Below are 72,089 nucleotides of genomic sequence, written 5' to 3'. Positions count from 1 at the left end.
CACATATACACATTGTCTCAACAACAAAAAAGGATAAGTAATATCTAAATTAAACAAGTTTGGAAAATTGCTTAAGATCATACAGTTAAAGAAATAGAACTAAATCAATTAGGGTGAAATTAATCTCTGTGTCAAGTCTCAGTGTCTTATTTACTCTTGAAGTGTACAAGTGAAAGCCTTTAGTGACTTAAAGCATAGACTGGATGGGGGAATCAAGTGAAAAAGAGAAGAAAAAAAAACACAAACAAAAAGAAGCACATGCTTTAGAGGGTTAAAAAGCCAATGGCTGTGGCTTCAGAGCTCTCTCCCTGGCATTTAGATGCATATTTCATTTCAGTCACAGGCTAACCTATTAATAAAGAATCTTCACAGACTTAACATTACAATTATAGATTCAATTTTTCTATAGTAAGAAATTTCTCCAGCATATTTTCTCTCTCATAAAGTAATTAAAAATCAATCTCAGTTAAATCCTTTTCAGTTATGGGGAACTTATAGTTTCATAAAATACCTGTCCCATTGTTTAAGAACTACTCATAAATTCTATATTATGAATGGAAATCCGCATCAACATAACTTCCATTTATGATCCTGTTTCCTTTATTACGTTAAAGGATTATTTTCTCACACTCTCATACAAAACAGTCATTTTTTTTTTCTATGTAAAGACAGAAAGCATGCTCTTCCCTCTCCTTGTCCAGCATCAAAATTTTCACTTCCGGAGTTCCCGTCGTGGTGCAGTGATTAACGAATCCTACTAGGAACCATGAGGTTGCGGGGTCGGTCCCTGGCCTTGCTCAGTGGGTTAACCATCAGGCGTTGCCATGAGCTGTGGCGTAGGTTGCAGACGCGGCTCAGATCCCGCATTGCTGTGGCTCTGGCGTAGGCCGGTGGCTACAGCTCCGATTCAACCCCTAGCCTGGGAACCTCCATATGCCGCGGGAGCGGCCCAAAAAATAGCAACAACAACAACAACAAAAAGACAAAAGACAAAAAAGAAAAATTTTCACTTCCCTAGGATATCCATCACTAGTTTCATCATATATTCTTCATTATCCAAGCTTTCAGCCTCTCAGTATGTTGGTCACCTTCGCCTGGGTAATTGAAATAATTTAAGTATGTCATAAAGTATGATACCCAAATCTCATCTGGCCAATGTCTGTTAGAATAAGAATGCCATTGTGTTAATTCTGGGAAATGTATATGTATATTTAGTAATGTGTTCAAGGACTTTTCTACTTTATAGATAACCACATTATGCTGTGAGATTTTAACACTCAATTAAAACTATATCTTAAACATACATTGTTATCATGCCAGATCTTTTCATACTGTAGAACCTAAATACTATATTTATATAAATTAGAATTTATATATTTTTGTTTTACTACATAGTGAAGGACCTGAGTCATTAGGATACTCCTATGTTAACAATCTGCTATTTAATAAGGCAGATATATAACAATCTTGAGAAATAGTCCTGCTTAAACTTCTTCGGGTATTTGTAGTGGGTTGAATGGTTCCCCAAACATGTTCATATCCTAATTCTCAGAACCTGTGAATGTTGCCTCATTTGGAAAACAAGGTATTGCAGATGTAATTAAGTAAGATTTTGAGATGAAGTCATCCTGGATTTTCTGGATAGCCGTAAATCTAAGGCTATAAGATAGAAGAGAAAAAGATTCAGACACACAGAGTGGAATGCAATATGAACATGAAGGCAGAGATTGGAATAATGGAGAGGAAGTCAAGGAATGCCAAAAATTGCTTGCAGCCACCAGAAGCTAAGAGAGAGACATGAAATAGATTCTCCCCAAATCCTTGGGAAAATAGTGCAGCAGTCCTGTTAACACTGATTTTGGGCTTGTGAGCTCAAGAATTGTGAGAATAAATTTTTGTTTTTTTAAGCCAGTCATTTTGTGGTAATCTGTACTCCAAGCATAGAAAACTAATATAGTACTTAAAGTGCTAAATATCACTACTTAGCGACTTTATTTACATGGAAAACATTAAAAACTGGATACATGAGGTATTTTGGGATAAAATATAAATCTAAAATAATATCTTATAGAACCTGAACAACATAGTATCATTATTAAAGTTTTAATCATTAAATTTCATTTACACAATATGTACCGAAATGATATTTATTCACCCATTATTAATTAATTGATTAATTAATTTTATTATTTTTATGGCTGCATTCATGGCATATGGAAGTTCACAATCCAGGGATCAAATCCAGTTAGAGAATCCAAGCCAGAGTTGCCACCTATGCTACAGCTGCAGCAAAGCCAGCTCCTTAACCCACTGCACCAGGCCAGAAATGGAACCAGCACCTCCATAGAGACAAGCCAGATCATTAACCTACTGAGGCATAGCAGGAAATCCCAACTCACACATTTTTAAAATAAATTTTATTGGGAGTTCCCATCATGGCCTAGTGGAAATGACTCTGATGAGCATCCAAGAGGATGCCCATAAGGAAGATTTTATCAGTCTAAAGGAAAATGAGAAAATCAGATCAATGTGGCAAGTAATTTATAAAATTAAAAACATTTAATTTAAAGACTTCACTCTTCTCTGTTTATGCTCTTCCTAATTTTGGAGCTTCTTGTTTACTGTTGTTTACTAACCTCTTAACTTGAAAAAACAAAATGTGAGCAAGCTTATGTCAATACTCACATTTTTTTGTATGTACTAGTTTATGAAATAAAAAAAAAGAGTTACTGGTACAGAAAAAAAGAGTGATAATTTTTGGATCAGAAAACCCGGATTGTAGTAGCTCTGCTATTTCCTAGTAATGTGATAACTTTAGCTCAGTTCCATAGTTTCTCAGAGTCTTAGTTTCATCATGTGACTGGAATAATCACTGTTATGCTGACTGAATTTTTTTTTCTTTTCTGAGGCTTATGTGAGAAAACATCTAAGAAAACACTCTGTGAACAGTAAACTGCTAAACAAAAGAGGATTCATCACATGTAATAAAATTGAGGGAAACTCTTTGATGTAGTCAAGTGTTTTTATAAAGTTAGAGGAAGATGTTCCTGTTTTCTGACTGTTAGGTGAGCCTGTACTCTGAAAGGCCACCCGACAGTTAATTCTTCCTGTAGATGTCTTAGTTAAGAAATCTGTGGCTTATTATACCACAAATCAGCCTAGAAGATAAGGCCTTGTGTCAATGAGCATTACCCAATGGAGAGCATTATAGGGATTTTTGTGGGTGCTCAAATGCAGCTAGAGTTAGCATTTTCAATATCTACTACATTATCAGACATTTAGTAGGTGCTCACAAAATATTTATGCAAGAAATGAGTGTGGGGGAGGGTCAAACAGAGTTCAATGATTCTGATAAAATACCAGTTATTTTATAAATAAAACTACAGTTTATAAGTTCACATTTACTTTTTAGTATTCTACCAAAAATTGTGCAACCATCTTCACTATCTAATTCAGGAAAATTTTTATTTCTCAAAAAGAAAATTCCATATCCATTAGCATTTATTTCCATTTTCCTCATATCTCCTGGTCCTGGAAACTGTGAATTTACTTTTTATCTAAATGGATTTTTGCCTATTCTGGATCTTTTGTATAATTGGGCTGATATAATACATGGCAATTTTAGTCTTCCTCTTTTTAATAGGTGTATTGATTTTGAAGTTTGCCCATGTCATAGTAGATATCCATATTTCATTAATTTTTATGATCATATAGTATTCTATTGCATGGATATATAATTTTGGTAGTTTACACTATTTGACTATTATGAAAAATGTTGAAGTGAACATTCATGTATAAATATTTGTGTGCATATATTTTTTCAGAACTCTTTGATAGATATCTAGTAGTGTAACTTCTTGTTTGTGTAATAACTATAGCTTTGGAGTAACTGTCAAAAGTGGCTGCAGCATTCATACCAGTAATTTATGAAGGTTTTGATGTCTTCACTGCCTTTCAAACACTTGCTATTATCTCTTTTTATTATAGACAAATTAGTGGGAATTAGGTGGTATCTTATTGTGATTTTGATTCACATTTCCAAATGGCTAGTGATATTGAATGTATTTTCATATGCTTACTGGCCATTTATGTAATTTTTTGAGAAATATCCAAATAATTTTCTCATTTTAAGTAGGTTATTAAATGTTTTATTGTTGAGTTGCAAGAGTTATTTAAACATTTGGTATACTAATCCTTTATCAGATATACAACTTGCAAATATTTGCCCCCATTATTTGGATTGTATTTTCACTTTCTTGATACTGTCAAAGCACAAATAATTTTAATTTTGATGAAGTACAACTTGTGTATTATTTTTGTTTGTTTGTGTTTTTGGTGCCATACTATAAAAAAAAATATTGCCTGAAGATGAGAGGAAGGATGACTTGGGAGCAGGGCTGTGGGCAGAGAAGATTATTTTTTAGATAAAAATAAGAATTAAACTAAAAAGATAAAACAGCAGTAAATTCAGATATTAAAATATAACACATTTCTATGGCTCTGGCATAGGCTGGCAGTTGCAGCTCAGATGTGACCCCTAGCCTTGGAACTTCCATATGTTGTGTGAATAGTCATAAAAAGACAAAAAAATAACAATTTACGAGTTGGCTTAAAAGCCTTCAGTTTTTGGGAGATAGGCCAAGATGACAGGTTAATAAGACTGAGCTCACATTGCCTCACAGGAACACCAAAATTCAAAACTATTTGCAGAACACTAATTGATGAAAGAGTCAGGAACCTATGAGAAAAGATATTCTACAAAAAAAAGGTATAAAGAAGAAACTACAATGAGATTGGTAGGGTGCACAGTCACAATATAGTCATCCCATACTACTAGTGAATGACTCATAAACAGGAGCATAATTATGAGTGAGAAGGTCAAGACCTACATTGGGCTACTCAGCCCAGTAGTCCTGTGCTGGTAAGATGAGCCCTCAAAGTATTTAGCTTTGAAGGCCAGTGAAGCATACTTTCAGGAGTTCCAGAAGACTGGGAGGAGTAGAAACTTTCTCAAAGTGCACACACAAAACATCATGGACTCTGGAACCTAGGGAAGAAGCAGTAACTTGATAGACTTGAATCAGACCTATCTGATGATCTTGGATCGTTTCCCAGAGGGGCAAGAAGCAACTGCATCTCATCCTCAGGACATAGACACTAGAGACAGCCATTTTGGGGAGCTCCTTCTACCATGTGAACACTGGTAATAGTAAGCAAATTTTTGGAATCCTCTCTAGCTTTTTAGCCCCAAGACCCAGCCCCACCCTGGTCCAACAATCCCCCAGCAACAGTTCTGAATGCTTCAGGCCAATCAACTAACTGGGTGTGGGCATAGCCCAACACACCAGCAGACATGTACAGGCCTTAAAATCCCCTGAGCCAACAGCTGCCCTTGGACATTTCTCTACCCATCAGAAGGCAGGCATCAGCCCCAGAATGCCCTGAGCCCCAGCCCGACCCACCAGCAAATCTGCTACAGTCTTTGGCCCAACCTCACCTAACAGCAATCAGTCACCAACCTCAAGAAAACCACATTCCCACAGCCTATAGAACCATCCCACCCTCTAACAGGCCAGATAGGCCCTGGCCTTGCCCACTATCAGGCCAACACAAGCTTTGTGTCACCCTTGGACCCTTAGCCAAATGTGACAATTAAGTGACTCAACCCAACAGTGATCCAACACCAGCTCTGGGAACTCTGGGCCCTACAGAGAGACCCTAGGGTTTGGCTCAGCCTGCCAGTACTAGCACTAGCCCCAGGACCTGGTATCACCCACCAGTGAGCAGACAATATCCTTAGAGATTTCTAGGCCCTGGCTCTACTGACACGTAAGTCAGTGCTAGCCCAGGGCCCTCGGTTTTGCAATCAGCAACCTCATGACACAGCCCTCCCAACCAGCAGTAAGCATCCATACAAGGAAAGGCTTGGCAACCAACTGTTCTGTGGGTCCATTAAGCCCATCATATCACCCATATAGTTAGCCCACCACAACAGGAAGACCCACATAGTCCTCATAAGAGGAACACCTAGAGCATATATCTTTGATGACAAGAGGGAAGTGCACTGCTAGGACACTTAGGATGTCTCCTACAAAAGGCTACTCTTCAAGATCAGGAAATATAACTATCCTACCACCTACCAGATACAGAAAAAAAAATTTTAAAAATAGCTTAAGCAAAATGAGGTGGCAGTGGAATATGATTGAAACAAAGGAATAAGATAAAATCCCAAAAGAACTAAAAGAAGTGGGATAGGCAATCTGTCCGAAAAAAAATAGTTCAGGGTAATTATTTTAAAGATGACAAAGAATTTTGGAGAAGAATGGATACACAAGGTGAGAAGTTAGAAGTTTTTAACAGTCAGAATATACAAAGAACAAAAAAACAGAGATAAAGAATATAATAAATTAAATAAAAATACAAGAAAAGGACTCAAAAGTAGATTAGATGATACAGGGGAATGGATAAGTAAGCTGGAAGACAGAGTAATTGAGTTCACTGATGGTGAACAGAAAAAAAGAAAAAAAAGAATGAAAAGAAATTAGGATAGTTTATGAGAACTCAAGGACAATATCAAAAGCATTAATATTCACATTCTAGTGATCCCAGAAGAAAAAGAGAGAGAAAGATACTGAAAACATAACTGAAGATATAATAGCTGAAATCTTCCCTAATCTGTAGAAAAACAAACAAACAAACAAACACACAAACAGACATCTAAATCCAGGGGATAAAGAAAGTCACAAAGAGGATCAACACAAAGAAGAATATACCAAGACACAAAATGGCAAAAAATGAAGATAAAGAATGTCAAAAGCAGCAAGGGAATAGAACATGTTATGTACACGTTAACTCCCATAAGGCTATCAGCTAATTTTTCAGCAGAAACTCTGTGTGTCAGAAGGGAATAGTGTGATATATAAAGTAATGAAAGTGAAAAACTTACAGCCAAAAATACTCTACCCAGCAAGGGTTCTGTTCATATTTGATGGAGAAATCAAAAGCCTTACAGATAGGCATAAGATAAAAGCATTCAGCACCACATCAGCTTTACAAGAAATATTAAAGACATTCTCTAAGTGAAAAGAAACAGCCACATCTAGAAACATGAAAATTATGAGAGGAAAACACACACTGGTAAAGTCAAACACTCAGTAAAGGTAGGAAATAATGCATACACATAGCTAGTAGGAATATTAAATGATAAAAGGAGCAAAATCATTTATATTCATGATAAGGAGTAAATGATTACACAAAATAATTAGATGTAAAATATGAAATAAAAAACAGTTATTTGGAGGGGAGAATAGTAAAAAGCAATTTGAAATTAAGAGATCAGCAACTAAAAACAAATAAATGTATTTGTATATATGCATTTATATATATAAGATATATGAGATATATATATGTATATATATATGTGTGTGTGTGTGTGTGTGTGTGTGTGTGTATAGTTTTTTTTTTGGTTTGTCGTTACAGAGAGAGAGAGCACGTATTTTCTGTTCCAAGTACACATGGAACATGCTCCAGGATGTACAACATGCTAGGCTACAAAACAAACTTCATTAAACTTAAGAAAATTTATATCATTTCAAGAATATTTTCCAACCATAATGATATGAGATTAGAAATCAACTACAAGAAATAAAACTGCAAAACACAAAGATCAAGCACAAGATGACTTCACAGTTGAATTCTACCAAATGTTAGGAAACAGTTAACACATATTCTTCTCAAAATAATCCGAAATATTAAAGAGGAATGAATGTTTCTTAATTCATTCTACTAGGCCAGTATTACCCTGATATGACCAGACAAAGATAGCACAAAAAAAGGAAATTATAGGACAACACCACTGATGAACATAAGTGTAAAAATTCTAAACAAAATATGAGCAAACTATATCTAATAATAAATTAAAAGGATTATACACCATTATCAGGTGATTTTCCCCAGTGAAGAAAGGATGGTTCAATATATGCAAAGAAATCAAACACATTCCAGAAAGTGTGGGTATAGAGGGAACATATCTGAACATAATAAAGGCCATATATACAAGCCTACAGCTAACATCATACTCAATGTTAAAAAGCTGAAAAATTTTCCTCAAAGTTCAGAAACAAGACAAATATGTTTGTATTAAAAATAGTATTGAAAGTCCTAGCCACAGAAATAAGAGAAGAAAAAGAAATAAAATGAATCCAAACTGGAAGGAAAGATGTACAACTGTCACTGTTTGCAGATGAAAAAATACTATACAAAGAAAATCCTAAAAATGCCACCAAAACACTACTGGAACTCATCAATGAATTCGGTGAAGTTGCAGGATACAAAATTAATATTCAGAAGTCTGTTTCATTTCTTTACACTAACAGCAAACTATCAGAAAAAAAAGTTAAGGAAACAATATCATTTAGCATCACATCAAAAAGAAAAAATATTAACTAGGAATAAATCTAAATAGGTGGTAAAATAGAACACTTACAGAAACTATAAGAAACTTAGAGAAAACTGGAAAACTGATGAAAGAAATTGAAGATGACACAAACAAATGGAAATATACACCATGTAAATAGATTGGAAGAATTAATAATATTAAAATAACTATACTACCATGCAATTTACGTATTTGATGGAATTCCTGTTGAAATGCTAAGGGCATTTTTCACAGATCTAGAACAAATAATTTTAAAATGTGTATGGAAACAGAAAAGACCCCAAATAGGCAAAGTGATCTTTGGAAAGAACAGAGCTGGAGGAATCATACTTTCTGTCTTCAGACTATACTGCAAAGCCACAGTAATCAATAGACTATGGTACTGGCACAAAAATAGACACAAAAGTCAATAGAACAGAATAGAGGGCCTAGAAATAAACCCATCCACTTATGGTTAACTCATCTATGACAAAGGAGGGAAGAATATAAAATAGAGAAAAGACAGTCACTTCAGTATTTTGTGCTGAGAAAACTGGACAACTAAACATTAAAGAATGAAATTAGAACCTTCTCTAACATAAACAAAACTAAATTCAAAATGGGTTAAAGACTTAATGTAATACTGGAAACCATAAAACTTCCTAGAAGAAAACATAGGCAGAGCACTCTTCTACATAAATTGTAGCTTAATTTTTTTGATAATTTTCCACAAGGCAAAGGAAATAAAAGCAAGAATGAACAAAAATGTCATAATTAAACTTAAATATTTTGCACAGAGGAGGAAACCATGAAAAAAAATGAAAATACAACCTACTGAATTGCAGAATATATTTCTATATTATATGATTGATAAGGAATTCATATCATATATATACAATGTTCATATATATGTATATATATAGAGAGAGATCATTCATACAACTCAACATCAAAAAAAAAACCACAAAAAACCCCACATAGAATCCACTTAAAAATGGATAGAGGTGTTCCCGTCATGGCGCAGTGGTTAACGAATCCAACTAGGAACCATGAGGTTGCGGGTTCGATCCCTGCCCTTGCTCAGTGGGTTAAGGATCCGGCGTTGCTCTGGGCTGTGGTGTAGGTTGCAGACGTGGCTCGGATCCAGCATTGCTGTGGCTCTGGCGTAGGCTGGTGGTTGCAGCTCCAATTCGACCCCTAGCCTGGGAACCTCCATATGCCGTGGGAGTGGCCCAAGAAATAGCAAGAAGGCAAAAAAAAAAAAAAGAGAGAAAACCTAAATAGACATTTTCCAAGAAAGACATAGAGATGGCCAAAGGCAACATGAAAAGATGCCCTACTTGCTAATCATCAGACAAATGTAAGTTAAAATCACAATGAGATATTGTGGTCTGTCCATGCAGGTCAGCAGAAGTATTTCCATTGTGGCAGGGTGAAGAAGAGTAAGAAAAGTTTATTGAGATAAGAGACACTGCAAACACAGTGGGAAGACTTCTCAATGATCAGGGAGAGCCAAAGCTGAGTGCAAGGTCATGCCTGTTTTCATATCCCAGTGAGAGAGGAGAGGTCTTGCAATATAGCTGCTGACCTGCTGATTGGCTGGGGAAATAGGGGTCTTATCATACACTTGCTGGTTTGTAGGGGCAGGAAGGAATAGGCCAGGTTGCTCAAGGTGGGGGAGCTTTACAATGAGACAGGTGGGGCAATAATAAGGGTCTGGAGATTCTTGTCTTGGCCAGAGGCTTTAAATTCTATCTTCCTGAAGAGGCCTTGAGGTCCTCAGAACAGTTATCAAAAAGAACACAAATAACAAATTTTGGTGGGGATGTAGAAAATCAAGAACCTTTGTACACTATTGGTAAGGATTTAAATTGGGGAAGTCACAGTCTAAACAGTATGGATGTTTCTCAACAAACTAAAAATAGAATTACCACTTGACCCGGCAATTCATTCCAGCCCTGAGTATACATCAGAAAAGTCAGGACTACTAATTTGAAAATATGCGTGCACCACAATGTCCACAACAGCATTTTTTACAATTGTCAAGATATGTAAGCTACCTAACGGTCCATCAAAAGATGAGTGGATAGGAGTTCCCATCGTGGCGCAGTGGTTAACAAATCCGACTAGGAACCATGAGGTTGTGGGTTCGATCCCTGCCCTTGCTCAGTGGGTTAATGATCCAGCGTTGCCATGAGCTGTGGTGTAGGTTGCAGACGCGGCTCAGATCCTGCGTTGCTGTGGCTCTGGCGTAGGCCGGTGGCTACAGCTCTGATTGGACCTCTAGCCTGGGAACCTCCATGTGCCGCAGGAGCGGCCCAAAGAAATAGCAAAAAGACCAAAAAAAAAAAAAAAAAAAGATCAGTGGATAAAGATGTGTTTTTCACATAAAATGGAATACTACTCAACTTAAAAAGGAATGACACTTTCCCATACACAACAATATGGATGGATTTGGAGAGTATTATGCTTAGTAAAATAAATCAGAAGAAAGATAACTACTATATGAGGTCACTTATATGCCAGGTCTAATAAATAAAACAAACTAGTGAATATATAAAAAAGGAAAAAAAAACACAGATATAGAAAACAAACCTGTTGTTACTAGTGGGAAGAGGGAAGAGGCAAGGGGCAAGGTATGGATAGGGGATTAACAGGTATAAATTAATAAGCTACAAGGATATATTGTACAGCACAGGCCATATAGTCAGTATGTTATAGTAAGTATAAATTGAATATAATTTTAAAATTTGTGGATCACTATGTTGCCTACCTGAAACTTATATGGCATTTTATAATAAAACAAAGACACAAAAAACAACACTCACGTGAAACTATTACCTAATACAAGGCAAAAAAAGATTTACTTCTATGTTTTATTATAAGAGTTTTATACATTCAGGTCTAACATGTAAGTGTTTAATCCTTTTTAAATTTTTGTATTTGAGGAGCAGAATGAAGATGCCAGAGGAGTAAGATGTGAGGCACAACTACTCCCACAAATACATTGAAAATCCATCTATGGTGTGGAACTAGTCACACAAAATATTTGATGAACACTGACGAAAGACCCCAGGATTCTAATAGAGCAAGAAACATTTCATAAATCTGGGTAGGACAAAAAAAAAGAAAAATAGGGAGAAAATGAGAAAGGAAGTGGAATAAGACTTGCACCCTTTGGAGGAAGTGGAAAAAGGAAAAGCTCCTGAATCCTGGAAACTTCCCCCAGCAGTGAAGAGATCATCCTGGACAGAGGAGGAACTTTAGAGTATTGGAGAAGAACACAGCAATTGGTGTGAAGAAGTTAAAATGGAAGCAGTTCTCCAAAAATGGTCAGTGCTACCGCCCTGCACTTTCCAACCATATACTTATGTGGGAAGGGGTTGGGAATTGAAACTCCAGCTTTGAGGACCAGACTCAGACTCAGAGAGACAGCTGGACCTGGATACATGGGAAAAAAACTGGGATTGTCCACATGGAGACAGCCTGGAGGGACTGGAGTCTAGGGTGACCACATTTGACGGTGTGAGCTGAGGAAACCTGGTTGCATGGAGGCTAAGTGCCATTGTTTGGGGGGTGCTGGAGGGAAGGGGCTCCATAGCCTTTTCCCCTGTGCACACTCTTAGGCTGCAAGACAGCAGCTAATCCAGCTCCGGGAATCACCCTGGAGCAGCTACTGCCTTGTAACAGCTTGGGAGCAGGACCCCATCCTTAGGGCTACAGAGAACATGAAGAAGGTGGAGAGGCCCTTGGGATAACACAAGCCCTACAACTCCTGCTAGTAGGGCAGGGGAAGTGGAAGGGGTGTACATCCTGCAGCTGACCACAGAAGCCGAGAGTGGCCAGGAAGCTGGGCAAAATGATTGTGAAAATAGTGCAAATGGTCCTAGGAGCCATGAACGGTCAGGTAGGAGGTAAGACTGACTCAGCAACAGCACAAGTTTTGTGACCTCTACCAGTGGCCAGGCAGGGGATCACAGAAGGGGTGTACATTGCATGGATGGCCAAAGGAGATGCAAATGGCCAACAAGCACATGTTCTCCAGAAGGGGAACTTTGCCATCAGGCCATCAGGGGGAGAGACACCTGGAAAAGTAGGTCCTTCAAATATAGAGAGAGCCTTTTAGCAACAGTTAGGGAGTAGCATTGCCCTTAGGGCTGCAGAGAATCTTCCTTAGAGTGGCCAAAATTGAGAGTAACTGTTGAAAGGCACATGCCACTGAAGCTAGAGCTTCCCTGGCAAAGGGAGGCTCACCAGGAGCAGGTGCTGACATTGCTAGCTACAGGAAATTGTCCTGAGATCTACCTGGTAGCAAGAGTGGTTTCAGGAGCCACTGCTGCAACCACCCACTAAAAAAACAATCCCATGAATTGTGAATCACTGCCACCTATCTCACAGAATACATTCCTAGCAGCCACACAGCTCGAGGGGAAGTAGTGTTATACTGCTGCTCCCATAACATGCTCTGGACACACATGAACCAATACTTCCCTTGAGAACTCCAGGACTGGGTACATGCTGTTGCATCTACCTACATGATGTCAAGGGAAAGATAAGAACATAAGGGTAGGTGATATGAGATGACATAGAAATAGCTTTCAGGCAAAGGATGAAAGAAAAACACAAGAACAGCCAAATGATGAGGGCATAAGAAATCTACCTGAAAAAGAATTCAGATTGATTATAGTAAGGATGATTCAAGATATTGGGAAAAGAATGGAGACACAGATCAAGAAGTTGCAAGAGGAGTTCCTGTCGTGATTCAGTGCTTAATTAATTTGACTAGGAACCGTGAAGTTGTGGGTTTGATCCCTGACCTTGCTCAGTGGGTTAAGGATCTGGCATTGCCAGGAGCTGTGGTGTAGGTCACAGACGTGGCTTGGATCCTGCATTGCTGTGGCTCTGGTATAGGCTGGCAGCTACAGCTCTGATTAGACCCCTAGCCTGGGAACTTCCATATGCTGCAGGAGAGGGCCTAGAAAAGGCAAAAAGACAAAAAAAAAAAGAAATTACAAGAAATGTTTAACAAAGAGCTAGAATATTTAAAGGGCAAGCAAACTAATATGAACACCACAATTTCTGAAATGATAAAATACACTAGAAGAAATCAATGACAGGATAACAGAGGCAGAAGAATGAATAATTGAGGTTGAAAACAGGTGTAAATCAATTACACAGAAAAGACTAATGAAAAATAAGTGAAAAGAGCTGAGGAGAGTCTAAGAGATCTCTAGAACAACATTAAATGTAAATACCAACATTTACATCATAGGGGTTCCATAAGGAGAGAAAATGGACCCGAGAAAATAGTTGAAGAGATTATAGCTGAAAACTTCACTAATATGTGAAAGGAAACACTCACTCAAGTTGAGGAAGCACAGAGAATGCTATACAGGATAAACCCAAGGAGAAACACATAAAGGCACATACTAATCAAACTGACAAAAATTAAATATAAAGAAAAAAAGTATTAAAAGGCAAAAGTGAAAAGCCATGAAAATCATACAAGCAAGACCCCATAAAGATAACAGATGATTTTTTGGCAGAAACTCTGCAAGCTAGAATGAAGTGGCAAGATATAGTTATGGTGATGAAGGGGAGGAGATTAGAACCAAGAATGCTCTACACAGCAAGGCTCTCATTGAGATTTGATGGAGAGAAGCAAAGCTTTTCATTAAGCAAGAGCTGAGAGAATTCAGCATCTTCAAACCAGCTCTACAACAACTATTAAAGGAACGTCTCTTGGCAGAAATGAAAAAAGTCACAGTTAGATACAAGATAGTTACAAATGAAAAAGCTCAATGGAAATTGAAAGATAATATAAAAGTAGGAAGTCACCCATTGACAAATATGATAGCAAAAATAGCAAGTATGAGAAGAGAAAACAAATGCAGAACATTGAAAATGAATTTGAAAATAAGTGAATAGAAACCCTAAACAGGAGAAGTTCCCATTGTGGCTCAGTAGTTAATGAATCTGACTAGGAACCATGAGGTTGTGGGTTCGATCCCTGCCCTTGCTCAGTGGGTTAATGATCCAGCATTGCTGTGAGCTGTGGTGTAGGGTGCAGATTCAGCTCAGATCCTGCATTGCTGTGGCTCTGGCATAGGCTGGCAGCTACAGCTCTAATTAGATCCCTAGCCTGGGAACCTCCATGTGCCATGGGTGTGGCCCTAGAAAAGGGAAAAAGACAAACAACAAAAAAAAGAAACCCTAAACAATCCTGTACATATACAGATAATTATATGAAAATCTAATGGAAAGAGTTCCTGTTGTTGCTTAGCAGATTAAGAAACCAAATAGTATCCATTAGGATGTGGATTTGATACCTGGCCTCATTTGGCAGGTTGAGGACCTGGCATTGCTGCATCTGCTGAAGGTGGCAGATGCAGCTTGGATCTGGCATTGTTGTGGCTGAGGCACAGGCTGAGTGCTGCAGCTCCAATTTGACCCCTAGCCTGGGAACTTCCATATGTCACAAGTGTGGCCATTAAAAAAAAAAAAACAAAAAAAAAACCTAATGGGAACCACAAACCAAAAAACTACAAAAAAGCAATCCAAACATAACACTAGAGATAGTCAGCAAATCACAAGAGAAGAAATCAAAAGAAGAAGGGAAGGAAAAAGACCTGAAATAACAGTCCAAAACAACAAAATGGGAACAAGTACATACTTATCCGTAATTACATTGACTGTAAATGGAATAATACTCCAACTGAAAGACACAGACTGGAGGAATGGATACACAAACAAGATTCAAATTTATGCCATTTACAAGAGACCCACTTCAGCTCTATGAAGACATACAGACTTAAATTGAGGGGATGGAATGAGATATTACCTGCAAAAGGAAATCATAGGAAAGTGGAAGTAGCAATAATCATATTAGACAAAAATAAACTTTGAAATAAAGTTCACAAAAGACAAAGAAGGACACCATATAATGATCGAAAGAACAATCCAAGAAGATATAACAATTGTAAATACAAATGCAACCAACATAGGGCCACCAGAATATATAAGGCAACTGCCAATGGCAATAGAAGGAGAAATAGACAGCAAAGAATAATAGTGGAATACTTTAACACCTCACTTACATTAATGGACTGTTCATCCATACAGAAAATCAGCAAGGAAACACAGGTATGACACTCTAGACCAGATAGACTTAACTGATATTTATAGAACATTCCATCCCAAAGCAGCAGTGTATGCATTCTTCTCAATTACACATGGAGCATTCTCCAGGATGTATCACATCATAAGCCACAAATCCCACCTTGGTAAATTTAAGAAACCTGAAATTAATTCAAATATTTTCTCTGACCACAATTCTATGAGACTAGAAATCAATTACAAGGAAAAAAAAACACAGAAAACAAACTCCTGGAAGCTGAACAACCAATGGGTCATTGAGGAAAGTAAAGAGGAAATCAAAAGATACTTAGAGACAAATGACAACGAAGATATGACAATCCAAAACCTATGGGATGTAGAAAAAACATTTCTGAGAGGGAAGTTACAGCAAAATAATCTTATCTTAGGAAACAAAAAAAGCTCAGATAAACAACCAAAACGTATATCTAAAACATCTACAGAAGGAAGAAAAGACAAACCCAAAGTTAGTAGAAGGAAAGAAATCATAAAGATTAGAGCAGAAATTAATGGAGACAAAAAATCTGTAGAGGATTAATGAAACCAAAAGCTGGTTATCTGAAAAGATTTAAAAAAAATGGATAAATATTTAGTCAAAGTTATAAAGAAAAAAAGGGAATTGGTTCAAGTCAATAAAATTATAAATGAAAAAGGGTAAATTACAACTGACACCACAGAAATACAAAGATCATAAGAGACTACTGTGAGCAAATATATGCCAATTAAAAAGGACAACATAGATAAAATGGAAAGATTCTTCCAAAGGTACAACTTATCAAGAATGAACCAGGAAGAAAGAGAAAATATTAGTGGACCAATCACAAGTGATGAAATTGAAAGTATGATTTAACCCCCCCCCCCAAAAAAAAGGTCCAGGACCTGATGGCTACACAGGTGAATTCTACCAAACATTATGAGAAAAGTTAACACCTGTTCTTCTGAAATTCTTCCCAAAATTTGCAGAGAAAGAACACTCCCTAGTTCTATGATGGCACCATCACCCTGATATCAAAGCCAGAAAAGGATGCCACAAAAATTGAAAATTACAGGCCAATGTCACTGATGAAAAATCTACAACACAATACTAGCAAAACAAGTGCAAATATATATTAAAATATCATGAACCATGATCAAGTGTGATTTATTCCAGGGATGAAAGTATGCTTCAATATCTGCAAATCGGTTGGTGTGACACACCACATCAACAAACTGAAAAATAATAAAACTATGGTCATCTCAATAGATAGAGATGATCTCAATAGATCATTTCAATACAATGCAATAAGCTTTTGACAAAGTTCAACACTGATTTCTGATTAAAAACTCTCAAGAAAGTGTGCATAGAAAGAGCCAATCTCAACATAATAAAGGCCATATATGACAAACCCACAGATAACATAATTGTCAATGGTGAAATACTCAAAGCATTTCCGCTAAGTTCAAGAACAAGACAAAGATGTCCACTTTCACCACTGTTATTCAACATAGTGTTGGAAGTCCTAGCAATGCCAATCAAAGAAGGAAAGGAAATAAAAGGAATCCAAATTTAAAATGAAGATGTAAAACTATCACTGTTTGCAGATGACATGATACTATACCTGAAAAATCCTAAAAACACTACCAGAAAATCGTTAGAGCTCATCAATGAATTTGTTAAAGTTGCAGGATACAAAATCAATAGGCAGAAATTATTTGAATTTCTACATACTGACAATTAAACATCAGAGAGGAAAATTAAAGAAAACTTCCCATTTACCATCACATCAAAAATAATAAAATACCTAGAAATAAACCCACCTTAAGAGACAAAAGACCTGTACTCTGAAAATGCTAATGAAAGAAATCAAAGACACCACAAACAGAGGAAAGTTATTGAAAGAATCAATATTGTCAAAATGACTATACTGCCTAACACAAATCTACGGATTCAGTGCAATCCCTATTAAATTACCAAGGAAATTCTTCACAGAATTAGAGCAAAATATTTTAAAATTTTTATGAAAACACAAAGACCCCAAATAGCCAAAGCAATATTGAAAACAAAACAAAACAAAAAAACAAAACAAACAAAAAACATATCTGGAGGAATCAGGCTCCCTTACTTTGGACTATGCTACAAAGCTATAGTCAGTTATCAAAACAGTATGATACCAGCACAAAAAAATAGATATAAAGACAATGGAACAGGATAGAAAGCCCAGAAATAAATCCACACACCTAAGGTCAATTAATCTATGACAAAAGATGCAAGAACATAACAGCAGAAAAAGGATAGTCTCTTCAATAAGTGGTGCTGCGATAACTGGACAGCTACATATATAATAATAAATTTAGAACATTCTAACACCAGAGACAAAGTCAAAATGTATTAAAGACCTAAATGTAAGGCCAGATACTATAAAAATTCTAGAGGAAAACATAGGCAGAATTCACTTTGACATAAATCACAGCAACATCTTCTTTGATCCACCTCTTAGAATAATGACAATTAAAAATAACAATAAACCAATGAGACATTATTAAACACAAAAGCTTTTTCACAGCAAAGTAAATAGTTATAAAAATAAAAAGACAGCCCACACAATGGGAAAAAAATCTTTGTAAAATATGCAACTGACATGCACCTAATCTCCAAAATATACAAACAGTTCATACAACTCAACAATAAATAAACAGCCCACTTGAAAAAAGGGCAGAACACCTAATAGACATTTCTCCAAAGTAGACATAAAGATGGCCAGCAGGCACCTAAAAAAATACTCAACATTACTAATTATTATAGAAACGCAAGTCAAAACTACCATGAGGTACCACCTCACACCAGTTAGAGTGTCTATCTTTAATAAGTCAACAAACAACAAATGCTGGAGAGTATGTGGAGAGAAGGGAACCCTCCTTCACTGTTGTTAGGAACATAAATTAGTACAACCACTAATGAAAACAGTATGGAGGGTCTTCAGAAAACTAGATATAGAACTGCCATATGACTCAGAAATTACACTCCTGGGCATATATCTGGACAAAACTTTCATTGAAAAATATATATGGACCCCTATGTTCATTATAGTACCATTCACAATATCCAAGACATGGATAAAACCCAAATGTCTATAAAAGATGAGTGAATACAGAACAAGTGATTCATATACAGAATGGAATATTACTAAGCCATAAAAATGACAAAATAATGCCATTTTCACCATCATGGATGCACCTAGAGAGTCTCATTTTCAGTACAGTAAGTCAGAAAGAGAAATACCAAAAAAAAAGAGAAAAAGACAAATACTATGTGATATCACTTATGTATGGAATCTAAAGTGTAGCACAAATTATCCTAGCTACATAAGAGAAACAGATCATGGACAGGGAGAACAGACTTGTGTTTGCCAGGGTGAAGAGGGGATAAAGTGTTATTGATGGGGAGTTTGGGGTAGGTAGATGAAAACTATTACATTTAGAATGGATAGGCAATGAGTTCTTACTATATAACAGGGGAATTCTCTCCAATCTCTTAGGTATGATATGACCGGGTCACTATGCTGTACAACAGAAGTTGACACAATGCTGTATTTATACTCTAATAAGATATTTTAAAATTTGTATTTGTTATAGGTTCAACTGTGTTCTATTGAATGTGGATATTCAATTGTCCCAGTACCGTTATTTTGAAAAGATTATTTTGTCCTCTGTTGAATTGTCTTGTTACGATTTTGAAATTTCACGAATTTGAAATTGACCACAAATGTATAAGATTATTTCTATTCTCAATAACAACTCATTAATCTATATATCTATACCACAATTCTTTACCTTTATAGGTATATATTAAGTTTTGAAATCATAAAATATAAGACTTTCACCATGTTATGCTTTTTCATGATTGTTTTAGATATTTTGGGTACCTAATTTATTTTAAATTCATTTTGGGCTAAGCTTGTCAAAATTTATTTTTTTTAAAAAGCAAACTGTGATTTTTGATAAGAATTATGTTGAATTTGTAGGTTAATTTTGAAAATATTACTATCCTTAACAGTTCCAAATTTTCCATTTCAAGATCATGTAATATATTTCCATTTATTTAGGCATTCTTTAATTTCTTTCAATGATTTTTTTATTTTTTAGTGTACAAATCTTGCAATTCTTTTGCATGCTCTCTCTCTGTGTGTGTATGTATATAAACTTTAAAGTATATATATATATATATATATATATATATATATATAAACTTTTCTTCTTGATGATCTATGACTATTTCCTAAATTTGTACTCAGATTTTTCATTGCTATGACATAGAAAGAAAATTAAATTTTGCACATATATCTTGTATTTCATAACTGGGCTGAATATTTATTAACCTTAAAGTTTATTTTTTTATTATTTTGGGATTTTTATGTACAAGGTTATGTCATCCTCTGAGAAAGAGAGTTTTACTTATTATTCTCCAATATAGATATTTTTTGCATGCTTAATTACCCTGCTTAGAACTGCTGGTATAATGCTTTGGTTTTTTATGGATTTTTCAGTTTTATTGAGATATAATTAACAAATGAAACTGTAAGATATTTAGATATACAATACTATGATTCAATGTATGTATACATTTTCAAAGTATTACTTTAAGATGAAGAAGTTCACCTCACATTTTTTAGTGACAACATTTAAGTTCTACTTTCTTAGCAAATTTCAACATGTACAGTTTTATCAACTACAGCCATCAATACTACATCCCCAGACTTTATTAATCTTATAACTGAATGTTTGTAATTTTTTACTAAATTCTCTTAATTTCCCCCAACCCAAGCCCCATCAACCACTTTTCTACTCTCTGTTTCTATGAGTTTGACTTTTTTTTATATTGCGCATAAATAAGAATTTGTTTTTCTCTAACTTATTTGACTTAGAGTGATGCCTCCCATTTTCATTCATGTTGTTCCAATGGAAGTGAACATGGGAGTACACTTCAGGGTAATGATTTTAATTCTTTTTATTATACCCAAAAGTGTGATTGCTATAACATATGGTTCTATTTTTAAGTATCTGAAGATCCTCCATACTGTTTTCCATATTAGCTGTACAAATTTACATTCCCATCAACAATGTATAAATGTTTTCTCTGCGTCCTCATCAACACTTATTTTTGGTCTTTTTTGATAATAGCCATTTTAAGAGGTGTAAACTAATATTTCATTGTGGTTTTGATTTGCATGTCCCTGATGACTAGTGAACTGGAGTACCTTTTTATGTATCTGCTGGTCTTCTGTACATCTTCTTTGGAGAAATGACTATTGAGGTCCTATGTCCATTTTGAAATTGGGTTATTTTTTCTCACTGCGGTGTATAGAAGTCACTATATATTTTGGACATTAACCCTTACCAGATATATTATTTCTCAATATTTTCTCTGTTTCCATTATATTTTTCGTTGTTTTGTTTTATCTCATGTGCAGAAGCTTTTTAGTTTGATGTAGTCCCACTTGTTAATTTTTGCTTTTATTGGATGTGCTTTTGTTGTCATATCTAAGAAATCTTTGCCCAGTTCAGTGTCTAGAAGCTTCTCTACATTTTCTCCTAAGAGTGTTATTATCCCAGGTTTTACAATTAAGGTTTTACTCCATTTTGAGTTGATTTTTTTTTCTGTATGGTACAAGATAGGGATCAAATTTTATTAAATTGCATGAGAATATCCAGTTTATTCAGCACTATTTATTAAAAAGATGATTTTTTTTCCATTGTGTATTCTTGGCACCCTTGCCAAAAATAAGTAGACCATATACTGATGGCTTTACTTCTGGCCCCTCTATTCTGTTTCTTTGCCTATATGTCTATTTTCAGACCAATATCAGACTTTAAAATATATATATATATATTGAAGTTCCCATCATGGCTCAGTGGAAACGAATATGACTAGTAACCATGAGGATGAAGGTTCAATACGTGGCCTCACTCAGTAGGTTAAGGATCCGGCATTGTCATGAGCTGTGGTATAGGTGGCAGACATGGCTAGGATCCTGCATTGTTGTGGCTATGGCCAGTAGCTGAAACTCTGATTCAACTCCTAGCCTTTGAACCAACATATGCTGAGGGTGCAGCCCTAAAAAGACCAAAAAAATTATTGATTTACAATGTCATGTTAGTTTCAGGTATAGAGAATAGTGAATCAGCCATACATATATACATATCCACTCCTTCAGAGTCTTTACCCATCCAAATTATTACAGAATATTGAGCAGAGTCCCCCATGCTTTACAGTGTGTTCTTGCTAGTTATTTATTCTATATAGAGTAAAATGTATATATCAAATCCAAACTCCCAATTTATCCCTTCCCCTCACATTTATCCCATAGCAACAGTTAAGTTTGACTTGGAGATCTGTTCTGTAAATAGATTTATATGTGTCATGTTTTACTAGGTTCCACATATGTGATATCACATATTTGTGTCTCTCTCTGACCTCTTTCACTTAGTGTGACAATCTCTAGATCAACCCATAGTGCTGCAAGTGGCATTATTTTGTTCATTATTATGGCTTAGTAATATTCCATGGTATATATATGCACTACCTCTTCTTGATTCATTCTTCTGTCAGTGGACACCCCGGTTGTTTTTATGTCTCAGTTTTGTAAATAGTGCTGTAATGAATATTGGGGTGCATGTATCTTTTCAAATTACAGGGTTTCTCCAGATATGTGGGAATGCTGGATCATACAGTAGTTTTATATTTAGTTTTTTAAGAACATTTCATACCATTCTCCATAGTAGCTTTACCAATATACATTCCCACCAACAGTGTAAGAGGGGTTCCATTTTCTCCACACCCTCTCAAGCATTTATTGTTTGTAAACTGTTTAATGATGGCCATTCTGACCGGTGTGAGGTGACAAATTATAGTTTTAATTTGGATTTCTCTAATAATTAGTAATGTTGAGTATCTTTTCGTGTGTTTTTTGGCCATCTGTCTGTCTTCTTTGAGAAATGTGTATTTAGGTCTTCTGCCCATTTCACGTTGGGTGATTTGTTTTTCTGATATTGAGATGTTTGCATATTTTGGGGATAAATCTCTTGCCAGTCACATCATTTGCAAATATTTTCTTCCATTGTATAGGTTGTCTTTTCATTTTGTTTATGGTTCCTATTGCTGTGTAAAAGCTTTTAAGTTTAATTAGGTCCAAAATGTTTATTTTTGTTTTTATTGTCATTACTCTAGGAGGTTAATCAAAAAAAGATACTGCTCTAATTTATGTTACAACATGTTCTGCCTGTTTTCCTCTAATAGTTTTAAGGTATTTGGTCTTACTTTTAGGTCTTTAATTCATTTTGAGTTTACTTTTGTGTATGGTATTAGAGAATGTTCTAATTTCATTCTTTTACATGTAGCAGTCCAGTTTTCCAGCAGCACTTACTGAAGAGAAAGGCTTTTCTCCATTGTATATTCATGCTTCCTTTGTCATAGACTAGTTGACCATAGATGAGTACATTTATCTCTGGAATTGTATACTGTTACATTGATCTATATTTTTTTATGCCATTAACATACTTTTTTTTAGGGCCACACTCACAGAATATGGAATTTTCCCAGGCTAGTGGCCCCATTGGAGCCACAACTACAGGCCTACAACACAGCCACAGCAATGCCAGATCTGAGTCACATCTGTGAACTATACCTCAGCTCACAGCAACACCAGGTCCCTAACCCACTGAGCAAGGCCATGGATCAAAGCTGCATCTTCATAGATACTAGCTGGGTTCATTACCACTGAGCCACAGTGAGAACCCCCCCACCATACTCTTTCGATTACTGTAGTTTTGTGGTATAGTCTTATGTCAGGGTAAATATTACTTCCAATCCGCTTATCTTTGTAAGATTGTTTTGGATTTTCTGGGTGTTTTTTTATCCATACATTTATTGATTTGTTCAGCTCTAGAATTTGTCTCTATTTTTTAAATAATTTAATTTCCTTGGTAGATAATTCCTTATGTTTTTTGTTGCTACTTATTGAATTTTGAGTTTTCTTATAGCTCACTAAATATTTGTATAATAGCTATTTTTAATTCTCTGGTTGCTGGAGAAATATCAATTTTTGTGATGTCATATTTCCTTGAATTTTGCCATTATCTATTGCTATGTGTTTATTTTTTCACATTTGAAGTAGAAGATGTGTCCTTAATTAAGCTTTGTATTCTTTGTATTCTTTGGCTCTTATAATTAACCAGTCTGGCTATTATAAAACTCTCTTTTCTATTCCAGAGCATAGTACTATAGCTCATTCATGATTTCTCCCTTAAGAAACAGATGCTTATTTTCCAAGCAAACTCTCTGTGCCCTGAACTTACTCTTCATGATATACTTGGGAGCACAAACAAGGAGCCAGGAGTAGAGTGGAGAGAGGTCTGGGTCTATCACTTGGTGTCATGTATATTGTGTCCCTAAGGACTCAGTAGATAAATCTCCAGGGTTGACACATCCAGAGACATGTGGATGAACTTTCTGCTGAGCCCAATCCCATGAAAGCCATTTGAATAATCTACCTGTTTCTCCATATGCTCCCTACCCCTATATCTTTGTATTCTGTGTGCTGGTGGAGAGAACTTTATTTCTCCACCAGCACACCACTTAGCTGAGGTAAGAAGAAGCTCTCTCTTTCCCTACAGGAGAGGTCACCTCCACCAGCTAAATCAGCTACAATTAGTGCCTTTGGGGGTGGGGAAGCACTGAGAAAGTTTCTTTTGGCATCTACACTGTGACAAAACTCATATTTTTTTCTTGTTTTATCCAAAGTTGTTTTAGATTCTCCCATTGGGAAGTTGGGGTTCTGCAAATTCTTTATTGGGAGTGTGTGCCAAACCAGACAGTCATACTGGTTATGCTAGTTCTGCAGCCCATATGGTGGTTTGTCTATATCCCACTATCTACACTGGTGTATAAGATTCCTTTTAGGTCCTTTAGAACAAATTATAAAGTCCAGAAGCTCACATAAAGGAGGTCCTGTTGGTGTATGGATATCTAATTTGTTGATTTAAAAGTGATATAAAAAGGAGGAATGTCTTATGCTGTCATGTTGCTTATGTCACTCTCCCAACATATATTTTTTGATTGCATGCAATGTTAAGTAATAAAGTAGGCATTGCAGACACAAAAGTGAAAAAAATCCTATATTTGAGTAGGGCAGGCATACAATAAACAAATAAATTAAGTACAAATTATAAGAAGCCATGAAGAAAAATCAAGATAACTTATTAGAAATGTACTTGTACCTACAGGGATGGGAAGTTAGGGTGCTCAACTTTGAGAACTGAATAACATTAACTGAAGAAAGGGACATGAAAACTGTTGGCAGAACATTTTGGCAGAAGGAACAGGTAGTGCAAGACACTTTTTAAGCAATTTTAATTCCTTGGACTAAACAGGTTTGAGGGAAAGTCTATGCTCTGCACTTGAGTTGACTCAGTGATGGGAGGTCAGTACAAGGAAGTGTTGTTTCTTCTCTGGGAACAAGGTAAAGAATGTATTGTTGGGACACTGACCAATGTAGTCATTTCCCACATCCTTCTGTTTGATTCTGCATGTTTCAGATTTTATGTATTGTCCATATACTCCAAGATCACCACCACTATAATTTTTTAGAGGTTTTCACTCCTTTTGCTGTAGGTTTAGGTGCTATTGGATGAATTAAATAACCCAAATAGGAAAGGGAATTTGCCACTCCATTTGAGGGAAATGATGGTTTTATAAAATGGAATTAGGATGCAAGAGACTGCTGGGTTTTATCATTTGTATGGAATCCTTAGGGCCAAATGATATCCCTAGTACTTCTGATATTCATGGAATGACAGAGATTCACAATGTTACATTATATTTGTTTTCTTTTTTATTATAAAATAATTTTTAGCTTAACATATGTCAACTTGGAATAATGACTATGTATTCTAGTCTCCACTGCAGCTTGGCAGGGTCACGTAGCTGATTTCTAGACAGTGAGTTGCAAAAAGAAAGAACTTTCACAATTTCCAGTCATCCCATTAAAAGGAAAAGCAAGTTCCCCTTTCCCCATTTCCCCAATCCTACTAGGTATAATGTGAATGAGATAGGAAAACTTGAATCATTCAGATTAAGAAAACACCACAAAAATGTTGGAGTTATAAGACAGGAGGATGTATATCAAAGTATCTTGCAAAAAAGCCACCAACTGTCTAAGACGTTTACATGAAAGAGAAATACATTTCTATCTAGTTTAAACCACAGCTCTATTAATCCCAGCTAAAACCATAGCCCAACCAGTACAGATTATAAAAATAGAATTCAAAGGAAAAAAATTTGAAATATCAGAGGGAAATTTTAGAGAAATCTAGCTATCTAAATATGAGCAATATTCATAGAGTTTACATAACTATGACCTAGGTCTCAGAAAAGTTTCAGAGTGTACATTTACATAAATGCATTCTAATACTGCTCTAGAAGTATTGTTTAGTGAATGCTTTTGATGAAAATGTAGGAATTTAAGCTGTTGGTAGTGGTGATTTTACATTTAGTGGAGTTGAATGTGCTGGACTCCTTCCCATGGGAGTCATAATAAATGTGGACTGAGGAATACATGAACTGAATTCAAAATTATTTTGCATCACATTTTTGCTGTAGAAGGAAGGCTTAGCTAAAGAATACAAGATCAGGTTAATGGATGATTTTATCTGAATTGGAACTTGCACGGATTTATAAAAAGCAAATTTTTATACTTGGAATTTACTGTTTGATATCATTAAGGAAAAAAATATAAACCCAGTAATTATTCCTTACCCCTTTATATCATATATTAAGTAGTTCACTTAATGGTAAAATAACTTGTTAAAATACTTAAATATTGAATTATATAATGTCTGAAATGCACTTTTATATAATCTGGGGTAAAGAGAGATGTGTACAGGCATAGAGGAAAGATTAGCCATGTGTTGCTGTTGGCTGAATTTGACTAATGGGCATATAAGGGTTTATTATACTAATTTATCTCCTTTCCTTCTTTTAAATATACTTGAATTTTCATAGTCAAATACATACATATATATAATCTTTATATGCATCTAAGTTAAAAAGTTAAACTTATTTATTGACATAAGGTAGTAATGTGACTTTGCAACATTTTAAACCTAGTATTACAAAGTTTATGCAGGCATGATACAGGGAATTTATAGTAAGACCTTTTCCTTCTCTGAGCTCCAAAAGTGGTTCATTATTGTTTCAAGCTGTTTTTTTTATTATTATTAGATTGGCATTTTTTTTTTTGGTCTTTTTGCTATTTCTTGGGCCGCTCCCACGGCACATGGAGATTCCCAGGCTAGGGGTCCAATCGGAGCCGTAGCCACCGGCCTACACCAGAGCCACAGCAACGCGGGATCTGAGCCGCGTCTGCAACCTACACCACAGCTCACAGCAACGCCGGATCGTCAACCCACTGAGCAAGGGCAGGGACTGAACCCGCAACCTCATGGTTCCTAGTCGGATTCGTGAACCACTGCGCCACGATGGGAACTCCTAGATTGGCATTTTAAAAGGTATAAGTGATACTGGTCTTTGTTCAAGTTGTGCATATTCAATGTTATTTAGAAAAGGTTGAAAAATCTTTTTTCTGGGCTAGAGTTAAAATTGAAGAACAAAGATTCTAGATCTGCCTCTCAGCTCTGTTTCTGAAGCTCCTGCAAAAAAGAGGATACTGAGGTTAGGGTTATAGACTTAATGACATCCCACCCATCACCCCCCACCAAGAAGCAATTACTCTATTATTCCTTGAAGAGAACCAAGAAGGCAAATATAAGGACTTAAATAAAGGCTATGCCAATAAATGAATCAGCGTACATTCAGTAAGGAGTTAGATGAAGAGAAGTAAGGACTTAGCAAACAATAGAAGAAATATGATCTTGGGAAAATTTTAAGTAATTAAGGCTGAAGAACTTTTGCTGAAGAAATGGTCTGTGAAGATCAAGGGAGTTAAAACTCACTGTCTGCCCCCAAATACACATCATATCCTTTAATTACTGAGGAATAAGTAAGTTGAAAGAGCCACATTAACTTGAGAGTTTCTCTCTCACTTCATCCCCCTAAAAATATGTTATAGTGAAGGCAGTCAAATTACATCTGAGGTGGCTTCAGGAAGGCACATAGGAGGGATGTATATTATTTGAAGGCATTTGATGTGTGGGGGCAAATCACATAATTTTCTTCAGGTCTACCAAAACATCAGAAATTTCTCCTTGGGAAATCCTTTACCACTTCCTAGTAGAATCTTTTTGCAACAGCCAAAATGTATAATTCATAGCAACTTGGTTATTGCAGAAAATAGATACGTGGGCCTCCTGAAAGCACTAGGAATATAGATGAGATGAGGAGGGAGCTGCAAAAATGGAAAGAAGAAAGATATCTAGGATGAGAGGGGAGCCAAAGACAATTGCCCTGACTTTCACTTTTTGTTTTGTTTTGTTTGTATAGATTTGTTTGGGGAAAAGCAGAGGAGGACAGTGTAGGATGAGTTTACTCCTTTTTAGTCTATAAGAAAAATTGGACTGCTAGATCTTAAAAACCCTTAAGACTAAAGAGAAAACATTCCCTCTGTCATCTCTTTTTCTACCCACAGACTATATTCTAGCAAGTAAAGGTATTTAAGTCATTCAGATAACCTTAGTCAGCAAATGAGGATGGAGAATAATTTTAATAAGGAGTGTGGATAGTAAAGAGTCTATGGGAAAAGTGGATTGCAGGGTAAGGTAGGATTGGGATGTGGTTTATCTTTCCATCTGAGAATAGAATGTACCACTTCAGAGAGAAAGGGAGAGTAAAACCTCATGGGACTTTAGTGCATGTATGTGAGAACACTGACAAAAATCCTCAATTATATCAGTTTGCTGAAAAAGAGACCATATATATACATTGAATTCTGGAGGCAAAAATTTCTATGTAATTACAGAGACCGTCTTTATTATTAAAATGCATATTATAAATTACAGACATAAATACAAGTGCAACATTTTCACAGTGTATTGGGAATAAACACCAAAAGATGACATAAAAAAAAAGGTTGCATAAGAGTTCTACCTATGCATCCTTTCAAACCAAGGTGCTTTGTTTTGTTTTGCTTTGCTTCTTAGGGCCATACCCAGGGCATATGGGCATATAGAATTTCACAAGCTAGGGGTCAAACCACTGCTGGCCTACACCATAGCCACAGCAATGTGGGACCCCTGACCCACTGAGTGAGGCCAGGGACCGAACCCACATCCTCATGGATACTAGTCGGATTCGTTTCCACTGAGCCACAACAGGAACTCCCTGACCAAGGTAGTTTGATCTGTTGTTCTTAGGGCAGATGGCTTTTTCATGGAATTATAGGTTAATAGAAGTATCTACTTAAGCAAGTGACAATGAAAACAAACGATTTAAATATGATAACAACAACAGTAATAACAATAATAATAACATGGAAATCACCCCCTATTAAAATATCTGTTGAAATAATTTTGCGTATATTTTGCAATCAGAACTCAACTTCGCATAGGAAATATAAGTTTATTTATCTTTAATTGCATATTACTGCAGTTAAGAGTGTTACACTTTTTGAGGGTTTTACTTTTTTCATTAAAACCACAGAGTGACAAATGGAAGATTCTCCAAGGAAAGGCACACTCAGGAAGCTGTTGTCCAGATGGCAGCTGCAACAGTACTTCTCTTCTAGTTTATACTCTTCCCTAGAAATCAGGTCCAGAGTTGGAAGGAGAAAAAGTCAAGAAGAAAAAATAAAACCAGCAGAGATCTGAGAAACTAACAGCTGTCTTGTAAGATATATTTCTTAGAATTTAGCATCCCCATTATGGTAAGCAAAGTAGATGATCTCTTACTACATGTAATCTGAAAGACACTGCTGTAAAATCCACTTTCTTCAAAATATCTTCCAGTGTCTTTCCAGTCTGCTTCAGTGTCTTTCATCCCTCCATTAAAAGCGAGGGGTTTATATTTTGAGTTAAAGTTTATCCCTAAGGCCTAGAATTCAGATATTCCTCGGCAAATAAATATTAAGCTAACGTTAATCACTAGTATTTAGTGTGAATAAATTTATCAGATTACTGACTAGAACATGAGAATAGGACAGAATACAAAACATATTGTGGGGAGATGGGGCTGATAAAGTAAATCACAGCACTGAATACAAACTTAGATGGGCAGGCCTAAAGAGAAGGGGAGGTCCTAGCTAAGCAGTATAAGAATACTGGACACTTGTGCTCTCTGTCCTTTCCTCAAATGCTATAAATTATTTTCAAGGGCTATCTGAAATGTTAGGCTAGAACCTCAAGATCTTCTCTAAGACATTCAGTAATCTCCTGGAAATATTTCCCTCCCCTCAAAAAAAAAGATGTTTTTAAAGAGAAATTATTATGTTTCTGAAATTACAACATTGGTTTCCAAAATGATCCTAAGAAGTATAATTCATGTTAATCTAAAAAGTGGTAAAAACATACAGTATAGATAAGTCTCTTTCATTACAATTACCCACAAAATTATTACTTCCCATCCTGTTACAATACCAAATTTTATTCAAACACAAATTAAAGCAAACAGACCAGGCATAGTTACAGTTACCCATTTAAGAAAAAAAATAACACTCACTTAGAACTCACTTAACACATCAAAATACATACCTTACAATGAATAATTAGAAGATAAATACATACACTACTGCTAGCAGCACAAAGTCAGTCTTCTAATAGGGTATTTTTTAATAACAAAGTACAAACAAAATCACCACTTATTGAGAGAAAACATTATAAAAATTTCCACTCATCTTAGATATTAGAATTCATTTTGATTTCACCAGTTTTTCCCTAAACATATTGGTATCACAACAGTGTGACTAAATCAATTCCCTTCCTATAAACATTATGGAGCTCTTTTTTGATTTTCACATTTGTTCCAGATAAAAAATAGAATGTTTCTTCATTATATAGCACACAGATTTTAATTAGAGCATGGTTTAAAAGTTAAAGATTTTTGCTAAAACATGTTTCAAGGTATTCTAATATTTAAGGCCCCAAGTTTAGTTACTACTCCTGTTTCCTGCATATTAGTACTAAATTGTAGCCGGTAAGGCATTGTAACGGGTGTCCATTGTGGCCAAAATTAATTGTCTATACTTTTCTCAAAAGGGGAAAGAATTGACTTCCCCAGATGCTGGGAGGAAGGATGTGTCGGCCTTAGAATCATATGACTGGGGCAAACTTGGACCATAAATATTACTAAAGACTCTAGGGTCCACATGCCTAGCTGCCTCCAAACCTTAATCTGGCTTGTGAATATAGCTTGACAGTTGCCACCTAAATTAAAGTTAAGAAATAATTTCATTTTTTTGCTATGGACTAAACCTAGTGCATTACTTTTTCCATAGGCTCAGAAATTGCAATAACATGTCAGAGGTACCTCAGTGTCACTCTAGAAGCATGGTGGACATTTCTCCTACTAGGCAGATCCATATATCTCCAGAGGTGTTCTTTAGATATCATTTAAGAGAACCAAAACTATGATTATCACCTATTTGCTTTCTCCTGGACCCTTAGAGACAATTTGAGCCTCATTTGTTGAACCACCTTCCATGGGTAGATTAAATATGGCATTTTATACAGTCATAGAGAGTATGCGAATTTGTTTCTTGTTCTTACTTTAAACATACCAGAGGCCTGAGTTCATATTTTCCATTCTAATAATAGATGTGACAAATGATTTTTCATACTGACTCTGAAATGAAGGAAATAGCTACTCTAGTCTTCAAACCCTGGAGTGTAATCACATATGGGAGATAAAAAAGAGTCCAATGTTTATAACATTTATCTTCACAGAATGATATACTGTCCATCCTACTCAAAGGCAACTAAAATATGATATTTTGATATAAACTGTGATTACTAGTATAAAGAGACAACTACATTGCCTCTAAATACAAAGAAACACAGTGACCATTGTAACAAAACTAAGCGCTTAAAATGACTCCAAGCTAATAGTATCTCTGTGTCCTAGGTTCAAAGATAAAACTGCTGACCATAGTTGAGAGCATGTGCATAGGATGTCACTGAAATTTTATAGTCCTAAAGACTTGAGGACAAATTACTACATGGATATCTCCACATCTACATAGGCTGTATTATGAAGATGTGAATTTGTCATATAGGTAAGATATAGCATACCTAAAAAGCTGTGAGTTCTTCCAGTGATTACTGCCCAGTGGCTTGGGGTATGCAAATCTGTTCTGATATTCTTACATTTTAGCCCACATTCAGATTTTTTTCCATCTAACATACTTCATTTCTCAGAGTAGAAGTGATATGGTTGCTCACAAATGATTTTGCATGGAGTTTTATATTATCATGCAAATCTTGTCTTGAAAGTCGTCTTCTGAACTCATTAGTGGTGAAGTAGTATATGACCGGGTCAAGGCAAGAATTCAGACTAGCAAGACATAAGGCAACAGAATGAAATATTATAATCACCCTTCTGGCTAGGCAGCTTTTGATTTCATTGGACTTGACCAAGAAATCTAAAGGAAAACTGAAGTGATAAGGTGCAAAGCAAATTAGGAAAACACCTGCACAGGTTAGAATCATCTTCAAGGCTTTCTTTTTCTCTCCAAGGTCTTGGGCCACAGGATATTTATCTTGCAGTGATAAAACTGTCTTCCAGGTACAATATAGGACTATCAGAAGAGGGGTAACAAACCCAATCAACTCTCCAATGGTCATCATGACAACAGACTGGGCCAAATTGACATTCCTGGTAGGAAGATCCACAAAGCATTTGGTTTTGTTGCCAGGAGTGTCATCACTGCTTCTGAGGAGGGGAAATAGCAGACAGGCAAGGCAGATTATCAGCCAGCCAACAATGCTGATGTACAGGTCATATTTCTGTTTACAGTCATGGAAGCGAAAGGGGTATAGGAGAAACCAAAATCTTCGCACACTTATACAGACCAAGAAATAGATGCTTGCATACATGTTGACATATTTAAGGTAGAAACAAAACATGCAAAGGCCAGACCCAAAGGGCCAGTCATGATTCAAATAGTAAAAGATCCTCAATGGCAAGGAGAGGACCTGTAGTAAGTCAGCAATGGCTAGATTTATCATGAATATCACAGCCCTTTTGGTTTCTTTCATATAGCCATAAAATACCCACAAGGCTAATATGTTTCCTATGAGACCTGGCACAAGAATGACAGTGTATGTCACTGCATAGATAAAGTATCGAAAATCTGTATTTGCTCCATCTGTCCCAGGACATGTATCATTAGCAGACATGTTTCTTTCCAGAGAAACTATCTTTACCAAATGTTGGTTCTGATTTATAATCTACAGCTGCTCTTTCTAAAAGACTGGTCATTGATGGGTTGGAGAGATTGAGAATAGAATAACCTCTTTTTTACTGCATTGGTCTGAGACTATCCATGATTTGGGGGGTTTTCAAAGAATTATCAGCATATTTATTTTAGATTTGTCTATAGTAACTTTATGGAAGTCTCATGTGCAAGCATAGCTGACAAGTCTTTATAATTTTCCTTTCTTGTTTACTCAGTTAAATGGTCTTTGGGGACATCATGACAGTTGATCCTCTCCCATTTCAATCATGAATGTGCCATATAGAAGCTCTTCAAATTCCCATATGATGATAGCCATCTCTTTACCAGTGGTTGGCAGGCTGTTTTTCTTTTTCTTTTTTTTTTTTTTTTTGGCTCACATATAAGAAAGGTTTGCTTTAGCACTCAGTGGGTCCACAACTCTTCAGAGGTGATTAACTTGGATGGGTCAGCTTTCTGGGATTTTTTTTCAGTTATGTGTCGGAAATTAAAATTTGAGAAACAAAGGCAGAGCTGCAAGTGAAAAATATTAAGCCAATTATTATCTAGCACTTCTTGAAAAAAAATCCTATGTGTAGAAAAATCTATTATCTTTAATGGAAAGTTTTGATATGAGTGAGAGTTATGAGTCACAATTTCCATAAGGCACTTTAGAATCACAAGAGAGTATAACTAGAAAGAACCTGAGAGGTAATCTAGCCTCTTAGTACTCAAAATGTGATCCATGAACCAACATTATTTCAGAGCTTATTAGAAAAGAAGAATCTCAGGTCCCATCTGGGACCTGCTGCATCACAATCTGCAGCTTAAGAAGAACCACAAGCGATTCTTATGCATATTAACATTTGAGAGGCTTTGATATAGACCATTGTTTTATAAACATCACTAATTATCAGACTCATCTGGGGAAATTTTTAAAAATATAGCTTTCCATAGATTTTCTGACAGCTCCTTTAGAGATTCTGATTGAGTTTGTAGGGTCTGAAATTTGTATTTTTAAAAAGCTCCCCATATGATTCAGATATCGCCAACCTAATATTTGTCCTTAAGCCATCAGATAGGAGCCACCTATTTGGTTCAAATCTTTCCCAGATGTCTGAAAATAAGTAAGTAACCAGCTTCTCCTTAAATACTCCCATTAACATGGGTCATTTAGTCCCCTCTCAATTATCCAAGACAACAGACCATGGCACTAGTACAGAGAATCAAAATCCCCAGAAAGCTGACTCAGCTAGGTCTATGACCTTTGTTCTAAAACAAATTTTAACTTAAGGACCTGGATAGTTGTCCCAAGGTTGTTGAAATCCAGGAGGACTTAACTGACAAAAGATATGTGAGAAAAAACAAAAAGAATTAGGAATTATAAAACCACCTGCTTTGGATTATCAAATCCATGAGGTTTAACAGATCTGTTTGGTTTGAAGTGGGCTTGATTCAGCCCCTGAAGAAATTGTCATTGTTATTATTTGGCCTCAATTGCCTGGTAAGTAAAGTAGCACATTTTGTTCAAAGATACGGTGTACACTTTAATAACATCCTGATAAATTATGTAAACTATGCTTTCATATCGAAGAGGTTAAATACTTGAAATTTCTCAGATAAGGAAGCAGAGAGATGGTGTTTTAAAATACAAAGAGACACAACTGTAAAGAACATAAACCAGTGAAAGAGTGGTTAAAATTAGAGGTTGTTCAGCTCCCAAACTGAAATAAATCTTTGAAATAGTCCTACAGGAAATTATTTTGATTAGGTAACAGGCAAAATTAGGTGGCAGACCAAAAAGTCAAAAGCCCTGGGTTTTAAGCTTCCTTTAACTATTTAAATAAAAGTCATCACTTGCTAATGTCACTGATTGGAAATCATGTTTACAAATATATATCCAATCAACCTTTAGTGAACATTCACCTCTCCGATTGCAGCCAATGACTCTTAAATACATATGTCAATCTTGAGCTGAAGGGTTCTTTCCATCTATATCTATATCTATATCTATATCTTTATATCTATATCTATATCTATATCTATATCTATATCTATATCTTTATCTATATCTATATCTATATCTATCTAACCTTTTCTCTGAGCTAATTCATCATCACTTCAAAATTTTAATATATGAATCTAAAATTATCTTTTCTATTTATTTAAAATATGTCATATCTTGTTAGATCATGTTGTCTCACTGATAAAAAAATTTCTAATACCTTTCATTTCACTCAGTGGAAAAATCCAAAGTCTTTACAGATCATCCTACATGATCTAGCTCCTGGTTACTCTCCTGACTTTACCTCTTAAGATTCTCCCCCTTGTACTCTGCTCCAGCAACTTTGCTATTCTTTCTGTCATGTGAATAGACCAAGAATATTCAAGCATTTGAGTTGGCAGTTTCCTGTGCCTGAAATGATTTAGTCTAGTTATTTATTTGTTTTACTCCCTCATCTCCTTCAGATCTTTATTCCATTGGCACCTTTTATGAGGTGTTTCCTGATTTTCCTACTTAAAACTGCAGGTCTCCTCGAACACTCCACATTTCTTTTCAGTATTTATTCTATCCATTGTCAGTTTTAACTACTATACTCTTTGATTTTTACTTACTTATTTTGTTTTTATATATTTTTCCCTACAAAAATGTAAAGTCCATAATGACAAGGATTCTTGTGTGTTTTGTTTCCTCACTGTATAACAGAACTAAGGACTGTAGAAGACACAAAGTGTTTAGTATTTGTTGAATGAAATAATTTCAGTAAATAAAAATCATTTGACTATAAATATCAACATATCTCATACAAAAATAATCTTTCAAAACTTCAAACAAGTTTCTGCTCCTGACTTTGTCATTGCTATTAAGTTCACCAATGTTTTCCCAGGTTTTCTCAAAGTCTTGGAGACATTGACTCTTGGTTATTTATTTCCAACTTTCATATAAGTTCCTAAGGGGAAGATAGCATACTAGAGAGGGAAATAATGTATGCTTAGGAGTCAGAATTACCTGGGTTTAAATTCTTGCTCTTTTAATTAATAGCTCTGTGACTTCCAGTATTTCACTAAACCTCTATGATTCTTTAATTTCTCATTGAGAAATTCTTGAATTTCTCATTTCTCAATGAGAATAATCATAGTACCTAATTTAGAGAGTCAGTGTGAGGATTAATTGAGCTGCTGTATGTGATTCATTTAGTAGAGTGTATGGTATATAATAAGTGCTCACAAACATTAGGTATTATAACTAATATTATTAATACTATTTTATGCTACTGCATTATTTCTCATAACCATATTATGTATTGTTTCTATTCTAGTTCAGGACCTTATTACTTAATCTCCCTATCTCTTATCTTTTCCTGTTCCATTCTATATAATGCTGTCAGATTTTTTCCTTAATATATGCTCTTTAAAAATCATTAATAGCTTTCTATTGCCCAAGAAATCACAAAATGCATAGTTTGGCAACCAGTGGCTTGCTTGAATACAGTGACATCTACCTTTAGAGCTTTGTCTTCCACTGCTCTCCTAACATGTCCAGAACTCCAGCCAAAAGAGTGCCATATCATTCAAACTGACTTTTTCTTCCCCCACAAATAGCACTTGCTCATTTTGCTACCTTAGCTTGGAATATCTTTTTTGCATATTAGTCCTACTTAGTTGTGAAGAATTTCTCAATTTCCTGTTGCTCATGAAAACTTTTGTGGTTAACACAACACTGTTATCCAAGCCCCTTTTTAAAATTACATTATACCTATTTTAAAGCACTTACTTCTACTTTTTGGTTAGTAACTTCTGTCTGTGTCTTATTTATGTCTATACTTCCCTTTTTACCCCCACCTCACCACAACTAGGCCAGAAGGCCTTGAAGTCAGAGGCTGAGTCTTATATACTTCTATATACCCTGGAACTCCTAGAGCCATGTTTGGAATGTGTTGGCCTCATCCAATGTTTATTCAACAAATATTTATTCAGAATTGTTCATTTGCCAGGCATCATGCTTTCTACTGAAGATATAGTCAGTGAGAAAAGGCACATGATCTCTGTCTTCTTAGATCTTATCATCTAGTGAGGGACAATGATAATTGCTGTACAATATGAAAAATGTGATTATAGGCAATGTACAGTGTATTTTTTAAGCAGAAGAGGGGAACCAACTAAATATTAGGAATGTGTTTGCAAAAGTGAAGTGAACTTAAAGACTACACTCCTGAAGTCTGTATTTTTCCTTTTGATCACTTCCTCATTGGCCACATTTTAATGCATTTTATCTGTATATCCTAAATTGTGACCTTGAAATGCTCCTGAATAGAGCATCTCCTTTAATATTTTATTTTCTGGCTTCCTCCTGAGAGAACTTAAATAATAGTTTCCCTTTGTTTAGATAACATTATTTTCTACTAGGAAAATTTGCTTGAGACGATTAAAAAGGCTTTTAAACATGGAAAGAAAAACCCTAGTTAACTGTGCTATAATTAACATAAACACTCTATTATCTAAGAGAAATGGAGGCAAAAGATGAAGGAGGCATTTTTTTTTCGGACCGTATTATTTTTTTTTTCCAGATTTCTCTTTCTCAGGAAAGAATCCATTATAGTAGATGTTGGAAGACTCCAAGTTTAAAATGATATATTTCTTTGTAGGATCATGTCAGATTCTTTCAGGAAAGTTTTTTTCTTGCTTAAAGAGCTTATTCTTACTTGACCTTTCTCTTTGAGAACTGGAAAAAAATAAGAGAAAAAAACAAAACTGATGGCCTGAATTTGGCCTTATTCCCAACAATCTACAGGCCAGAAACTATTTCATGTGTAGTTCTTCTTGGAAGTTATATTTTGATTTATGAGTATTATCAGTTTATCTGAACTTGAAGCTTCACTAAATTGTACCCATGATATGGTTCAAGAGTGTTTTCAACCAATATTTTGTCTTTAGTTGTTTATTTCAGGGAAAAACTATTTCAAATGAATATTGGGGATAGTTTTCTGTGTTATTTTACTGAGCTTCTTTTGAGTAAGTTGCTATTGTCTATGGAGATGTTAGACTTTCCCACATAAAAATGCATTTCTGTATATTAATAAAGGAAAGTGAATTATTTAAAATACTAGATTCTTAAAATATTTAATTTATAATGATGGTCTTTGAGATTTATTAGTGGCAAGCAGAGACTATATTTTGGGATGTGGAGCTTTGCCCAGAGCAGTCAAAGACAACCACTTGCTCAAAAGCCAAATTTATTTTAGAATTCTGGTTAGGTACACACTTTAGTAAGCCAAGAAAAATCAGACATAGCTGCAAGTGACCGAAAATAATGTGGGGCAGAATAAGGAGTGTACATTTATATGGGAGGCAATTATACCCTTATGATACATGAGGAGTCACAAATATTGAATAGAAGAGGGCAGAAGAAATTTGTTCCGATTCTAATCAGCACACAGCAGTCTCAGGGTTTCTTTTTCCATTTGAAATCTTTAAAGTCAAATAGCTTACAGTCTTTCCAGGAAAGCTGTCCAACAACTGTATCTAAGTAAAGAGCTGACTACAGTTGAATAAGCAAATACTTTAGAAAGATTTTGCCTTATTAATTCTCCTAGGAAAAATGTTCCATTAGAATTTTTATTTTAAAGATTGGTGTTCTGCATAGATGCCACATCCAGTTAGGCTGCCAACTTCTCTTATATTTGACATCTACCATTCCCTGATAAGACAGCTTCGTGAGGGGAAGAAATACCTGCGTGTGGACAAACCAGTTATTTGGTTATTATTTTGCCAGTAAGTTTCACTTAGCTGAGTCTTATTGTCTCTGCTGGGATCTGAGGCCCATTTCCTCCTCAGTAGTTTGTATGCCTTCTCCCTCTACTCTGAGTGGTACACTTTTAATTACTTACAGAAAGAAGGAAGGCCATCACTCAATCTCACATCACCAGTGAATAAGACCCAGTCATGTTGCCTTTCCTCAAATATCTTAGTTTGCAATTATTTCATATCCTAGAGACCAGGGCACACCAATTGATATTGGGATTGGGTGACTGCAGTAGCTGTTGAAAGCTGTACTGATAATTAGCAATTACTTTAGCTGCTATTCACTTTCTTGATCCCCTAATCCATTAGTTCATTCTTATATATCTCCTACCTCTCAGGGTTTTTCGCTTATACATATGATTTATAGGTGTCAATCAGGGTTTCTCAAAATGTGATGCCAGGGCTAACATGTGCTATATACTAATTTTCTGTTTAAAACATTAGTCACAATTTTACAAAGTTCCATTTTAAAAGCTCCATTTAAAATATTTTCACTTGAAGAAGTGACGAGAAGATCATAAGTTATGTTACAGTGGGAAAACTGTATGTATTTCCTGTTCTCAGTGCTGACACAGCTGTGGGGATTTTCCTTAGCTCTTTGTGAATGTTTGCCTTGTGTCTCAGACAGACATGAGCATTTGGACAAGAAGGGGGATTTTTTTTTTTTTTAAGAAAAGGAAATTTATAACCTTCCATGCTCACATAAAATAAACTAAGGTCCAAGATAATCAGGTCCTTCTGGCCCTTTTAACTTTTTTGCTGTTCTATTTCTTACAATTTTCTCTTTGAGAGTGTGCCCTATCCACTGCTTCACAGGATTAATAGTCTGTGAAAGTGGAGGAATAAACCAACCTTATGGGTTCTGGTAGAAAGAACAAGAGTGAAGTGGAAAATTAAACCTGTCTCAAGGGCCTCACACCAGGGATGGCCTTGATTGGGGGTGTAGGTGGCTACCTAAAGTGGTGTAATTTCATGGATTGCCAAAAGCCCTTCTTTAAGAAAAAAGAAAGGAAAAAAATCATTTCCCTCTTTTTGGCTGGGGCCCAAACTTCTTTTTCTTAAGGATAAGCCTTTTGTCTTATAGAGAAAGTTTAGGATTGGAATTTTAGACTCCCACCTTTAAAGATGGAGTCCAGTAATTTAAACGAGGTAATTTTACTTCTGGAATGTCAGTACCTCACACAAACTCATAATTTCTGAAATATATGTAATAGACATCAGAGCTTTTGCATCCTTTGCCTTTCAGCTCAATGTATCTGCTCTTTCTACTCCTGGTGCTTAGTAGTTTTCCCACTACCCCATAGTTATTTGTGTTTTACTTGTAATTTGGAGTCATTTTTCTCCACAGTATATTATACAAAGCAATAGCATTTTGTTTTTAAAAATGAAACCACGATATGGAAACCTCTCAACAGACACTAGGGTCTTCAGAAACTGCATAATGAAAATTATTTAAAATTATTTAAAATGTGGAGTCCCTATTGTGGCTCAGAAGTTTAAGGACACAGTACTTTCTCTGTGAGGACGCAGGTTCAATCCCTGGCCTTGGTCAATGGGTTAAGGATCTGGCATTGCTGCAAGCTTCAGCGTATGTCACAGATACAGCTCAGATCTGGTGTTAACCTGCCTGATGCATAGGCTTCAACTGCAGCTCCAATTCAATCCCTAGCCCAGGAACTTCCATATGCCACAGATGCAGCCATAATTTTTTTAAAAAGAAATTTATTTAAAATTATTTTTAAATACTAAAATATGAGTGGTAAAAAGGAACTGTTTAACCCTTAGGAATTACCTTTAAAACTACTCATAGATCCTTCAGCAATTACTCTGAACAACTCCCAAAGAAAATTTGATATCCCAAGAACACGGCAATTAATCTAATAAATGGGGATCTTAATCTTGGATTTTAAGTGGCAGATAATATGCACTGCCCTTCAATCAGGCTTTGAGGGGGGGAGGGCGAAAGGGTGCAAGACACTAGACACTGCTCTCCCAGATGATTAAATATAAGCCTCTTCTACTGGCAGTTTTGTCTTTGTTCAAACTATCTTATTTTCTGGCTTTTGGTAGCACATCTTCTCCGAACAGGATTTTGGTTGGATACTTTTCAATCTTCTACCATGTTTTCTATGCTTAGAAAGTGGATCCTATAAATTAAGCAAGATTCTAAAGGAGTTTACTTTATCCCTCACTTCAAAAACAACTCAAAATCTTTGAGTCACTGTCCAAAGAATGACCACATTCCAGGAACAATTACTGTGTTCCTATAATTCTCCTTCTAGCAGCATAGACCTTCTGGTTAGTAGAAGCAAACTGAGTCTTCTGGAAACTCTTGGCTCTTAGAGGTATTTTTCTAGCTACTGACCCTGAAGTGTCATCAAAAAATAAGATGACTGGATTCCTTGACTAATTTTCAAGCAGTTATGGAAACTGTGTGGCAGGTACACCTTGGCTTAGGTGGAAGCAAAGAGAGTTGCATGTCACTGCTAATGCATCTCCTACCCAGACTCTTCTTCCTTTCTAAGTCACCATATTTGAGAAAAGTGTTATGACAGTAAAGTATTAGAGGGACAAAGTATCAGTTTCCCTGAATCTGTCTCCAAAAGGAAGGTTACAGGGATGAAGATGGAAGAGTCGACACTTGTGCCAAATCTACTCTACCCATGATCCAAAAACCAGGTGATAACATGTTCACTTGGATGTTGACTCTACACCAATTCTGGAACAAGGATGCTCCAGGAATGAAACATCAAACATCAAATTATATTGTAGGTCCTCATCAGAACTGTTGTCACATTTATATGATATGGCATCATATATATTGATTGAAAAGAGGTGGTGAAAATTAGGTCCTATGGTATCATTTCATATGACACTCTCTTCAACCCACACCAGTCTTTTAGGCAGTAGATTCACAAAGAATCGAAAATTTTACTCTTCTCTAGGACAGGCATGAAGTGTCCTAAAAGAACAAAGACCCCATCTGAAGTCAAGTCTGGAATTATGTCAGCCCCTGAAGCTTGATGCTTGGACAATATTTGACTGGAATTTTGTATATTGTGTTCACTGCATAATGCTCTGCTAGTAAATAAAGTACTTTTTCAGTGCCTGGCATTATTTATAATATTTGGCTCATTTCTGATGACTCCTATTTCACTGGAGTGAAAAGTATATTTCAAGAGATTGACATGTAATGAAAGACAAGCCAATGTTGCCCTTTATTATCTTGTTCTTTGGCCTTAAAGGCAGATATATATCATCCATTGTTTTCTTACAGTCTGTAGTATGAGTTGAAAAATAGCTAAGAACCCCAGAAAACCCCTTATTCTAAAGTCTTTTTCAGATGTTCTTACAAAGACTATGAGTTTCTATTTTGTCTTGACTCAAAGGATAGAGTGTCATCTTCTACCTAAAATGAATAGGTAAGCAAATAAGGAATACTTACCAGCAGTTGAAAATGTTTTGCACCTTCCCAGCGCAGTCAGTAACACTCAACAATATTTCAGAAAGAGGGACAAACATTCATATTTTATCTCTGTTTACAATATTTTGACATGTGCAATAGCCCTATTTTCTTATGTTAAATAGAACAACTTACTTATTTTAGACTAACATCTTTCTATAGATGCTTTCATCAGATACAGGTTGAAGCATATCAAGCCATTGTGCAAAATCCTTCAAGTATTCACCTGTGATAGCCTAAAAATCTGTCATTCAAAGCTCTATTTTCTCCATGAATCTGATCTCTTATACTCTTCCAATGCCCTAGGTTTCCACCATGCCAGGCTGAACTTGAATGCATTGTGCACATTTTCATGTCTCTTTCTTTTAATTTAGTCTGAATGTCTTTAAGTTCCAGTCCTCTATATCCACTTTCCCACTTTGGTTAAAAAAAAAAAGTTATTGATAGAAAGGAGAAATTTGATAATCTCATTTCTTCCTCCAAAATTCTTTTGAGTCATTCAAATTGGAATTAGGAAGGAAAGCTAATTCCTTCCTTTGATTTCCAACAGCATAATGCTGGTACATCTATTACAGTATGATGTGTTTCATCCTGTCTGATGGTATCATTAACTGTCCATATAACCACTACATTGTAAGCTTTTTGAGATTAGGAATTCTGTCCTAATCATCTGTGTATATCTTACAACACTCAGAACAGGACTGTACTAAATATTCCTTGGCAGAACTGTTAAAATTTTAATACAAATGTCCCTACAAGAGTTTGTAGAATCTTTTTTTCAATTAGCCAATACTGTATAATTTTTGAAATATGTCACTTAAAGGCTCTTCAAGTGATAAAATATAAAAACATATTTAGTAATTTCTAGCTATTATTTTACTCATTATATTGGTTACTGCAAAGCACTTTGAGATTACAAAAGCCTCTTTTAAATGAATTTTCTTTTTAGTTACTGATAATTACATCTGATTTCTTCTGTATAAAATTATCTTTTTTATGACAGGAAAATTAACTCTTCCTTATTGGTCATCTGCTAATGGATAAAATAAGTGCTCTGAATGCCATCCCATTGAACGGATTATAATTTCCTACATGGTTTCCTCCAAACAATCAATATGTATGCACATGAGTGTTTGGGAATAAAATTGAAGAAATTTTGGAGTCAAAAAGAAAGCACTTCCTACACATCGACAGTGGCCCCTACAAGCTCCATGCCAATTTAACATTTGAAAAAATCATTCAATTACAATTTTACCATCTTTATCTGTAAAATCTGAACTAAGACAGAGTACTTGACATAAAACACACTTACTACCTTTTAAAAAATATCTGCTTTTAACATATATTTAAATAGCTAAGTTTTATTACAATCAAGGGACGTGCAAATAAAAGCCAGCCAGGCTTAAAAAGTATTACTCTCCCACCACACACATAGACACACACACACACACACACACACACACACACACCAAAATGGAGTACAGCACACTTATTTGTGGTAATGTGGAGCTATTTTTACTTTTTTTTTTTTAAACAACCATCTGCTGCCTTAGAGCAGGAAATGACAGGTCCCTCCCCAACCACAGCCATGGGACTCACCAAGCATGGAAAGTGCGTAGAAAAGGCACTGTTTTCCAAAACCTGCAGTTAAGAAAAGATTGTATTTTTTTTCTTATTAAATTCACCTGCTGGTTTGCTCACTTTTATTTCTGACATAGGACAATCGCTTACCTCTCTGTGTTTGTCTACTCAGAGAGTAAATCTGAACTTCTGGATACTTATAGGTTTAGGGAGAACTTAGAAGTAATTTAGCTTGCTATTTATTTATTTATAATTTCTTTAAATTTATCTTGTGAAAGGATAAAGAGAGAAGATACTTCTAAACCAAAACTGGTGACAGTAAAGACAAATATTTTTTAAATGAATGGCATTACTTGCAGTATTTGGTTGGTTTTTGATGACATTATATCACTTGTCTGAAAACCAAGTGACTAGTCACTTCCTGAGATTCATTTAGATTGAGTTCATTGCATTTCTTCCTGTTTTCTTTGTAGCATTTTGAAAAGTGTTAGAACAATGACATTTAGCTCTAAGAGAGGTCAAAAACGAACTTGAGTTCAGATGCCCTCTTCCCATCCCATACTTACCAACTTAAGTATATGTCAGATGTAAAGAGATTGGAGAAACAACTCTTTGACAGTGTGGAGGGCCAACTGTTTGTTTCAGTGAGTGACATCAGTGACAATTTAATTGCATATATGAGAAGTAAAGTTTTTTTTATTTTAAGATGACCAACAAATGGTAATGTGCTTCCATCATTTGTTCTGTGATTGGCTTCTTATCCACCTATCTAACTGCCCATTGGTTATTTTGACAAGACTTCGCAGATGGGATAAGAGAAAGATTAAAACAAATGGGTAACAATCATAAGAAGTAAATTATCTAAAACTGAGACATTTCTCTTTCCCTGTCCTTCCAAATATTGGGCACATCACTGATATAACTAATAACTCAAAGTTTCAGCTTTAAGTTTTCTTTAATCCCCTCTCTCCCTCTGCCCTGCTTCTCTTCTATGCCCCCCATTTATACTGCCATTTCATTCATCTGACCTTCTCTGTAACACTGTTCTCATCTACTTTATCTTCCCCTTAGTTCTAGTTATCTATCTGACTTCCTTATTTGCACACCCTCTTTAAGTACGCTGTCCACATGCACTATATATCACACCAAGGGATTCATCTCCAATAAATTTGTTTTGCCTGGGAGGATGAATCCTATTCCCTATCTGAATTTCTTTATCTGGGAAAAGTCATCCAAGAAATACAATCAGCATGCAAATGTGCATGTGCACACACACACACACACATGCACACACACTAAACTTCTAGACTTCACAGATGAGTTGAAACATTTAAGATATTGGATTCTCTACAGTGATAATATTTTTTTAAAAAAATAACGTTATCAGAAACAACAAGTTCTTACAGTATAGCACAGGGGACTATATTCAATATCTTTTGCTAAACTATAATGGAAAATAATCTGAAAAAATACATAAACATTGTATATATATACATAACCACTTTGCTGTACCCCAGAAACTAACACAACATTATAAACCAACTATACTTAAATAAAAATAAATAAAAGACATCTAGGAAATCCTAGAGGTAAAACCATATTTAATGTGAAAGACTGAATTCTTTCCTTCTAAAATCAAAACAAGTAAATAAAATCTGTTCTCTTTCCCTCTATGCAACATGTACAACTTGCTAGTGTCACCAGGCTAGAAAAACAAAATGAGGCTTACAGATTAGAAAGGAAGAATCAAAAGTATTTTTTTATTTCTAAATGACATGGCTTTTTATGAAAAAATCCAATAGAATCTTAAAAAAGAGAACTACCAGAACTAATAATTGAATACTGAAATATTTCTGGATAAAATGTCAATAAAGGAATATTCATTGCATATTGATGTAGTCATAATGAATAACTGAATATTGAAAATTAGAAAAAATATACAAACAACTTATACAACTCGACGAAAAAAGCCAACAACCTGATGGAAAAATTGGCAAAAGACCTGAACAGATATTTTTCCAAGGAAGATATAGAGATGGCCAACAAGCACATGAAAAAATGCTCAACATCACTGAGTATTAGAGAAATGCAAAACAAAGCTACCACGAGATACCACCTCACACCAGTCAGAATGGCCATCATTAATATGTCCACAAATAACAAGTGCTGGAGGGGGTGTGGAGAAAAGGGAACCCTCCTGCACTGTTGGGGGGAATGTAGTCTGGTACAACCACTATGGAGAGCACTATGGAGGTACCTTAGAAATATATACATAGAACTACCACATGACCCAACAACTCCACTCTTGGGCATATACCTGGACAAAACTTCCCTTGAAAAAGACACATGCACCCACATGTTCATTGCAGCACTATTTACAATATCCAAGACATGGAAGCAACCCAAATATCCATTGACAGATGATTGGATTAGGAAGATGTGGTGTGTATACACAATGGAATACTACTCAGCCCTAAAAAAGAATGACATAATGCCATTTGCAGCAACATGGATGGAACTAGAGACTCTCATCCTGAGTGAAGTAAGTCAGAAAGAGAAAGACAAATACCATATGATATCACTTATATCTGGAATCTAATATATGGCACAAATGAACCTTTCCACAGAAAAGAAAATCATGGACTTGGAGAATAGCCTTGTGAAGGGGGAGGGAGTGGGATGGGTGGGGAGCTTGGGGTTAATAGATGCAGACTCTTGCCTTTGGAATGGATTAGCAATGAGATCCTGCTGTGTAGCACTGGGAACTATGTCTAGTCACTTATGATGGAGCATGATAATGTGAGAAGATAGAATGCGTACATGTATGTGTAACTGGGTCACCACGCTATACAGTAGAAAATTGATAGAACACTGTAAACCAGTTATAATGGAAAAAATATAAATCATTATATAAAAAATCAGAAAAATAACATTTATTGTACCATAAAATATAAAATATTTAGAAAGATATCTGGCAAATGATGTCAAAAAAAGTACACTGGTGTTTATAAAATGTTGCTGAGAGATTTACAGGCTTAAAATGGAAAAAATGTATGTCAAATAAATAAATAAATAAATAAACTAATTAGGAAACAAGTATCCAAATGGGTTTCTTTCCTAAGCTGTCACTTTGAAAGGCTGTATGCTTATTTCAGTTATATTCCTATGATCAGAAAAATTTTGCCACTCTCCTTTAGAATTGTACTCAGAATCTGCCTAACATACTTTAGAATAATCCCTGTAGTAAAAAATATTTGTCTTTTAAGAGGAACTGAATTTTGGAAATAGTCAAAGCCATTTGTCACTAAGTCTGAACAATGAAGTTAGAGATCAAGTTAAAAATGCCATTTTTCCCAAAAGCAATGTGTGATAAGTTATGACCACAGTGTGTTAAGATTCATTTTTTTAATTAGCTCAAATCAGTCTCAAAGATAATTTTAAAGAACTACTTATGCACATATTTGGTGAAACATCATCACTAGAATAAGCATATAGCTTTGCAAAATGACCATTTGACCGTTTATTCAAAACTGTATGTATTTATTTAGATTAGTCATAGCAAATGTGACAGTGTAATGAATATAATATCTAATTGAAAGTGAAAAGGCTTTAGCTCTTTTGTCATCTCTGCCATTGAATATCTGTGTGACCTTTAGTAAGTCAATTTTTCTGGGACTCCATTTCTTTGAAATGTCTGGGTTAAACCAAATAACTTTAAAAAAATGGAATATAGTTGACTTAAACTTTGTGTTAGTTTCAGGTGTACAGCAAATTAGTTTATTTATTTATTTATTTATTTGACATACATTTTTTCCATTTTAAGCCTGTAAATCTCTCAGCAACATTTTATAAACACCAGTGTACTTTTTTTGACATCATTTGCCAGATATCTTTCTAAATATTTTATATTTTATGGTACAATAAATGTTATTTTTCTGATTTTTTATATAATGATTTATATTTTTTCCATTATAACTGGTTTACAGTGTTCTATCAATTTTCTACTGTATAGCGTGGTGACCCAGTTACACATACATGTACGCATTCTATCTTCTCACATTATCATGCTCCATCATAAGTGACTAGACATAGTTCCCAGTGCTACACAGCAGGATCTCATTGCTAATCCATTCCAAAGGCAAGAGTCTGCATCTATTAACCCCAAGCTCCCCACCCATCCCACTCCCTCCCCCTTCACAAGGCTATTCTCCAAGTCCATGATTTTCTTTTCTGTGGAAAGGTTCATTTGTGCCATATATTAGATTCCAGATATAAGTGATATCATATGGTATTTGTCTTTCTCTTTCTGACTTACTTCACTCAGGATGAGAGTCTCTAGTTCCATCCATGTTGCTGCAAATGGCATTATGTCATTCTTTTTTAGGGCTGAGTAGTATTCCATTGTGTATACACACCACATCTTCCTAATCCAATCATCTGTCAATGGATATTTGGGTTGCTTCCATGTCTTGGATATTGTAAATAGTGCTGCAATGAACATGTGGGTGCATGTGTCTTTTTCAAGGGAAGTTTTGTCCAGGTATATGCATATACATACAGCCATTCTTTTCCAGATTCTTTTCCCATATAGGTTATTGTAGGATATTGAGTAGATTTCCCTGTGCTATACAGTAAGTCTTTTCTTATCTATTTTATATATAGTAGTGTGTATTATGTTAATCTCAACCTCCAAATTTATCTTTCCCCACCATGCTTCTGCTTTGTTAGCCATATGTTTGGTTTCTAAATCTTTGTTTCTGTTTATTAAGTTCTTTTTATCACTTTAAACTAAATTCCACATAATAGTGATCTCATATTACTTTTGTCTTTATCTGAGTTAGTTAAATTAGTATGATAATTTCTAGGTCCATCCATGTTTTTGGAACTGGCATTATCTTGTTCTTTTTATGGCTGAGTAATATTCTATTGTATATATGTACCACATCTTCTTTTATTTTTTATTTTTTTGCCTTTCTTGGGCCACTCCCAGGGCATGTGGAGGTTCCCAGGCTAGGGGTCCAATCGGAGCTGCAGCTGCCAGCCTACGCCAGAGCCACAGCAATGTAGGATCCGAGCCGTGTCTGCAGTCTACACCACAGCTCATGGCAACACCGGATCGTTAACCCACTGAGCAAGGGCAGGGATCGAACCCACAACCTCATGGTTCCTAGTCAGATTCGTTAACCACTGCGCCATGATGGGAACTCCATGTACCACATCTTCTTTATCTGATCTATCGTTGATGGACATTTAGGTTGCTTGGAAGCAATCTAATCACTTTTAATAGCACTGCTAGCTCTAAAATTTTGTCATTTTAGCTTTCACATTCCATGTCATATATATGTTTTTATGTATATGAATATATACAAATATTTATAAATGATGAGGCCCCATTTGTAGCTGGTAAGAAAATGGACTCTGAAACCAGTTTTCCTGTATTCGAACTGAGGTCTGTGACTGATTAACTGTGTGGCTTTGGGCAAATTACATAAACATTTCTATGTCTCAGTTGCCTCCTTTGTAAAATGTGAAGATAACAGTACCTTCCTCTGTACTCACCCATAAGTGGGTATTTAATGAGATAATATTTTTAAGAGTCTATAGCAAGTGCTATATAAATGTATTAATTAAAATGAACAAATTCTTAGAATTTCAAACTGTATAAAATAATTATATGTATTCATAAATGTTGTGGCCAAAGTCTGAATTCTGGCAAGTTATCATTAGGAAGCAGTCACATAAATAAATTACATAGATTATAAATTACATACCTTTTAATATAAATTGAAATTAGAAATGTCATACCTATTAATATAAAGGTTTAATTGTTGTTTGTTTTGTTTAGCCTATTTTGTTTGTTTGCTAACTGTATGAGTTGAGTATTTCTCTTTCTCTCTCTTAGGCTTGTGGTTGTATCTTGACTAGGAACTTTCACGGCTATTAATAAATGAAAGTACATTCAAATTTCTCCCAGTTAATTTGAATTTTATATCACAACTGGAATTCAGGCTCAACCAGAACTTTCATTTATTAATATTTCCAACAGAAGTATAGTACTTAAATTGAGCCAACAGATATTTATTTTACAGAATAGAAATATATAATTAGCTGTGTAGCCTACTCTATTTATCATTATCACTAACTTACATATGCTAAAAATATTATATGTTTTGGGCAGATGTCTAAATGTTTTTATCATTGTCTCACTGAGCTCTCCAACTATACCCAACCTGATAATAGGGAGAAAATTCTCAAGTGGTCTTTAGAAGAGCCTCTTCCTCCTTTTATGAGAAAGTGCAAAAAGAAAACATGGAGTGGCTCCAGTTTGGCATCCACGTATCCATAAACCAATATATTGAATACTTGTTATATATGCACACATTCACATACAAAGCATATGTTCACTATAAGGTGTTTTATTATTTAATAAAACTTCATTATTAGGAATATAATTGAAAGTGATCATATTTAAGGCCTTTTTTCTCCATTTTTAAGTGATCTGTGCCAGTTATTTCACTCACTTTTTTTAATATAAAAGTTTCAGTTGTATGGCATTATAATCAAACATTTGTATACACTGCAAAATGATCACCACTACAAGTCTAGTTACCTTGCATCACAATAAGGCTACCTTACCTAGTGTTTTTCATCCATCTCATATGCTCCCCCAACTTTCTCCCTTCTGGTAACCACTAATCTGTTTGCTGTATCTATGAGTTTGTTTTCATTTTATTTTGTTTCTTTATTTGTTTTGTTTTTAGATTCCACATATGAGTGAAATCATAAGGTATTTGTCTTTTTCCATCTGATTTATTTCACTTAGCATAATACCATCAAGTTTCATCCATGTTGTAAGAAATGGTAGGACTTCATTCTTTTATATAGCTGAGTAGTATTCCATTGTGTGTGTATACGTGTATATATGTGTGTGTATGTATATATAATCTTTTTAAATTGAAGTATAGTTTATTTACAATATTGTATTAGTTTAAGGTATACAACATAGAGATTCAATATTTTTATAGATTATACTCCATTTAAAGTTAGCCATGAAAAAGAATGAAGTTTTCTATCTTCTTTATCCATTCATCCATTGATTGACACTTAGGTTGTTTTCATATTTTGTCTATGTCAAATAATGCTGCAATGAGAATCCATGTATTTTTTAATTAATATTTTTATATTCTTCAGATAAATACCCAGAATTGGAATAGCTGGGTTTTATGTTAGTTCCATTCTTAATGTTTGAGGAATCTCCATACAGATTTTCATAGTGATGACACCAATTTTCAATCTCACAAACAGTGTAAAAGTGCTCCTTTTCCTCCACATCATCTCCAACAGTTGTTAGTTCTTGCCTTTTCAGTAATAACCATTCTTACAAGTATAAGATGGTATCTTATTGTGGTTTTGGATTGCATTTCCCTAATGATTAATGATGTTGAACATCTTTTCCTATCCCTTTTGGCCATCTGTACGTCTTCTTTGGAAAAATATCTATTCAGATCCTTACCAAGTTTTTAATCAGATTTTTTGTTTTCTTGTGTGTAAATTCTTTGTATATATTGATTCCAAATATCTTCTCCCATTTAGTACATTGCCTTTAAATTTTTAAGATGGTTTCCTTCACTGTGCAGAAAGTTGTTAGTTTAATGTTCATTTGTTTACCTTTTGCTTTTGTTTCCCTTGCCTTTGAATCAGAGCCACAACATCACTCTAAGACTGATGGCAGTGAGGTGACCACCTATGTTTTCTTTTAGAAATTTTATATTTTTTTTAAATTTTATTTTTTATTAGTATAATGTTGATTTATAGTGTTGTGTCAATTTCTGCAGTATACCATAGTGACATAGTCATACAGTACAGCACAGGGAACTGTACAAAATCTCTTGGGATATAACATGATGGAAGATAGTATGAAAAAAAGAATGTATATATATAAATATAGAATTTTATAATTTTAGATCTTACATTCAAGTTTTTATTTCATTTAAACTTAAATTTTTATATTGTGTAAGAGAGTGGTCTACTGTTATTCTTTTGCATGTGGATATCCAGTTTCCCCAACACCATTTATTGAAAAGACTGTCATTTTGCTATTGCATGCTCTTTGTCCATTTGCTTTAAATTAATTGTCCTTATGTGTGAGATTGTTTCTGAGCTTTCAGTTCTATTTCATTGATCTTTATGTCTGTTTTTGTACCAGTACCATACTGTTTTGATTACTATAGCTTTGTAGTTCAATTTGAACTCAGGGAGCATGAAACCCCCAGTTTTGTTCTTCTTCCTAAAGATTGTTTTGATTATTCGGGATCTTTTGTGGTTCTATCCAAATTTATAATTACATGTTCTAGTTCTGTGAAATACACCACTGGAATTTTGATAGGTCTTTCATTGAGACTATAGTATGAACCATACTATAGTATGGACTATAATATTGCTTTGGATAGTATGGACATTTAAACAATATTAATTTTTCCAATCTATAAACATGGAATATATTTACATTTAATTTTGTCTTCCATTTCTTTCATCGATGTCTTACACTTTTCAGTGTATAGGTCTTTCGCCTCCCTGGTTAATTTTTTTCACATGTATTTTATTATTTTTGATGCAATAGTAAATGTGAATTTTTATTTTGTCTTTTTGCCATTTCTTTGGGCCGCTCCCACGGCATATGGAGGTTCCCAGGCTAGGGGTCAAATTGGAGCTGTAGCCACTGGGCTACGCCAGAGCCACAGCAACACGGGATCCGAGCCACGTCTGCAACCTACACCACAGCTCATGGCAACGCCGGATCGTTAACCCACTGAGCAAGGGCAGGGACCGAACCCACAACCTCATGGTTCCTAGTCGGATTCGTTAACCACTGCGCCACGATGGGAACTCCTTCTTAATTCCTCTAATAGTATACTAATAATGTATAGAAACTCCTCAGATTCCTATATTATTGATTTTGTAGCTTGTGAGTTTTGTGAATTCACTTATTTCTAACAGTTTTGGGGTGCAGTTTTTAGTGTTTTCTGTTCATATTATTTCTTTTGAAAATAGTGACAATTTGACTTTTGCTCCTTTGTTTGCTTGTTATTTCTTTTTATTGCCTAATTTGTGTGGCTAGGGATTCTAATACTAGGTTGGATAAGACTGGAGAGTGAAATCGTCATCTTAGAGGATTCCTAAACTTAGAGGAAAGTTTTTCAGTGTTGAGTATGTTATATGTGGGTTATTTATATATGGTCTTTATTGCATTGAGGTAGTTTCCTTCTATACCTATTTTTGGAGGAGTTTTTTTTTATCATAAATGTATTTGGATTTTTTCAAATAATTTTATGCATCTATTGAGCAGATCATATGATTTTTATCCATCATTTTGTTAATGCGGTGTATCACATTGATTGATTTGTCTGTGTTGACCCATCCCTATATCTCTGGAATAAATACTATTTGATTATATACTTTACTGTGGTATATAAACATTTTTGGTATAATGTTGGAGTTGGCTTGCTAAAGTTTTGTTCAGGACTTTTGCATCTATATTTATCAATAATATTGTCCCGTAATTTTCATTTTTTTGTTGCTGTATCCTTGTCTGGTTTTGATGTCATGGTAATGTTGGTTTCATAAAATGTGTTTGGAAGTATTTTATCCTCTTCAATTTGTTGGAAGATTTTGAGAAGGATAGGTCTTAATTTTTTTTTTCTGCATGCTTTTTAGAACTCATGAGTGAAGGCATCTAGTCCTGGACTTTTGTTTGTTGGGATTTTTTTAAATTATTGTTTCAATATCCTTACCTGCAATAAGGCTATTCAGATTTTCTATTTCTTCATAGTTCAGTCTTGGACAATTATAGGTTTATACATTTCTAGGAATTTATTATTCTCAGTTGTCCAACTTTTGGCATATAATTGTTCAGAGTAGTCTCTTATCATTTGTTTTTCTGTGCTATCGGTTGTAATTTCTCTTTCATTTGTTTTGTTTGAGTCCTCTCTTTTCTTGATTAGTCTAGCTGAAGGTTTGTCAATTTGGTTTATACTTATGACTTTTTAAACTGAGCTTAATTATTAGATGTCACTTTTGATTGTTAGATGTCTAGGCTGGTGTTTCAGCAATACCCTTCTTCTAAGAATAGGCATCAAGACAAAGGAGCCAAAAGCAAGCAAAACAAACATTTTCCATCTCTCAAATGTGTTCTTAACCTAAGACTCATTGACTTTTAAGCTTACTAGTCGGTGAATAGACACTTGCCTAATGTTCATGTGAGTCACCTACAACTACTGTAATCTTCCCCTTCCTCAACCTTCAACACACTCATATTATATATTATCCTCTATTGTACTACCAGGGTGGCCAGTATGTACTGAGTGATATATATATATTTAATTTAAAGTGATTTTCACTTTGTCTCAGGCTTCAATATGACTTAATGAGGCAGTATTAATAAAAATCATATTCTACGAAATACTCCATAAACCACATTTTTTTTGTCTTTTTCTAGGGCCGCACCTGTGGCATATGAAGGTTCCCAGGCTAGGGGTCTAATCAGAGCTGTAGCCTCCAGCCTATGCCAGAGCCACAGCAACACAGGGTCCAAGGTGCGTCTGCAACCTACGCCACAGGTCACAGAAATGCAATATCCTTAACCCATTAAGCAAGGACAAGGATCAAATCCACAACCTCATGGTTCCTAGTCGTATTCGTTAACCACTGAGCCATGACGGGAACTCCCCATAAACCACATTCTTTCGTGTTCTACAGAATCACATTTATTGACTAAGAACCTGGCCATTACTTGGTAATTTATCAAGTGGACCAGGAAATATGGGACAGGTGACTAGTGAGGGCTCTCAGGGATTTCCCAGGGCCCACAGAGTGAAAGAGCACTCTTTTAGGGATGATGTCAAAAGATAAGTCAAGATCATTTGAGTACCTGCTGTTTGCTCCAGTGCTGGTGAAATTCTTTAATCAGAGCCATAGAGCCTCCTGAATAAGCCATGAGGAATCTTCATGGTTTAGTTCATTCATGCCTAAAATAACATAGAAAGACATTGATCAGTGTGGCATGAAAAACGTGCTCACAGAGGGCTGAGAAATTTTGGCAAGTGGATGCTGAGACCCCGGAAATGGATTGTCATGGTCTAAGGACAGCATGGAAAGAGTTACACCTAGGCCTTAGTGGTACCAAAATAATGTGAGTGAGAATCCATTTACTACCATCTGACAACTCTCTTTGACTTATCAGGTTTTGGAAAGGGCGAGAGTGGGTAGAGATATCAGTAGCAGGCTCCAGAATTACAAGGAGCTTTTTGTTATGATGAGCTAGCCTAGAAAAACTCCACAGCTTCTTGTCAAACTCACAATACAGTTGGAATGTAGAAACTGACTTTTTCTCAGTTAGGACTTTTTCTGTGTTCTCAGGACCACAACTACTTAATTGATTAGTGAATACACATGGAAGGAGACACAGTTGGCCACTTGCAATTCCTAATAGATGTCTTCCTATGTCGGGTGACTTGTGGGCATCAATAAAACACACTCCACAGCTGCTCCTCTCTGCAACCTTGCCTGAAATATATCACTATAGACTCAATCTTTAAGGCACTTTGTCTTCAAGAATTTCCTATTAAGTTGAAAATACTAAAAGGAGGATTTTCACATTAACCCATTAACTGTAATAAATCAGATAAGCTGGTCTTCCCATTAAAAAGTGAATGAGATAAATTCAAACAGACATACGTTTTACTTGGTAGATGAAGGGAAGTAAAGAGACATAGAGGCAGATAGCCTTTGTGTTGCAATATGGTAGGAGTACCTGAGAAGCCTGATCATATCATAAGTATTGGTAGAGAATTCAACAAAGGGGAGGAGAGGGCAGGAATGACAGAAAGCAAGCAACTAACAGCAGCTACTACCTAAATAAGTTTGCTTCAAGCTAGTCCTTTTAACAATCTTTTCTTATCTAGACTGCAAGCTCCTTGGGGAAGGGAATCTTCTCAAAGAGCCTAGAATTCAAGTGCCAGGTTCATTTATGGAATCTTGAACCACTCCCTCTTTGTTTCTCCCTCTTGTAAAATTTGTACAATAAACAGAGCCTACTCCTGAGGTGTATTGTTGAGATTACATGAGGTTTTTCAGGTAAAATCACTAAGACCATGCTTGGCACATAATAGATGGTCAATATATGTTGTCATTTTCTTCTTACCTAAGACATGGCATACAGTGTGCTAGGCACACAGGAACTTCTCAATGTATGCTTCAAAGGGATCAGATGAAGAAAATTATCATTGAGGATAAAATAGACTAAAGTTCTTTCTAAAGTGTTTTGTCTTTAAAGGAAGGTAACAATGTGGAAGAAATAATCCTTAGAAGAGAATGAGTAACACAAGTGCATTCCCAGATATCTCAGAATCCACAGAAGCCTGTCATGGGTGCTATGAAATTAAGCCCTGACAGGAAGTTACAGATATGATCTCTACTGGTAGTTTGTTGTGTGTAACAGTAGAGCTAGAAATATGCAAGTACCACTTAAGTGAGGCAGATATTTGAGGACAAACTATGGTGATAAACCATAGAGACAGAATTCGGTGTCTGAGCAGGGTCACAGATAAAATCATAAACTCCATCAGACAAATCCAGCTGGCTGGAAGCAGATTCTATTAAAATGGTGATTATTCTCAGAAACATTTTTTAAGTCATGTAACTTATTGTATTTCATGGACAGGAGTCAGGCAATATATTAATAAGTGGCTTTTGGTTTAGGAGTCACTTATCAATTTCTTCTAGAGTAGCCATAAGCCCTAAGATTATTCTGTTTTACTTGCTGGCTTTCAACTCTTAAAACAGGCCATTTAAGCTGAGAGAGGCAGGATGTAGGAGAAAGGGTACTAGTCAGACACAGGAAACCTGGCTTCTAGTTTTGGATATATCACTAATTAGAGGTAAAACCTCGGGAAAGTTCCTTCCATCTCTGGGACTCAGTCTTTCATCTGTAAATTGAAGGAGTTAAATTAACCCTAGGGTTCTAGTAGAATGTTTGATTTGGCAGATAGACCCAATCTAGATAAAAATTGGAAAAGATATGAAGAAATTCTGTGTCCTTCCTTTCCAGTACTTCATTCCCTCAGTCTGACCAAGAGTTCTCACATCAAAACCCTAACTATCTGGACTCCATATCCAATTCAAGACCATAATCTCAGGCAAACTTTCATAATTTGCACAGACTTGTTCCTGTCCTTGACTACTCCTCATCAAAACACTTTTAGGGCATCTCTACGTTTAAGCTAAAGATTAAGTAAATTTAAGGTAATGTGTTAATGACAGAGAGCTAGAAGATATCATCTGGGTCCTTCATAAAAAGCATGCCAACAATTTCCCAGCAGCCTATTTTTAAATAAATTATGGGAACTATTGCAGACCCAAGCAAAGAAAACACAGAAAAGCATGCTACCACAGGAGGGAGTAGGGGAGAGGTTTTAATCATATCATACATGGAAGCCTGCTAAGCAGCCTACACATGGAGTAAGTAATTCAAGTTCAGACAGAAAATACTTATTGAGCACTTGGGGTAGCCTGCTGTTTTCATTGATAAGTCCAAATACTATATCATTATGATTCAATGAGCATTATTATAATTTTCCAATTTCTGGCAGAAGTGATTGATGATTTAAAATAAAGATTAGAATATTAATATTTATTAAATCTCTATTAACAATCAATTAATCCCTAGAGATGCTTTAGTTTTTACAAACAAAGTAACTGAGGGCTAGAGAAAGTAAGGGATTCATCCTGAGTTACATAGCAAGTTAACATCAGAGCCAGGACTAGAACCTAAATTTTTATTCAAGACTTGTGTTCCTTTATCTACATTACGTTTCCTCCCAACTATAAATCCTCTAATATCTGTGTACCCACATGTATTTATCTTCCCTTACATAGTCCGATCACGTGGATGAAATATTTATCTTATCAAGGCTGTCAACTTTCTAAATCACCATGAGTGTACAGGCACCATAAAAAATTGCCCCTTTTTTCTGTCTGCAGTGGCATGGAAATCAGTGTTCTATACTATGTGTGAAAAAAATCAATATCTATTCTTAGCTCTTCCACATCTCCCTCCCAATCCCATTCCCAAACAGAAATACAGACATTCAGACATCTATTTCTGCCGGCATATAAGACAGGAATAAATTAATGAAAATGAGACAAATGTACTTTTTCCTACAGCTACAATTTAGTAAATTATCAGTCTAGGACAAAGGGATGAAATGATGAGCAATACTGTGTTGTAAATCAACTCACCATGCTACATGTCACAGTAGATAAAAAGAAAGGAGGCATTACTTCTCTCCTGGAAAAATTGTAGATTGGTAGCAGTGACACAATAGACAAAACAAGAGAGAAATGATTAAGTTAACTGCTAAATTGATAAATTCAAATGCCGAGCTCTGTAGAAATCTGCCATATATTCAGAGTACAAACGCACAATAGTTTTTAATGTGGTTAGGCCATTCCATAAAGCATTTCTAAAAGCAGCGATTTCACTGATCCATAAAACTCATACTTCTCTTTCACATTTATCCTGCTGCAAGCATTATAACTATTACCCTCCTTATAAGCATTTCAAGTTGCAAGCTTGACCAAGCATAATGATCCCATGTGCTGAAGGAAATCTGGCAGGTGAAAGACAGGTGCAACTTAATTTTCCCAGTGTGATTTTAATCCAATTACAAGTGGCATTTTCCAAATTGTACAGGGGAACTCTGACTAATGAAATGCAAAGTACCTATTACACATTAGCATGATGATCCATGAGATTTAGAAAGAGGTGCCCTTTATTACACTGTTTTCACAAATAGAGAAACTGAAAAATGAGAAAAGATGCTGCCTTGCTTATGTTTATACCCAAACCCAGTCTCAAAGGAACACGACTTGAAACTCAAGCCTGTAATTGGTGCCTGCTGAAAGTATTTTGAACTCTTTTCTATATCATACTTACTTGGGATGGATATCCCAAGTCTATTCCTCTGTCTCCTCTTGGATAAGAAGCACAGATATGAATGGGGTGGTGGTGGTGGGGACATTGCAGAGAGCAGGAAAACATGGGAGAATAGCCAATTTTATCAGGAAATGGACTGTCTTAAAACCTGTTCCTGTGTGTGTACATGTGTGTGTGTTTTGTTTGCTTGTTTTGGACCATGCCTAAAGCATGTGGAATTTTCCAGGCCAGGGACCAAACCTATCCCACAGCAGAGACCCCAGCCAGAGCAGTGACAATGGAAGATCCTTTACTCACTAGGCCACCAAGGAACTTCATGTTCTTGTGTTTGTTTAGTTTTTCTTTTCATTTTAATTTTTTTACCTGTTTAGGGCTGCACCTGCAGCATATGGAAGTTCCCAGGCTCATATGGAAGTTATGAGTACATTTAGAGTACAGACCCACAATAGTTTTTAATAGATCAAATGGGCTAGAGATCAAATCAGAACAGTAGCTGCTGGCCTATGCCATGGCCACGGCAATGCCAGGTGTGAGTTGCATCTGTGACCTATACTACAGCTTGCGGCAATGACAGATCCTTAACCCTCTGAGTGAGGCAAGGGATCCAGCTTGCATCCTCATGGATGTCAGTTGGGTTCTTAACCCACTGAGCCACAATGGGAACCCCTGTTTGTTTTAGCTTTTCACCCAGACTTCTGTAACTAGGTGAGTCAGATGTTTAAAACACTGAACTCCTAAACTTAAGTCTGTGAGTTAGATACCAGTTACTTCTTTCTGTAATATAGACATAGATTGTGCTCTGAAACTGGGACAGGCATCCAAGACCTTGGTCTCAAGGAAATAAAAAATACACAAATATAAATATAGCCCTACTTTCTCTTCTGTTAGTGGGCATATAACTTAAATTTTTAAAATGAGTGATCTCATATTTTTCCCTTCAATACTGATGTCCCATAGGCAATAGGAACTGTAATAGGAAGTTAGGAAACAATTATACACATAAGTAAATTTATTCCACAGGCCTGTTTAGGAAAGTCTCTATGTAAATTTTTGTTTGAGTCCTTTCCTTGCTTTCATTTTAACTTGCATATTCTGTCCTATTCTCTGATATGGCCTTATCCCTGGATTTCAGAACCTTTGCTCTGACCTTAGCATGGCAGATTAGGTTAGGGACAGAAAAGCAAATCTTTTGTTAAGTCTTTAATATTATTTCCTTTTTGTGTCACATGAGCTTAAATGTGAATGGGGATGGTGATTATCTGTTTTTGGTAAAATTTGTATGGAGCCAAATATCTTCTTCTAAGTCAGTTTTACTTTATCTTACTCAAATATATAATAAGCTCCATGAGGGTAGAGACTTTATCTTATATGAATCCTATTATTACCCATATTACATTGGAAAAATAGTAATCAGACCATAAAGATTCATTACAGATAATTAAAATACTTCATCTATATTTGTATGATCCCCAATTTTGTTCCTCATTTTATGTGTTTTAATCCCCCTATTTCTTTCACCCAGCCCAAACCTAATAAAACAACAACCTATTTTGAAATTGGTATAATATGTTGATTCCCTCTATTATAAACACCCTTGATTTTCAAATAGAAAGGTGAAAAGTATTGAGTTCCCTGGTGACCCAATGGGTTAAAATCAGGCACTGTCACTGATCTGGTTCAGGTCACTTCTGTGGTGCAGTTCAATCCCTGGCCCAGGAATTTCTGCATGCTGTAGGCACAGCCAGGAAACCCAAACCAAAATAAAACACACTGGCACACGCACACACACACACACACACACACACACGGGGCCAAAAAATAAGATGTGATTTTATCATATAGAGATAGGATACATAATGGAAAAGGTTTTGGCAGCCAACAGAATTGGGTTTGAAACTCAGACAAGACAGTTGTAAAATTTTAGAACAGTTATTGAAATTCTTTAACACTTTTCTTCACCTATAAAACAGGGAAAATAATAGAGCTATCGTCAAGAAGCAGGAGATCTTGACCAATGCTTAGTACATCATTAAGTACACAATAATTAATAATCATGATTATTTTTTATAGTAGAGAATCCAAAACCAAAGTTAGCACTTATAGTAGATAAGCTCTGAAACTTGGTAAATCCTAGACTAAAAGGTAGCTTCTTAGATATTTAATAGCTTTTTCTGGAGTCATTACTAGGAATATACTTAATTTCTATTAGGGCATCAGTTCTTTGGGGAGAAAACAGCTCAGTGATGGCTTGAATATATGCTGACCTTTAGCGCATGGTGAGGACTTTGGCCCTGCCTTGAAGTTCACATATTGAGCTTAGAGGAGGATTATGGAACCACTAAATGTAGATCTAAACCTGTAAATCACATTCTGATTATTTTCCCTTCCCTATAAAAACTGGACTGTTTACCCAAAGTTGTGAGACAGAACAAGGCCAAGGACTCAGAATTCTCCATAGAAAAATTAAGCCAACATGGTTAGGATTGACACTGAACAATTCAAAAGTAATTTATATTCCAAAATGATTTTTTCAAACCTAAAATAATTCCATACCCACAAAAGGGTATGGCAAACTAAAACTTTATTTTTAAAACATATTTTAGACATAAAAATTAATTCCATCTTTTTAATAAATTTGCTAAAATTTTATGGGAAAAGATGATGAATTGATCATTGCTACTTAAAAGTATTTCATATTTGTTGGGCCCATTTGACAAGGGGGTTAATATGTGAATGCATTACTAGATTGGACTTAAAATTTCCAAAGTAACATACAGTATTGGGTGTGGGGGGGTATATTAGGGTGGTTCACCATCAATTTTCATTTTACAGTATCCAAAATATTTCCTACAAGTTTCCAAATGTGTCACTACGTGAAAAGCCTGGGTAAAAGACTGTACATCTATCCAGTATATTAAAGCATCTTGCATATTGGAGAACCCACAGTGTTTGGGTAGAAGCCAGCATGATTAACCATCATGTCAATATTTTCCAGATACCAGTTTAGCCTAGGTTTTTATTCTGGTTATATTTGTTTAGCCTAAGTCCTAGCAGTGAGCAACTTAAAACCTAGGGTAATCAACCTTAATATCTCTTCCCTATTGAACTGATGTCACAGGGATTTTCAAATTTACTAACTCCCAGAGGTCGGCAGCTTTAAATTTCCTGAGTGATTTTTTCCCCCTAGAAAAGACTCAAACAGACACACAGACGACATTTCTCAAATTTCAATTATTACAACTGTAACTTTGAATCAAGATGGTTATTAACAAGTAATTTTATGTCACATATGATCCAGGTCATACTCAGTGAATTGGAAAAAACAGCATTGTTGTCTCTGCAGATCAAAAAATATCTTTACAGAGCTTTGCTTAATCAAATTTCATGGTCCAAAATTAAATAAAATTTACTCTATCTTTTGTGACCCAAACGACCTTTCAGCAAGTGGCCAGAGCAAAGCTGAGAAGCCCAAAATCCAGTGGATGATCACTCATTCTGGATGACTCAGACCTCAAACCTACTTTCCCCAATTAACTTATATTGATTATCTATACAGGAAACTTCATCATCTGTCATATTCATATTGTGCTTCTGCTGGGTAGATCATCACTAAGGTGAATTTATTATATCCATTGAAGTGAAATTAATACAAATCACTTATTTTTAGTCCTGATAAAATATGGAGGTCTTAGACTTCCATAGGGAAAGACATTGCTGTGCTAGATGTCTTCTTAGGGACTGTGCCTAATTTTGATAACCAGATATTTCTATCATCAATAGCTCTTCCTCAGAGAGATTAATGCTAAGTCAAATGACTGAATTTTCCTTTATTACACTTAATTAATTTTATGAAGTATTAAAAATCACTACCACCTAGTGTTACAGCTAGCATCCTCAGAAAAGAGAGAAGTCTGCTGTACTTTCAGAGTTAAAAAAAAAATATTAGGATGAAGGGGAAAAATATTAACAACAACAACAATGCAAGACTTGTTAAGCAGTAAAGTGAAATGGGCATTGGACAAAGAGTCACTAGATCTTAGATTCTAGCCTTTACTATGTCACAAATTCACAGAAGTTTTTAACTCATTCACTTCAACTCTCTGGGCCTCAGTGTGTTTTCCCATTGTAAAATGCAAACTGATAATCTGTATCACTTCCCAAAGCATAAAAGGGTCTCAGATGTTCACCATTGCTCCTGTGAATGACAAGATTCAAATCTGTCTCTCATAATTTCTTGTTCTCTGACAAGGGTTCTGGTGACTGATTCTTGTGACTTATGGCACAAGAGATAGGCTTTGGGAGGTCACTTTTATGGGCAAGGGGCACAGGACTATCTGTGGCCCCTCTCAGGATTAGGTAAGGTTCAGATAAAGGAGTTAAATTCCCTTTTTTGTTCTGGGCATGTGATTGGTGCCAAAAGTGTCTATCAGAGGATAACAGAAAGGATGCTTCTTTCTCATTTTCATTCAGTTACCCAAGAAAAAGGGGGATCCCTAGGTAAAAATTCAGTAAGCTTTCCTGCAGAGTCAATGTCCCACTTGTATTTATTCACCTTTACAATATTCTGTACTATATTATGGAGGCCTCAATAGACTACATGCAATAGATGGATCCTGTCTCACAGAAATATTACTGTAAACATTAGCAAGGTAGAGTAGCACATGTGTTCACAAGTGCAAAGAAAATTTTTAATTAAAAAAAAAACTCCCTGGCACAGACTTCTTGGAGGAATGCATTTAAGTATTCCAAATATTTGCTAGTGTGGCTGGTGGAGTCTTTCCCTGGGCTGAAAATTTTGAATCCCATATATAAGGTTAGTTCTTTGTCACCATTTCTGAGATTTAAAGCAGCTAAAATATTCAGACAGATATACTCTTTGCTGAATGACACAAAGCTCAAATGTGGCTCTGCTAGTTGAATGAAATTATAACTTTTTTTGGCCTGGAAAGATTATGATAGCATAATGTGAAATCCATGCACACACTGTTGACAGTAGAGAAAGGAGTGGGAAAGTTATTTGAGATTTAATCTTGGGTCATGTTGCACCATGGAAATCCATCATTTCCTTTCTTTTAATCTTTGAATGGAGTTCTTAGTAGTTATATGCTTTTGATAGCCTCATTGGTTAAAGTTGGAAGGCCGCTTCCTTAACATTTTCCTCTTTGAACACGAATGAAAACAACATGCAAACCATAAAACAATTTCACTTGCATTTTGTCAAAATAAGTTGTCAGTTATGAATATCTAAAAATGTGAATTTAATTCAAAGTTATTTTATCCATTATTGATTTTTTTAAATGTACTGATTATTCTGATAGATGCAGCTTATCTATGAACAACTGTGTATGTTATCTTTCTTATTTCCTGTCTCATTAAAAACATGTTTTTTTTTTCTTTCTATAGTGCCTTCTTTGAAAGCAGACTCTCTATAGCTAACATTAATTATTATTCATTTTAAAGTGAAAATATATAACAAAGTCCAATAGGAGCACACACTCACATTTGTAAGGGTCCTGAGACATAACCCTCATATATTTTATTATAGTTCCATTCTGAAAATAACCAAAAAATCAACCATTTTAGTCTTTTGGCAGATAAAAATATCATATCTAAAGAGGTTATAGAAAAAGAGTAAATAAAAAGTGTTCTACACATTCATGTAAATAACTCTACTTAATACAGAGTTGCTTAAATCATGAATATTCAAAAATCTATTTTATTCACTATCAATTGATGGAAACATATTATGAAAAACTTCTCCATGTCAAACTTAACATTTCTCCAAGTTCAAAAGTGCCTTCCCCCTCCCACCTCAGGCAGCCAGCCATATACTTATTTTTGTTTGTGCAAATACCAAGGAAGTGACATATGAAGATGATCCAGGTTTGTTATATCCACAACACCACCCTTAGTTTTGACAGGTTACCCAGAATCTGTTGTGAAGAGATCAATTCAAGATATCAGAAGTGAAAGGCATAGATAATAGCTAGTATGCATTTAAAAACTGGTGCTTACCGTTTCAATCCTTTTACGTTTTCTCCAGAGAGCTCCAAAGTATTTACACAACATCCACTCCAACAAAGACGCTACTGATCTATGCATCAATTCCAGCTCCCTGTTCTGAGAACAACATATCCAGTCCCCCTTCACTACCCCCCTAAAAAAAAGGAAAGAAGGAAAGAAAGCAAAAAAGAAAGAAAGGAAGAAAGACAGAAAGAAGCAAGGAGGGAAAGAGGTTTGGAGGAAAGAGTAAAAAGAAAACCAAAAAAAAAAATTAAGGAAGCAGAAAAAGAAAAAAAATAAAATTTTCAGCATTACCTAACTACTACCATGATGGAAAACATGGTAGTGTAATGTCAGAGTTAAATATGCCAGCCGCTCTGTGAACACTGAACATTTCCGTTTTCTAGGGGGCAGCTTGATCTTGCTCTTGCTTTCTCTCTTGCTCTCTCTCTCTCTGATTAATGATGCAGGGCTACCACTTTGCTTCTTTGAGCTGTACATACAGCCTGCAAATCTTCACACTTAACAAAGAAATTCTCTTTTCTATTTATAGGGCAACAGTGAATTGTCTTCAAATCCTGTGGTTGCACCCAGCTTTGAGTTTGTGGTAATACACAGCCTATTTGTTTATAGAGCCCTTTGCTGAAATTAGGTGCTCTCTAGTCCCATCCATAGTGTGTCAATGCAATCTTCACTGTTATCCTTTCTCACAGAGCTTAGTTATTGTGTACCAAAGTGGGCACATCCTATGGAAGGATGTTCCTTAGATGGCTGCCAATAGGGGAGGCCAAGGTGGGGATAACTTCTGCCTAGGATATTCCTTTCAGCTTAAACTCCCCAACTCCTTGCATTGAAATAAATACCCTACTCCTTAAGGGGAATTTGGAGATACTTAACCCACCATATCCTGTCCACCCACTCCACATTCCCTTCAGAGTCCTTGTGACCAGGAAATGCAAGTAAGCACCCATTTCCTTTCAGTATTTAGGGAGGATTGGGTGAAAAGAGGCTGGTTTCCTGTAGCCCAGACTCAGCCACAGCCTACTGAAGATGGTGTTCCAAGATGTCTTGAGGTCCCAGAGCCCAGCATTACACTCAACACCCCACTACTACTACCACTATCACCATCAGCACCACTGGAAGATGAATAAGAGGCTGATGAAGGCAATTCCCAAGACTTGAATAGTATCTTTACATCAGAGTGAGGGAATTTTTCACATAGGCCCTGGGAAAAAGAAGTATGCAGGTCCAACTTCACACCAGGAAATACCTGAATGATGTATTATAGAGAGCATCTGTAGGGCTTTCTGCTACAAAATGCTTCCTTTACTAATGCCTAAAAGTCCAGTTCCTTTGGAGGTAAGCATTCCATTCTTCCTGAAGTCTTGATTTTTAAATCCTGACACTCTCCTAAAAATACACTTACTTGCAAACTTGGTGTGAATGAGTTGATTAGAATTGGAAAGACTGGAGTAGATGGTGAGAGCTGGACATAAAGGAAAACTAAAAAGAACCCAGCGTGGGAAAACCGAGCTGCCAAAAGCAATCTTTAATGATTTTGTACTAGGATAGCTATGGTGAGAATAATCCTGTGCAAGCTGGGGAAAATATAAGGGGGCAAAGAGTAAATTAATCTAAATTGCATTATTGGGTACATTGGCAACAGATCAAAATGCATCACCCCTGCTTTGTTTTCTTATTCTGTTCTCCAAGGTCTGGCAAAATATGGGAATAATGCTTAGTTTATTTAAAGAAAAACTTCCTACTTGCTTTGGTTTCACTAGAGTTTACATTATGGTCTCTCCCTTCATACTCCATTCAGCAAGCATCTATTAAATAACAGCTAAATGAAGAACAGTGGATCAAATAGAGCTGAGGAGGAGAGAATGAGGGGACATTCATTCCCCTGTTGGAGGGGACAGATAGTAAAGGGAAAGGTGCTACCTCCCAGCATATTTTTACAATCTAGTTAACTAGATAAAACACTATGTAATTGCCTCAAATATAAAGCAATACATATGTGATAAGGGCTTAAGAATGTCATATCTGCTGTTATAAGATTTCATAGCAGAAGTCAGGGATTCTGGAGGTCTGGAATTTCAGGGTGGAAGTCAGGCATGTATTCCAGGATAAGGAGAGTTTGGGCTGGGCCTGTTAAGAATGGAAGGATTTCAATAAGAAAGATATTATTTGGATTTCTAAAAACCCATACATTTTGCTGTGCTCTACAGGCTCACCTTTCAGTATCGTTATTTTCCTCCTGTCTACCTCAACCAAATAAGCTCTAGGTGCAGACATATTAGTCACCTTGAGTTTTCAGCCTGATGCCTCAGAATTCATAGCAGCTAATCTTCATTTTGAAATAAAACAACTTGTGCTGAGATTTCCTGAGCTAGACTGCACTTTTACTATTTAGGTCAAGGAACTTAAAGCTGATTAGAATCAAAAGAATACTCCCTATAGGAACATTATTAAATTCCACCCCAAATTGGTCAAACAATAATAAGATATCAGAGCTAAAAGAGAAATGAGTGATACTTTAGTCTGAGCTCTCATTTTAAATATGAGGATAGTAAGAGAGAAGAAACTCAATCCATGTCCCACAGTGAATTAATGATAAAGCTGGAGCCTAAGACTGGGTTATTTGAATTTTAAGATAATGTACTAACCAAGTCATTTCTATCTATGAAATGTCTAGTGTCATCTGTGAAATGGTTGATATATCTGCAGTTATGTCATCTGTGGCAAGGCTTAGTTTTATTTAATTACAGAAGAAAGGTCAAATATCAAATAGAGTAAAAAATTAGTTTTATGACTCTGTTTTTATATATAAAAGGGGTGAATATTTGACCCAGATCTACTTTATTTTTATTATTTGTTTAATTAATTTTATTGAAGTGTAGTTGATTGAAAAACTTGTATAAGTTTCAGGTATACAACAAAGTGAATCTGTCATACATATAAAAATATCCATTATTTTTCCCATATAGGTTATTGCAAACTATTGAGTAGATTTTCCTGTGCTATACAATGGGTTCTCGTTAATCACCTATTTTATACAGTAGTGTGTATATGTTATTCCCACCTTCCCAATTCTTTCCTCCCACCAACAGTTTCAACTTATGGGAACCATAATATTGGTTTTGAACCTGTGAATTTGTTTCTATTTTTTAAAAAATTCTTTTGTATCTTATTTATTAGATTCCATGTGTAAGTAATATCATATATTTGTCTTTCTCTGACTTGACTCAGTGTGAAAATATCAAAGTCCATCTATGTTGCTGCAAATGACATTTCATTCCTTTATATGGCTGAGTAATAGTGTGTGTGTGTGTGTGTGTGTGTGTGTGTGGTATATATGTATACCACACCTTCTTAATCCATTCCTCTGTTGAAGGACACTTAGGTTGAGTCCATGTCTTGGCTATTGTAAATAGTGCTGCAATAGTGTTCCCATCATGGCACAGCAGAAACAAATCCGACTAGGAATCATGAGGTTGTGGGTTCGATCCCTGGTCTCACTCAGTGGGTTAAGGATCCAGTGTTGCTGTGAGCTGTGTTGTAGGTTGCAGAGGCAGCTCTGATCCAGTGTGGTTGTGGCGCAGGCTGGCAGCTGTACCTCCGATTAGACCCCTAGCCTGGGAACTTCCATATGCTGCAGTTGTGGCCCTAAAAGGCAAAAAAAAAAAAAGTAAATAGTGCTGCAATGAACATGGGGGGTGCATGTATCTTTTCAGATTATGTTTTTTCTCCAGATAGATGCTTAGGAGTGGAATTGCTGGATCATAGGGAATTTCTATATTTAGTTTTTTTTAAGGGATGTCCATACTGTCCTCCGTAGTGGCTGCACCAATTTATATTTCCACCAACAGTGTAGGAGGGTTCCTTTTTCTCTACACTGGTGTGAGTTGATACTTCATTGTAGTTTTGATTTGCATTTCTCTAATAATTGTAGATGTTGAGCATCTTTTCATGTGGTTTTTGGCCATCTGGCTTCTTTGGAGAAATATCTATTTATATCTTCTCCCCCTTTTTTTGTTTGATTGGGTTGTTTGTTTTTGGAGGAGTTTCAGAAGAATAAATGTTAACTCTTCTCTGAATAGTGGGTATAATTCCCCTGTGAAGTCATCGTGTCCTGGACTTTTGTTATTTTGAAGTCTTTTTAATGACATTTTCAATTTCTGTACGTGTGATTGGTCTATTAATATTTTCTATTTTTTCCTGGTTCAGTCATTGTAGTTGCTACCTTTGGAAGATTATGTCCATTTCTTCTGGGTTATTCATTTTACTGGCATATAATTATTTTTAGTAGTCTCTTATGATCCTTTATATTTCTGTGGTGTCAGTTATAACTTTCTCTTTTTCATTTCTAATTTTATTGATTTGGTTCCTCTCCCAATTTTTTTCTTGATGAGTCTGGCTAGAGGTTTATCCATTTTGTTGACTTTTCAAAGAAACAACTTTTGGTTTCATTGATATTCTCTATTGTTTTCTTTGTCTCTCTTTCATTGATTTCTGCTCTAATCTTTATGATTTCTTCCTTCTACTAAATTTGGGCTTTGTTCTTTCTCTAGTTGCTTTAGGTGTAAGGTATGTTGTTTATTTGCACTTCATCTTGTTTCCTGAGGTAAGTTTTTATTGCTGTAAACTTACCTCTCCAAACTCCTTTTGCTGCATCCTATAGGTTTTTTTATTACTCAATGAATTTATTACATTTATAGTTGTACAATGATCATCACAATCCAATTTTATAGGATTTCCATCCCAAACCCGAGCACATACCCCCACTCCCAAAACTGTCTTGTTTGGAAACCATAAATTTTTCAAAGTCTGTGAGTCAGTATCTGTTCTGCAAAGAAGTTCATTGTGCCCATTTTTTCAGATTCCACATGTCAGTGATAACATTTGATGTTGGTGTCTTGTTGTCCGACTGACTTCACTTAGCATGGTAATTTCTAGGTCCATAAATGTTGCTAAAAATGTTGGTATTTCATTCCTTTTAATCGCTGAGTAATATTCCATTGTGTATATGTACCACATCTTCTGGATCCACTCCTCATTGATGGGAATTTAGGTTGTTTCCATGTCTTGGCTATTAAAAATAGTGCTGCAATGAACATTGGAGTACATGTGTCTTTTTGAGTCATGGTTTTCTCTGGATAGATACATAGGAGTGGGATTTCTAGATCAAATAGTAGTTCTAATTTTAGTTTTCTGAGGACACTCCATACTGTTTTCCACAGTGGCTGCACCAATTTACAATCCCACCAACAGTAAAAAAAGAAAATTACAGGCCAATTTCACTGATGAACATTGATGCAAAAATCCTCACCAAAATACTAGCAAGCCAAATCCAACAATACCTTAAAAGGATTGTACATCTTGATCAAGTGGGATTTATCCCAAGGATGCAAGGGTTCTTCAAATTCCACAAATCCATCAGTGTGATACACCACATTAACAAACTGAAGAACAAAAACTATATGATCTTCTCAATAGATGCAGAAAAAGCCTTTGACAAAATCCAACACCCATTTCTGAAAAAAACCCTTCAGAAAGTGGGCATAGAGGGAACCTACCTCAACATCATAAGGGCCATATATGACAAACCCACAGCGAACATAATTCCCAATGGTGAAAAGCTGAAAGAGTTCCCGCTGAGATCAGGAACAAGACAAGGATGTCTGCTCTCACCATTACTATTCAACATATTTCTGGAAGTCCTAGCCACAGCAATCAGAGAAGTGAAAGAAATAAAAGGAATCCAAATTGGAAAGGAAGAAGTAAAACTATCCCTATCTGCAGATGACATCATACTATACCTAGAGAATCCTAAAGACTCTACCAGAAAACTGTTAAAGCTCATCCATGAATTTGGAAAGAAAGTCACAGGATACAAAATTAATACACAGAAATCGATGGCACTTCTACACACTAGTAATGAAAGATTAGAAAGAGAAATTTTGGATGCATTTACCACTGCATCCAAAAGAATAAAATACCTAGGAGTAAACCTACCTAGAGAGACAAAAGAACTCTACTCTGAAAACTATAAGACACTGATGAAAGAAATCAAAGAAGACACAAACAGATGGAAAGGCATACCATGCTCATAGATCGGAAGAGTCAATATTATCAAAATGACTATACTACCCAAGGCAATCTACACATTCAATGCAATCCCTATCAAGGTACCAAGGACATTTTCCCCAGAACACGAACAAAATATTTTAAAGTTTGTTTGGAAACACAAAAGTCCCAGGATAGCTAAAGCCATCCTGAGAAAGAAAAATGGAGCTGGAGGAATCAGGCTCCCCAACTTCAGACTGTATGACAAAGCAACAGTCATCAAAACCATGTGGTACTGGCACAAAGGCAGAAATATAGATCAGTGGAACAGGATAGAAAGCCCAGAATTAACCCCATGCATCTACAGCCAACTCATCTATGATAAAGGAGGCAAGAATATACAATGGAGAAAAGACAGCCTGTTCAATAAGTGGTACTGGGAAAATTGGACAGCCAAATGGAAAAGAAAGAAATGAGAACACTCCCTAATACCATACACAAAAATAAACTCCAAATGGATTAAAGACCTAGATATCAGACCAGATACTATGAAACACTTAGAGGAAAACATAGGCCAAACACTCTCTGACGTAAACCACAGCAACATCTTCTCAGATCCACCTCTTAGAGTAATGACAGTAAAAACAAAAATAAACAAATGGGACCTAATTAAACTTAAAAGTTTCTGCACATCAAAGGAAACCCTAAACAAAACGAAAAGAAAACCCACAGAATGGGAGAAAATCTTTGCAAATGAAGAGACTGACAAGGGATTAATCTCCAAAATTCCTAAATACTTCCTACCACTCAATACCAAAAAAACAAACAACCCCATCAACAAATGGGCAGAAGATCTAAACAGACAGTTCTCCAGAGAAGACATATAGATGGCCAAAAACACATGAAAAGATGTTCAACATCACTCATTATTAGAGAAATGCAAATCAAAACCACTATGAGGTAGCACCTTACACCAGCCAGAACGGCCATCATCAAAAAGTCTACAAACAATAAGTGCTGGATAGGGTGCGGAGAAAAAGGAATCCTATAGGTATTTAGATTATCTTATCTTCATTGTCATTTGTCTCTAATTTTTGATTTCTCCTTTGATTTTTTTCAGTGATCCATTGGTTGTTTAGTAGCATACTGTTTAGTTTCCAGGAGTTGTTGTTTTCTGCTGTTTTTTTTTTCTTGTAATTGATTTCTAGCTTCAAAGTTTTATGGTCAGAAAAAAAATGCTTCATATAATTTCAACTT

At 35.6% G+C, this 72,089-nt stretch overlaps 1 protein-coding gene across 3 annotated transcripts; it reads right to left on the bottom strand.

The window, feature by feature from the left end:
• Positions 1-29,103: 29,103 nt before the first annotated feature.
• Positions 29,104-65,269, bottom strand: GPR174 (G protein-coupled receptor 174). Of its 3 annotated transcripts, XM_047764586.1 has the most exons (5): positions 65,079-65,269; positions 64,776-64,880; positions 54,696-54,792; positions 43,787-43,828; positions 29,104-33,456 (listed from the first exon to the last, which is right to left on the bottom strand). In XM_047764586.1, the coding sequence occupies exon 5, from the start codon at positions 32,885-32,887 to the stop codon at positions 31,886-31,888; it is 1,002 nt and encodes a 333-aa protein (XP_047620542.1). In that variant the 5' UTR covers positions 32,888-33,456; positions 43,787-43,828; positions 54,696-54,792; positions 64,776-64,880; positions 65,079-65,269; the 3' UTR covers positions 29,104-31,885. The 3 variants fall into 3 exon arrangements, with proteins under 3 accessions (XP_047620542.1, XP_047620543.1, XP_047620541.1); XM_047764587.1 differs by lacking the exon at positions 64,776-64,880; XM_047764585.1 differs by lacking the exons at positions 43,787-43,828; positions 65,079-65,269 and having other exon boundaries at positions 64,776-65,021.
• Positions 65,270-72,089: the final 6,820 nt, after the last annotated feature.

Source organism: Phacochoerus africanus, chromosome X (assembly GCF_016906955.1).
Source record: "Phacochoerus africanus isolate WHEZ1 chromosome X, ROS_Pafr_v1, whole genome shotgun sequence".
Lineage (NCBI taxonomy): Eukaryota > Metazoa > Chordata > Mammalia > Artiodactyla > Suidae > Phacochoerus > Phacochoerus africanus.
The sequence above is the reverse complement of the archived record's forward strand: the minus strand, read 5'-3'. Positions and strand labels throughout refer to the sequence as shown.

Bases quoted from the DNA above. Each gene is read 5' to 3' on its own strand.
- GPR174 (XM_047764586.1), bottom strand. From the start codon at position 32,887: ATGTCTGCTAATGATACATGTCCTGGGACAGATGGAGCAAATACAGAT.